This window comes from Thunnus albacares, chromosome 23 (assembly GCF_914725855.1).
Source record: "Thunnus albacares chromosome 23, fThuAlb1.1, whole genome shotgun sequence".
In the NCBI taxonomy this organism is placed as follows: Eukaryota; Metazoa; Chordata; class Actinopteri; order Scombriformes; family Scombridae; genus Thunnus; species Thunnus albacares.
In genome coordinates, this window is record NC_058128.1 from 23108442 (window position 1) to 23169389 (window position 60948).

General features: G+C 39.5%; 1 protein-coding gene and 1 long non-coding RNA gene across 2 annotated transcripts in view; both read left to right on the plus strand.

Annotated features, from left to right (window-relative positions):
• Positions 1–30359, plus strand: part of ttll12 (tubulin tyrosine ligase-like family, member 12) — a 34799-nt gene extending 4440 nt beyond the window's left edge. Inside the window, exons 4-14 of the mRNA XM_044343777.1 lie at positions 1762–1921; positions 2107–2240; positions 3531–3607; positions 4159–4275; positions 10532–10726; positions 10991–11102; positions 22036–22187; positions 23315–23396; positions 24394–24462; positions 26886–27024; positions 29910–30359. Of these exons, the coding sequence (XP_044199712.1) occupies positions 1762–1921; positions 2107–2240; positions 3531–3607; positions 4159–4275; positions 10532–10726; positions 10991–11102; positions 22036–22187; positions 23315–23396; positions 24394–24462; positions 26886–27024; positions 29910–30061 (1389 nt within the window). The 3' untranslated portion in view covers positions 30062–30359. The remainder of the gene's footprint in view (positions 1–1761; positions 1922–2106; positions 2241–3530; positions 3608–4158; positions 4276–10531; positions 10727–10990; positions 11103–22035; positions 22188–23314; positions 23397–24393; positions 24463–26885; positions 27025–29909) is intronic.
• A 5654-nt stretch (positions 30360–36013) lies between these two features.
• On the plus strand, positions 36014–46426 carry LOC122975366. Its single transcript, XR_006400636.1, has 3 exons — positions 36014–37342; positions 37528–37631; positions 46034–46426. It is a non-coding gene; the product is annotated as an uncharacterized LOC122975366 (long non-coding RNA).
• The last annotated feature ends 14522 nt before the right edge of the window (positions 46427–60948 follow it).

Below are 60948 nucleotides of genomic sequence, written 5' to 3' on the forward strand. Positions count from 1 at the left end.
TAAATTTACCATCAGGCATCAAGTTTTTCCTCACAATCAGCTTTCATCAATTTTACCAGAAGCGCAAAAGTGCACCAAGAATTTAGATCTATAATTACCCTCACTCTGAAGTCCTACCTCTCCGGGGGGAGGGGAGCGTTTGAGTAACAGGAAGCTCCTCCGTGGTGTGCGGCTTCAACAGGAAGCACTGCACTGCTTATATCTGCTCCTTTGCAAAAACCCAAGGCAGGGGAGGGCACGTGTCTAGCCCATCCAGACAAAACCAGTTTCTGAGTTCATGTCAGTTCATGTCACCTTGTAGGTATATAGACACAGGAGCACACAGCTGCACTTCCAGACATAGACACAGACGCATAATAACAAACTCCCCCCCCCCCCCCCCCCCCCCCCCCTTTTTTTTTTCTTCTACAACATCAACACTGCAACAACTTCAAAAACAACATGACCCATATCTGATATGTAACGCTGTAATGATACCTAGTCACACAACTTCTGATGGTAATGATGAGTACATTTTAAGAATTATAGTCTCAACAATAAAAAGATCAAGAGTCAGTGGTTACATGTCTAATGATATATGGATAAATTCAGAAATTAGAGAGCAAATAAAAGTAAAGGTCACATAAAAGATGTGATAACTGATATAAGTAGGATATAATAAATGACTTAACATGTGTGAATGTGTATTCATATGTGTTTTCTGATTTGGTGTGATGGGAGGGGGGTGCCTGTGTAAATGTGTGTGAGTGTGTGTGAATGTGTAATCCAGCTGACTTGCAGTAACCATTAAATGACAAAGTCAAAAAGAATATAAGGATACTTGACAGCACAGCATAGTCTATCATCCTAAACAAGATGACAGCTATAAGAATGTTTCTGACAATACACTGTCGGAACTCTTGTGGAGGCAACCTCCTTTAGTTTTTTTTTTTTTCAGTTGTTGTTCTAGAATCAACATATGGCAACAACAATAACATCACATACTTTTTTCCGCTCTCTCAACAGTTGTGTCAGGCAACTGCACAAATATAAAATCCCAATCTCATAGTAAGAGTGGTAAGCAAAGATGAAATATTTTGCAGTGGTATATGTGGTTTTATATCACAATATACATACAATATATTACTAATAGTCTTAGATGGTATTGATATCACTTCTCAAGAAAATTAATTTTGAAATGGATAAAATAACCAGAGAGGACTGTCTTTTTTTGCCTAATACAGGAAAGTAGAAACCTGACACATACTAGTAATGGATAATAATGTACTAGTAACCAAATGGTTTAATACACCCAAAGATGTGTAAGGGACAGTTCTAACTGATATGGCAAATCTCTGTTCACACAGTTATATTGTCTTACAGTGTATATTATCATATTGCCTGACCTTTTTTAAAATGGTTCTTATATTTTGCATGCTACCTTAGAGATAACTATTTTGGTGGGACATGCTGAATAACAGAAATGATGAAGCAGGAAGTTGTAGGTGTCCAATATTTGGTTTCTTAAAAGCTCCTGTGAGTAGTAATGTGTATGTGATTTTTTTCTTTTTTTTTTTTAAACTTTTTCCTGCAATCCAATGCTTGCTCCTATGAAAGTTGAATGCTCACTCAAAACATCTGCTAAATGAATGTTATGCAATGGAATGCAGAAACAAACAAAACAGGAAAAGATTGCATTTGCACATTTTTTTTAGAGCAGGGTGGACATGCTTGTCATCTTTCTGTCACTTCACTGTTCTCCTGTTGTGTTCTCATGTGCAGTCAGCAGAAGAGAAGGTCCCCGTGTGGTACATCATGGATGAGTTTGGCTCCCAGGTGCAGCACTCTGACCAGCCAAGCTGTGGCATGGCTCCCTTCTTCTACGTACAGGGCCAGCTGGCTTACACCGTGCTCTGGCCTCTGCAGGACCTGCAGGAAGGAGGTGAGAGCGGACGCACATCCACACACATAAAACACAGATAGTGATCAGGATGTGAGAGCTTGAACGAAAGCCTGTCGTCTCCATTTCCTTTGCTGCGGTCAGATAAAATGCACATTTATCGTGCTATTGCTCCACATCTATAAAACACAACTCCTCACATCAAAATTGTATCATTATTTCCACAGATGAAGTAACTCGTGATTATGCGTATGGAGAGACAAACCCCCTGGTGAGGCAATGCCGACTGTTACTGTGGAAACCATCTGATCTAGATGGGGTCAGCAGTGTCACCACTGAGCCCCCAGACTCATACTATGAGGTGAGGAGAATCAGTTTCACCTGTTCAGTTAGCATTAGCATGTTGCAGCTTTGAGGAGCAAAATAAAACCATAAAGAACTTAAATGAGAATTCATCTACAGTACAGCCAGTATCAGACAGACCTACCTGGGCACAGGGAGAACATGTGCCCCAGCTGGCCGGTGGGTTTGAACACACAACCCTCTTGCTGTGAGGTGACAGCAGTAACCACTGCATGATCATGCTCTACAGTGGAAGATGCAAAATTATCTTTTTGTCAGAGATCACTGACGTACAGAAGAACGAGAGGCCTCTGAAAAGAAATAAGAATCTCTCCAGCTCATTGTCACAGTCAACACTGTACTGTAAAATAAATACTAGAAGAAAAGGGTAATAAAAGTGTGATTTGTAGCACTATAGAAGAGTGTAAATGGCTTTTCTCAATTATGATTCCAATTTGGCTTATTGATTTCCTCAATCACACTGTTCTCTGCTGGCTCTTACAGCAAAATGACCTTCTATTTACAACAGACTGCTGTAAGCCAAGGTTGTAATTTCATTTAAGTCCCTCTACTCAGCATTCAAGACAAGATTATATCAGATTATGATGCATTTTTCAATATTTCTTGGGCTATCAAAAAGACTTGCATGAAGTTATTTTAATTTTGCTGGTAGATATAAGTAATGTATGTAAATGTACTATATTCAGACTGAGGTCCTAACATTCCTTTTTTAAATAGATTAACAAATAATCATAAGAATAATAATGAACTGGCAGGTAGAAGTAGCTGAAATGTACATGGAAAAAAACAACTGAATCATCTGCTTTATTACCTTGTAACCTTTAGCACTGTTGTAATGAACCAAATAAGAACGCTCTGAAATGTCTCAATGTCAGCAGACAAAAGTCTGTCCAACATTTATTTTGGCTGGAATTTGAAGATCCTGTTCAGGCGTCACCAAAACAAGTCTTTGAATTTCACACCTGCACAACAAAACATTGCTCCATAGTGATATTAGTGTTCAAAAGCTCCACAGGGTACCCTTAAGAGCAGAATATTGGTTTCACTGCCATCTCTTATTTCATAAATGAAATAGTGTAATATTCAAATATTATTGCACTCCTATCCATTCTGTCCTGGCACGCTTGTTGCATTCAAGTTTTATGCAGGATAAAATCCTCGCTGCACTCACTCTGCCCTTTTAATTTCTACACCCCATTAAACAAAAGTTATGTTTGATGCCTTCCAGAACTCCTGTTTTCACACTGTTTGCTCTATTCTCCTCTGTCCTCTCTCTCCGTTTCTCCAGACCATTGCACAGGAGAACAAGGAGCAGTTTCCCCTTGAAATCCAACCCCAAACTGTGCCCGAGGAGAAAATCCTCAAGTAAGTAGACAGCCATTGTACATCATCAACATCATCTTTTTATGAAGTGCACATCTGAATTTAATCTGATATCCTACATCCACAGTGCAGTAGGATGTGTAGCAAATTTAAAGAGGCAAAACTCAACATATATGAAAGGTGCGTTGTGATGTTTTAGAGGTCTGTGCCAACTAAAGCCATGAAAACTGCCTTATGTGTGCAATAAGAGGTGGTCTGAACAGGCGTCTTTATGTCCAAACATGTCCCAGACAGAGAGATGATTAGGTTTGAAAAAATAAAAAAAAATAAAAAAAAAGGAAGTAACATTTCTAATAAAATTACAACACACTAAATACCAAAAATGTCTTGCTCCTTTTCACAGCTCAGGTTGCTCAATTTCTGTCTTGTCTTTCTTTTTTTTTTTGGGTGTGCATTTCTGCATTTATCTGTTTTTCTTGTTTTTCTCTGACTGATATCTTCAGTTTTAATCAACCACGTTATGTGTGTTGCCGTGTACTTCTTTCTAATCGACTTCATAATTTCCGCTCTGTTATCGTGTGCTTTGCTTCCAGGGTTTACTCTGAAATGTCACAAGTAACAAACAACTTGACACATCCACGTTTTCAGCTGACAGAGGAAGAGGAGGAGGCTGACATTATCTGGAGTTACAATCACATCAAGGACTACAGGTCAGAAACCAAGCAACGGACACACAACCTGCGTACTCTCACACACACCTGTTGGCTCCATGGTGCTCTTTCATCAGTCACACAATGTAGGGAAAAATTTAGATTAATGGTGTGCTGTGTTGGAATATGAAAATTATGAGACCATTTTTAAAAAATGATCAGTTTTGATATAATTATTTTTATGAAAGTCTATAATAACAATTTGGCGGAAAGAGTCTCAGTAGCAAGCTAAGAGTTGGCAGTTTTGTGATGTATTATTATTGGTATATAGCACGAATAATAATCATATAAACTATAAACTACTACCACAACTGAACAACAAGACAAGAAAAATCATTATGGGAAAGTTATAACTAAAAAAAAGATGAGTCATAAAGGGGAACTTCCACCAATTTACATGTTACAAGTTAGCAAACCTCTGTAGCCTGCACCTCATCTCTGCTGGAGGCTAGCAGCTCCAGGCTACATTAGCTGCTACTAGCATAAAACAAACAAATCTGTACAGGCCATATAGTCAAATAAATAGGGTCAAGTTGCGTAGTGGGTAATGTAGGCACCGGGTTTTGACAAGAGAAGAATATGAACAAATAAAAAAGACAATATTTCTGGTTCTGCTGAATCATTTTTTATCCTTTTTTAAACTGTCCATTTTGACACTGTTATAGCAGTGCTAATGAGTGGGAATGCTCTTAAAACAATCCCCTCCAGACATGTTTTAAGATATACAAAAATACTCTGCTTTGAATCATTTCTGTCTGACATGTTTTTTTTCCCTCAGACAGCACATAAAATGACATCTCTTCCTTCCTCATTGAAAAATCCAGAATCTATGAATATACTGTACAAATATTTCAAAAGTTTATCTGCAGGACACAAGATGTCTCCTACTTCACTGTTAAGTCCATTTTCCATGTTTGTGCACTGCAGGCTTCAAGTTTCCACATCACACTTGTGTCACTTGCATACTGGACCATGATTGGTTACAAACTACAGTGGTTGTGATGTCACAAATCCTACTCATATTTACATGTGTTAAACTGAGATTTAAGGTGAGCACAGAGAAACTTTCATCCTTCAGCAGACGAATGTGAAAACAAACTCTGTACATACATCATGCAGCACAGAGAAGAGAACAACATCCAACTGAAGGAACAAGAAGAAAAACACATTTTTGAGTGGAGAGGGACCTTGGCTAATTGTAAATAGGCTAATTCACAAAGTACCTAAAAGCACCAGGGTCTGAGCAAAGTACAATGCTCTGTATGTGCCTTTGGAGCGGCGGTGTCAAGTAATAATCAGTTATGCCAAGTATCTGGTAGTGGCCAGAACCCTGATCTAGTTTATTGGTCAGTTGCCCTGTTTCACTCCTTATCTGGACAGACTGTTCTTGGTTTTAGAGTAATGACTTATTCTTTAGAGAATGTTGTATTCATTAATTTCAGAACATTGCAGGTAACTTCGCTTGGGAAAAAAAATACATAATTTCCTTTATCTGTTATGGTTGGTTGATTAGTAAGGTTATGCAGTCTCTAAACAGTACATAAAATGCTAGAATAACTATACTGTATGAAACTATTTTTATGCTAATGGCTCTATTTTCAAGTGGAAATAGACAACTTTTTGCTTTAACTTATTATGAAGTAAATGCTGATTGCACAGTGTAATGGCTATAGAATAATGACACCATTGGCGTTTAGATTGGTTCACTATAAGCCTTGCTGTCACTATGCAATTCAGTCTGCCATCGGGTACAATCTCCCAGGAAAATGAAGGCTCGATTTACTGCACAAACGAAGTGCGTCAACCATTGCACAACCAAATGAGGGAGAGGATAATTCTTTATGCTATGTGATAAATGTGGAATACTGCACAGTCAAATCTGATGGCACACTACTTATATCTGTGTGTGTTGGAAGTTGACTGAATAAGGGAGACTAACAAAGAGAAATTTGTCTTTGTATATTTATTTAGCTTTTGGGCAAAAGGACTGAAACCAACAAAGTGACAGTCAGCGACTGCAGAGGAATCGATCCCGAGTGCGTCCTCACCAGGGTTTTTATATGCATAAGAACAAATAATCAATAGTTACATTCAATGGAAGGATAGACATCAATGATTAATGACGGCATTTCCCAAATGAAGGCACACTCTTGTCTCAGACTGACAAAAAAAGGTTAATGTGCAGGCTAGGCTATATTTCAACATTACATCATTTAGCATGTAAATGTGGTTAACAGATCAGGCATTGTATTAAGAAAGACAGTTCATTTATAGTATCAGGGGTTCGAGTAAAGTTCAGCAGAAATGGAGCTAGTCATGCTTTCTACAAAACAGTATAACACAGAGAGTCACACTCAATACAAAGGTTATTCACTAAATGATCATTTTTCCTCTACACTGCTGTACACTATATTTTATTTGCATTGAGTATGCTACCTGAATAAACTTGTCTTTTGCTTTCATCTTGTTAGCTAAGGTAGCTAATAGGAAGAAAGCCCTCTACAAATCAGTTAGCTAAGCTACCAGCCCTACAGCCACAGAATACTGGATCAGTGTCCAGTCAGGCTGGTCTACTTAAAATCATATAATGTAAATAAATATAATAAATATGACTCATATCAATCACATACTAAAGAATTTCTATCTGCTTTCATGTCTCCATTATAGACTAAATGAACGTTACTCCCCCCTCCATCCTGACGCCAACCCCTGCTGTAGTTACTTCTTTGTGCAAAACAATGTTACTCAAACTATGTTATTACTATGCAATTCACATCATTACAATAACTTTTGCCTGTTCCCAAATTCAATGTAAAATTGTGACAATTTCAGTTTACCTCTTCAGTGAAAATGCTTCTTTCTCCTCTCTTATTTCCAAAGTGACATTGGTCATTTCTCCAGAGCTACACTCTGAGGACAACAGAAAGTGATCCAAGTGTCTTTGTGACAGTGGCTCAAACAATAATACCACTCAGAAATGCTGGGGGGGATTTTAAAAAAAAAAATCACATTAATTTCCATTGCTTTCAATTTTTTACAATTCCTGCAATTTTGCCAAAATAGGAGCACATAAAAGTTTGCACAATATATCACAGTTTTTGAGAAAAGCTGCTGCAAAGTCAAACATTGTGGCCACAAAAATCACAAAAAAACATAGAAAACCTGGAGGGACTAATTACTGCAGGCCTGCTGGAGATGTGGGGGAGGTTCTCACAGTAGTGTGTGTGTGTGTGTGCATGTGTGTGCATGTGTGTCTGTGTGAGTTAGTTCAGTTTAATCTAGGTGCTTCACAGGTCTTCAGATTGAAGCCATAAGCTTTGTAACTGTGTCTCCAGTCTCAGAGTGTTAAGGGAGAGGGGAGTGTGTTATTGTCCACTGTCCGAGGTCATGACAAATTATGTTCTCCTGCTTGAGTTTTGTTTGAAGACAGTGAAAGGAATTTAACAACATTTATCATTTTAATGTCTTTTACTTGTTTCTGCCATGTTCATTACTCCAGGAGAAACGACTCAGATGTCACATGTAGGCAGGTATTTGAAGCATGGAGCCCTGTATGTGTTTCTGAGTTTCAGTTTCAGTTTACAGACACTCTAACCCTGTGACTAACTGAACTCTGACCCTTGTTATATTTTGAAACTTAGGTGGAATGCAAAGTAGTCTTGCTTTTGTCGGAGGGTATTTAAGATCTGGCTGCAAATGGCAGAGAGAGATGTTGATCTTAGCCAGTGACATTGGATATGTTTCTCTCTCCAGAAATATAATGCATTGTGTTTTTGATTACACTACTTCAACTGCCAGTGCTCCTTGTGTCTGTGTGTTTTCTTGAGTGATAAAGGCAATTTTTCCACCACAAGATATTTGCAGCAGTTAAATATGTCATAAGTCTGCTCTTCATACTGTTCATACTATTATGGTAATCTGTCCTATACGAGTGATTGGTATGTATGAAGCAGAATTATTATAGATAATCCAGTTTAATTATTCATCCACAGAGCCAGGCTGTGTCTGAATTCAATTGTTCACTTATCACTATGTTTTTTTAAATGCCAAAAAATCATCTGGTTCTAGCATCACCACATTTCTTTCTTTTATATCAGTATAAGGTGAATATCTTGGGTTTTGGACTGTAAGTTGGACAAATCAAGCCATTGATATTACCTAGGACATGGAGAAAATGTGATGTGATTTATTATTTCAAATGGAATTTTATTCAATTTCACTAAACTTCTGTGTAATCTGTCAGTTAGTACCTTTACACACACACTAGTCTGTCACACTAGTCCCTGTTATGTCTGGTTTTAATCATATTCAGGGCGGATATGAAACATTAGAAACCTGGTTATTCATATTCCAATATGACTCTAACGTTAGGTTACTGATCATCCGTGCAGGAGTGTCTTTGACTCTTCATATTTAATAATCTCATCATCATTTCTGTACTGAGGTGCAAATATATTTTCACTTACGGATGTCCTAACCACCTTTTTTATAATTTTCATTTTTATTCTGTTTTTTCTGTCATACAACTCATAGAGCACACTTTAGGCCTGCGTTAGAGAGAGACGGACACTTCAAAGTGGATTGGGCGTCTGAAATTAATTACAGGAGGCAGGCAACAGTTAGGGTTGGTTTATGCTTGATTCTAGTTGTCATTTTCCTGTCCAGCGCCCACATTGTTAAAATGGCAATGACACTTGCGCCCATCAGTGCGCCCATGGGCATGTTGGTCTAAAAGTAAGGTGTGGTCAGGTGCATTGTTGGCGCATTACTATCTTGAGGCAGCAGAGAGCGATTGCGCTATTGACCAACAAAAACCTGGTCTGAAGTCAATGGTGCAGTGTTTCACTGTTATTTTAAGGGCACATTATCAGGACAGTAATATGCGCCTACACAGGCGGGTGCACAACATGCACTCTGCTTGTTACACACACAGGACGCGCAGCAGCACACAAACATGCAAAAGGTAACAAATAAAAGAATTACAATGTGAAAGATTATTATTGTGAATATTGATATATTTTTAAAATACATGTCATAATGCTTAGTCATAGTATTTATCAGAATTAACTAATTGCAGTAATGATGGATTAAATTGTTTAATTATTTGACCAAATCGTGGCAATGCACGTAGGTATTTAAACAGACAGACAGCTGATCAGACACAGATCGACTTTCCTGCAGCATCAATACATGATGACATGAGGAACACATGAGGAAATAAATGAGGTGAAAACAATGATTAAACTAAAGAAGGAAATAAATCTGCACAGCTTCTAGCTGCTGCCAGCAGCAGGATCAGAACCTTGGAGAGCTGATCAAGTCCTGATAACTGTGTTGATGATGATTTAATTTTTGAACAATATTTAACAAATATTCTTTAACATTTTTGAGAGTACAGTGATCAGGTTTCCATACTTTCAGCATTTAAAACTCTGCTGATTTGGCCTGTTACTCCATGACTGAACAAAACGATTTTCAAGAAACCAAAGTTGTAATTTAAAAAAATTAACCTTTTCAAAAACCAAACGAATTAATGAAGAGGATCTTAAACTGGTGGTCTGGGGCTGACCACAGGGGGGTCCAGGAGCAGCAGTGTGCTCGTTATGGATCATGCGCTTCCCCTTTGTGCATGAGCAGATCCATTTCCTCTGCAGAGAAGCATTCCTTCTTACTGCTTGGCAAATGCGCCATCATAATAGCAATCTGCTAAGGTGCAAGCGCACCTGGCTCTTAAAGGGAATGGGAGATGACACTGTGATTGGTTTATTGCATGTTACGCCAAAAACACACCCATGATTAATTAGGAGACTATGGACAACCCCTCTGAACCATGCACCTGGTGCATCAACCATTTTTCTGCCATTAAAATAGTAAAAGTGGTTTTGGACACACCCTCAATGCAATTGTGCAGCGCGCTTTAGACGGTGTGCTTTAGATCGTTAAAATAGGGCCCTGTGTGTTCAGTTCAGCTTCTGACTGAACTCAGAGCTCACCGGAAACTTTGAAGTATAGCTTGCTTAAATTTATGAAATAATCTATATGTGAATTTTTTTTTTTTTTTTTTGCATATTTGTGTCGATTAGCACCGTCCTGGGCAATTTCACATCTACTCACATCTTTGCATTGACTTTGTATGTAATCACACCGTGCCTAAAATTCGCTCCGCCTTCTGTCTGGACACACCCTTTTTTGTTGATACAATCGGTTATTAACTTTTCTGAAACTCCAATTAGACTTTGATTTTCCTCTCTGACAGGAAGCTGAGCGAGGAGCGACCTCATGTCATGCTTAACCAGTTTCCCTGTGAGAGCCTTGTCACTGTGAAGGACTGCCTGGCTGCCATTGCCCGGAGAGTGAACGGTGGCCTGGCACCTTATTGGCTACCAGAGACCTTCAACCTCCAGACAGAGCTGCCGCAGTTCACCAGGCATTACCAACTGAGACAACAGAGGTTGGAATCATATGTTTTTTAGTAATCTCTGAATATTGTACTGATATTTTACTGATACTGAATATTTGAATATAACCAAGAATGTGTTGCTGGTCTGATGAGCACTACAACAAGATTGTTAAGTTGTACGTCCGACTCTAGTTTTTCAGGCACCACTTGAAGATAAAGTGAAATTCTTTTGTCGTTGCTGATGTAATGTGTCACTGGTCCCTGGAAGTTCGATGTTAGACAACTTCTCAAAAGTTGTCTTGGTGTATGTTCCAGGGGGGAGGATAACCACTGGATCTGTAAGCCCTGGAACTTGGCCCGTGGACTGGACACACACATCACTAACAACCTGGACTACATAATCAGACAGAGAGAGAGTACACCAAAGGTACCAACACATACACAGACAGACATCATGACAACAGCTTGCCTAAGGCCACGTCTACATTTAGCTGACTTAATCACAAATGCTACTCAAAATGAGTTGATGTTCAGCATTTACCTCAAAACCATTATGAGTTATGTAACATCTTGTTCCATTGGTAAGTACTTGCCATAACAGCTAAACCATGACTGCTGAACTTTTCTGTTCAGCCCATGGAAACAAGATGTTGCCACCAGTGGTTGGAAACTGGTGTTTCTTGGTACATAATGCCATAAGAGACGTGAAGACAACATCCTGTGCAAAGACGTTGCTGTGGCAATCAAACCGCAACATCTGAGTTGGTAACTTCAGTTCTTGAAAACTATGACACGTTTTATGCAATACACCATACTCCTACTCTGCTGTGGTTCAGATCTATGTAAAATATCTGACTGTTTAAAATGAGAAGTGTAAAGAACACATCCTGTGCCAAAATATAGAGACTTGTGCTTTAGTTGTGGCATGCCCTGTTACACTTGCTGTATGTGTTCATCTTTTGCATCCTCCAAGCAGGATTATCACACCGATCTTCAGTATAGTGGTCCTGCTCCCAAAAAGAGCCAAATTGTGACAGTTAACACATTCAGCTAATTGAACTTCACCAGACTCCATTGAAAAGAAACAACAATTTAACGTAATGATGATTGGTGATGGATCGCTTGTTAAGTAGTCATTTAAATTACATTTTTACTGAAACAAGTCAACACATTTACCTACAAAATATGTGCTGAATTAAACAGCGGCTCCTAACATTATTTTATTTTTAAAATATCATCAATGTTGCTTGCCTTCAACCTCTCTAAATTGGGTATTTTATATGGGAGTTTGGTATGAGCGTTGTTAACTCAGAGGCTGCTCAGTTGGGCCGTGCTTTCAGCGTCTTCAATGGACACACCACCAGCATTTCAGAGCAAAGAATACTGCTTATTTTTCCAGGATTTTGAAACCTAATTTTATATACTGGGCGATTTTTTAAATTTTTTAATCATTTAAATTTGGCTGGGTGGTTAATAACACATTTTTCTGCAGTGTGACAAACTCTGAATGGCCTCACTCCAAGGCAGAGTGAGACGTGTTATTGTTTACATATGGGGATAAGAGCATATTTTCAGACAGTCTCTCTTGGAAGACATTCATAGTGTTTGATCTCTGTTGTTCACATAAAAAGTGAAAGAAAGAAATAGTTCTATCAAGAATGAAAAAGATCCAGAGAAGTTTAAACCTCACCATTGATCAGCTTAGCTCCACACAGCTGAACAATGAGTGAAGAGGGTGTGAATGTCGGCTTGTCAGTGTCGGAAAGTGACAGAAATGGCCTTGCACCGCCCCTGCTGACACGCAGTTGGGAAGGGGTTTCTCCAACAAGCAAGCATCTGAAGGAGGATAAAGTCACCTTATGGCTTGTTCAAAACCAGCCTATACAAAAAAAGAAAGGTTAACAATGAAAACTCTGTGTTTAAGGATGAGTGGACTGAAAAATTAGCATCCGTTTTGCCCAAGGGAAGACCATTGAGCTTGATTTGCAGCAGCCATAGTGAAGAGTTGTAGGCTAACATATAATAAGGGAATAAAATCCTTCATCAGATGACTTGCAACAGATGGCGTGATAGGTAGGTAACTACGTGACACAAACAACTCAGCTACCAGAGAGTTCTGTTACTAACTTAGGACATGTCCAGATATGATCCAGTGTTTCACCAAATGTTGCTTTCTGAACATACAATTTTGATAAAGGTTTCCTGTGGGAAATCATGTGGTAGTTTCTAGGACCTGATAACCATTCCTTTTATCACCAAGGTCATGATGTATCTTGTTTTACTGGATTTCCAGTTCTCAGAAATGAATATTTCTCAAGGACAAAGGTTAACCAAGGAGGCTTATATGGGACAATGAGGTAATACAAGCAAGTCAGTTACTTCCTTAGCAACGCTTTCTTAGAATTAGACCAATCATAGCCATAGGTATAGACAATCAAACCACAACATCTGAGTTGGTGACTTCAGTTCTTGGCAACTAGCATCTACACCTGCACCTGCTCTGATGTGGTTCAGATCTGTGTTAAGTATCTACCAGTGCAAATGAGAAGTGTAAAGAACACATCCTGTGCCAAAATACAGAGTGCTTTTGTTGTGGCATGCCCTGTTACACTTGTGTGTTCATCTATTGCGTTCTCAAAGCAGTCTTCAGTATTGCGATCCTGCCAAAGAGCCAAATATCAGCTTGTCTATGTAAGTGATAAAGGCAATTAAATATCAGAGACAGTATTCTTTTGCAGTCCAGCTGCCTTTAATAAATCACTAAGTATATGCATACCTGAGCTCTGCAGCAAGAGCAGCACCTGGAACAGCTCACACAAAAACTTTATACTTTCAGCCTCTGCCCAACACAACCATTAACACAAGCAATTTGTGCATAGTCATACCTCTGTCTGCAGACACCTTTTTCTTGTAAGATAATCAGTAGCAATTCCATATATGGTGTTATTCATCAGTTTTTGCATTTAGTTCCCCTTTCCAACTATAATTTCTTGGAATCAGGGTCACCGTGTATCATGCACCTCAGATAACCTTTTCTACTTCTCCTTTCCTAACAAACTAGACTGCCCACACAAACAAGGTGCGAGACATCTTACTTAAAAAACAGAACAATGTGATTACAACATACAGAGGTCAATAGACAGAGTCAAGAGTGAATCATGTTCTTTAAAGACAAAACTGATCAGTTGAACACACTTCTACACAGGATCAACAATCATCAAAATATTTATATAATAAAAGAGTATTTTCGCCAACAGTATACTTCTAATATCATTTTTTTCCTCCACACCTTCATGCTGTGTCTATTCTAAAGTTCCTTGCTGTGTAAAATGAGACAGTTGAGTGTTTATGTGGAAAAATAATTTCCCTTGTGTTAGTAGTCATGGCAGTGTCAGCACAAGAGACAGTACACAAGAGGGTTAATTATAAAAGCATATACAGGCATCACAAAGACAGTACACAGGTGGGTTAATTATTAAAGAATCAAAGAAAGGTCAGTGCTCATGATATTTCATTATTTGCTTAGAATGTTTGATTAAAGGCCACAGGCCCTATTTTTTTTTAATTTTAGGTGAGTTTGAGCGTCAAGGTCACTAATGAACTTAGCAATCATGGTCGAATATTTCTGAGTTTGGTTAAAAGCTAGGTGGGACCTAGAAATAGATAGGGCTGTAGTCTGCTAGTCGACTAGTTGATTAGTTGGTCAATATGCTCTCGTCCGACTAAATTCACATTGGTCGAATAATCTCCGTGTTACTTTCATAAGGAGAAAACTGCTACATCAGTAGCTTTCCAGGATTAATCTATTATTTCCTGAGACTGCTGGTCTAACTGTGCTCAATGTCTACTGAACGTACTGAACATTTATTGAATCAGTGTTTCTCCTATAATTATCACAAGAAGCCCCGCAAGGCCAGAAAATATTTTTTAATGCCAAAAATAACGCCAAATATCCATGCATTCGGAAATCAATAGCATTTGGGAGTCTCTGTGCAGCGCTGTTCCGGTACGTGAGTCAACCCTCTGTTGTTGCCCAGGAAACTACTGGTAACATAACTCCGTGTGTTTGCGTAGCGGGTGGGAAAGAGCGAGTGGCAGAGAAGTGACGGTATATGCAAGTGGAGCAGAGGAAAAGGTTAGTAGTAAGTTGTCAGTCTGGCGGTCCCCCCCGACTAATCGATTAGTTGAAGATTATGTACGATTTCAGTCGACCAAGATTTTCTTTGGTTGACTACAGCCCTAGAGATAGGCTCCACATTAGGAGTTGTTATGAAAGGTACATAAGATGATGTTTTATGATTTTGCATTGGGTTTTTCATCCTGGGAAAGAAGCCTCGCTTTGCTCTGTATTACACTTGATGCACAGTAAATCTATTCACATTGAACTCAGAAACCCAGTTTCAAGTGTTTTTCTTTGAGCCTGAACCTATTTGAGTTTTTGAGATTTATATGTTATAGGAGACCTGAAGATTTATTGGCCCATCTGAAGATTTTCCACCCACCTCATTTGTTGTGTGTGTTGTCTGTGTTGTATCAGGTTTATGTTGTCTGAGTCAGTGGTAGGACAAATTATAGTTATGTAGATTTCTATGCCTCTTTAATGTGTTGATTTGACGAGCTTTTAGAGGATAGTGTTGTTTGTTCTTAATTTAATGTGATAGCAATGTTATTTTGTGATGCTGCTTCCGTCCACACCTGTGTGCTGTCATTCTGGCATATATGGTTGTGAAGATATAGAAAAAGAAGAAATACTATTCCTACACTAGTTGAACTCTTGACCTTTGTTTCTATATGAGGGTTGCTCACTAACCTGTAAGGTTAACTATACATATTTTCAGATCCTGTACAACAGTATTCAAGGACTAGCTGAGTGCCAAGGCAAAGAAAAGATAGCTAGGATAGCTTTGTTTCTCAGAAATATGATGCATTGTACTTCTGATTGTATTTTTTGATTACATTATTTCACAACCTGACAATGCTCTCTTTGGGTGTTAATTCCACTACAGTTCACATAAAAAGTGACAGAATTGTTGCCAAAAATGAAAAACAGCTAGAGAAGTTGAAACACTGACTCCTCTCTCATCTCTGCACAGCTGAACAATGAGTGAAGAGAGTGTGAATGTCAACTTTTTTCCTAGCAACACTGTCTTCATATTAAATCAATCAGATAGCCCCTGTGTATAGATATTGACCAATCGGTAACATCCCATCGCTCTAGGAGAAGGATAGTAAACAAGGTTTAAAAGAATATGCCGGGAAAGAGTTCTTGGGCCTGTGTTCTGAATCCAGACTCTTCATATGTCACATCTGTACATTGTACTCTTTGCAGGTTTTTAAGTTATAAGATTTGTCACTTATTTCAGTCATCATGCGACATTAATACATTTTTACTACAAGCAGAACCAAAGAAAAATAGAAAGGAAAAGAGGAAGAGTTTTACTGTTCCATTCCATCTGTTTCCATGACCCATTTACTCTAGTTGCTATCAAACTCCTCTCCTGTGTTTAGTTTCCAGGTGTTAATAGATGGTGGTTTAACGTCCAGCCAATTCCGTGTGATTTATTTCAATGCCGCTATGTGTATTATTGTATACAGATATTTATCTCCTTCTCTCTCTATTTCTTATGGGGTGGCACCTAATACAATATTGAACAGTTGCAACAGCTTCTTTAAATGAGAAGTGTTTGACTTTCTCCCGAACTGCCCCCCCAAAACATTTACAACACTGGGCAGTGATAAAAAGTGTGTGCATGGTTAGCTTCCTGTTCCGCACATTCCCTCCAGCATTCAGCACTGCCTGATGTATATTGATATGATTTTTGGTGTTACGAAAAGGCTCATGTTAATTTTCCAGGCAAATTCAATATTTTGACTTTGTTGTCTTGAAAACTCTTTTACATGCTTCTTTCCAGTCTTCTTCCAAAATTGTTATTGCCACTTCTGTTTCCCATTTCTCCTGGTGTTGTCCACATTTACCTTTGTTTCCTTTAAGATTTTACACAGTTACACAATTTTCACTGTTTCTATTTTTGCTTATAAATTTCAGTAACCCATGCCTTTTCTGAATGTTCTCTCTCTGCTGTTTCATGAGATAGCCTATTATTTGTATCTATTTAAAGAAATTATTGTTACCTATATTAAATTTAGTTGCTAATGTTTCAAATGAGTCCATCATACTATTTGTAATCATCTTTAAATACACTTGTAACCCCTTTCTCGCCCATTATTCTCGTAGTTTATCCATTTTATTAGGCAGAAAATCTGGATCACTTGCTATCTCTCTGAAATATATGCAGATTTTGTCAAATTTATATATTTTACATATATATCTCCAATTTATTAATGTATTTTCTTCACATCTATTATTTCCATTTTATTTTTGCATTTCCATAATATCCATAATATGAATACCTGCATTTATTATTGTTACTTCACTTTCTCTTTAGTCATGATTAACCAGGAGATGCATATAATTATTAACATAATGTTTTTATTTCCCATCTTCTACTTGTTTTCTCTTAAATCACTTTATTACGAATACTGTATTGTCTATATGAGAGAAAGAGAGAGGAAAAAAGAAGGGAATGCTGCACTTGTTACAAATTAATATTGGCAAGTTATAATCTATTTTCATTAAAGGGGGCTATCAGTCCTTCTGGATACCAGGAGCTGCCTTCACCACTCAATGGGAAATAAAGATATTTGCCTCTATGGGAGAGGCCCACACCCCCTGCAACACATGCCTTATATGTAAATAAGGGAAACCTTCCTCAAACCACATCAGAAACAAAACATCTCTTAGACCAACACCTAAGAGATGCAATATACTGTATTAGATTCTACAAAAAAAAAGAAAATGCGTGCCAGTGTTAACATGCCTCCAGAAAGACCAATGGCTCCTTCAATATAACTTAATTTTCCCACCTCTATGCACCCTTCATATATCCTACGCACAAGTATTTTTGCGACTCTTTGATTTACCCTTAATTGTGGTTTATGTCGGCATGGATGAAAGCTCGCCACCTTCAGCTTAACCTCTCTGACTGATTTCCTTGTCATCCCAGCCAGTCCCTCAATACAACAATACAACAAAGTATCCAGCTCAAATCAACTCAACTCATGTCCACAAAGTCTGCCCAGAACTTGGGTGTCATGATTGATGACCAACTAACCTTCAAGGTTCACGTGGCCTCAGTTGCTTGGTCATGCTGATTTGCCCTGTAGGAAGATCAGACTCTACCTGTCTGAGCATGCAGCACAGCTCCTGATACAGGCTCTCATATTAGCATTGACTCATGCATTGACTTCTACAATTCCTTACTGGCAGGTTTCCCTGCACGTACGTTCAAACCAACAACAACTGGTCACACAAGCACAACTGGTCTTCAACCAGCCTGAAATGGAACTTCACCCTGCTGTTCATTTCCCTCCACTGGCTCCCAGTTGCTGCCTGCATCAAATTCAAAACCCTGACACTCACTTACAAAATATCAACTAAACCAGCTCCCGCCTACCTGAAGTCCCTCATTCAGGTCTACGCTCCCTTCTGCTCACTATGCTCTGCCAATGAAAGGTGCCTGGTACCACCACCACAACAGGGCCCTAAGTCGCTTGCTAGGTTCTTCTCTTCAGTAGTTCCCCGGTGGTGGAACAAGTTACCAAACTCTGTTTGATCTGCAGAGTCCCTCTCTATCTGTAAGAAAAGACCAAAGACCCAGCTCTTTTGCAAACACCTCTGCACTTGATGGACTAAAGAAAAAAAAATCTGCTTCTATGCACTCTATGCATTGCCTTTGTGCACTGCCTGTTGGCACCTACGTCCTGTTGGACTCGAACTTAGGCTTTATGGCACTTAACTGCATTGTTCTCTCCTGACTAGATCCTTGCCTGTGTTGTATCAGCTCTCAGATGTACGTCACTTTGGATAAAAGTGTCTGCTACATGGAATTGTAAATTGTAAAGAGTGCCTTATAAATGTTAACCTAAGGTTTGTTTTCCCCATTCTAACCCATTTTAATAACTTTACAAGCATATAACACTTATTCACACTTCTCCATACAAGTAAAACCCTCAGTCACCCAACCATGCACTCTGTCTCCCATTCACTGTCATACATGCACCCATGCACACCCATTAACTGGGCAGGGGAGTACCAGAGATTGTCAACTTTAACGTCAAGGGCAATGTAAAAATCTCAACATAATAGATAAGGACAACATAAGAGATCCTTCACACAGATTGTCTCTCATATTGTCCATTATTTGTTCTCAAAGTCCTTTTCTCTTTCCTTCCTCTTTTGCCAATATATTCGGCTTCTCCGGTCTATTGAGTAACTCGATTTTAATGTAAACTGAAATTATACTAGTGTCTTGGTACCTGATAGTTGATTTCACAGTTCCTTTGCAGACTCTGGTTGTTCATTCACGCTGGTGATGAGTCACTTTTCTTCTCAAGAGTCTCCAGCAGGCCTGCAGGTGAGTGATGGCCTTCTGCGCTCGCTTTGTATAGGCTCTCTCTGCTCCGAATCTCTGGCTGCCTCTGCGGGGTTTGAGTATGCTATAGATGTTCCGTCTTCAATGAAAACTTTCAATTTTGCGGGTGCGAGGACGTGTTTCTTGATGTCTTGTGATTTCAGATGTTCCCAGACTGGTTTACACAGAGCTCTCCGCTGTCTTGTTTTAAACATGAAGTCAAGATTGAAATAAATATGTACACCCTTATACAACACTTCTTTCTAATCCCATGCTGCTTTGAGCTCTTGTTTCTTCTTGTCAAAGTTATGAAAGCTGCAATGATAGGTCTTATGGAATTTATTTTTTCCCTAATGTATGCGATTTGCTCACATAATGTTGAGCTCGCCCGGCACTTCCAGAGTTTCAGCAATTAGCTTTTTGGAGGAAGGTTGTCATGTTGCTGCCTTCACTTTTTTCCTCAATGTTATAAATACAGAGATTATTCTGCCTAGATTTGCTTTGCAACTGATCCCCAAGCTCCTCAATCTGAGTTGTAGTGGTTTTTATATGATCAACATGATATGTGCATATATTACATGTAACCCTAACAAAGTGAGTTAATGTATGTGTGGTCTCTGTACAATTCTGAGAGGTAGTGTGTGTGTTATAATAAAGTCTATGTATACTATAAAAGATCATGAGCATATCATGAAGTGAAGATTCGTGTATAAAGTAGAATGTACACAACAGATGTTTAGCCAAAGTTGTAAGAATAGTAGGTACAAGTGCCAGCAAGAGCCTGGTAGTGTCTGGGGAAAAGCCCACCAAAGAGATGATAAGTTGCTAGCATAAGCAGTATGCTGTAAACATACCAAGGAGAAGGTAAGGTGCTTGCCAACATGAGCACTGCGTGGGAGTGGGGTGAAGTAGAGGTAAAGTAACTTATACTAATGTTGCAGTAAAAGGCTATGTGTGTTAGTTAATGTTTATTATAAACCAGCATGTATAAGTGTAATCAATAAAGGCCTCTTTTATTTTTTGACTGTGAAAGCAAGCTCATAAATAATTGCGGAAGAAAAGGTAATGTTAGATGAGTACCAGGGACTTTCCAGTGAGGTCATTATTTGTATTTATTTTTCAAATTCATTGGAAAGTGGTTGCAACGGTGGGAAGTCCCTAGAATTTGTAAAATGGGAGGAACCCTTCAGAGAGGCTCCACATTGGGAGGTGCTCTACAGGGCATATCAGATGGTGGTTCCTCATTCGGTTTAAGGTTTTTGCTTCATGAACCAAGCCTCAGTTTGCTGTTTTATGCTAAATGCACAGTAAATCTAATATTGCTCTGGACACTGACTAAGTGTTTTTCATCAGCTTTGATGTACTTTCTTCTATTTTTTAGTTGTTTTAAACTGACTATTTTCGAGACAAAAAGATGTGAAGAAGCTGAAGACTCATTGGCCCAACTGAAGAAGTTTTTCAACTGCAACAGAGTCTTCACATATTTCGCCATTTCTTGCTGTATGTTCTTGGTGTCATCAAACTTGCTCACATGCATCTGGTCCACTCACTTTGCTGTGTTCTCCGTGTCCATACACAAGTCCGCTGTTTGTTGCATAATTGTCTTAATGTCCCATTCCGTATCTTCTCGAAAGTCTTAGGTTTATCTGAGTTATTTGATTTCTTTAGTTAACGTGTCCAAGTCTCGCTTTTCTCTGCCATGGTGGACACCACCTTTGAGTTCTGTTCTTTCTTCATTGGCTTTGGTTTGTTTTGCTTTGTTGTTGTTGCTCCTTAGCATAGATTCATTCCTCGTCAGACTGTTGTTTTTACATAATGTATTTTCTTTCTTATTTCCACGTTTTAACCATTATTTTTGGGGTTTGGTGAGGGAGCTATATCACATTGCAGTCGCCATTCTCCCCTGCACCTGTGCCCTTGTTTAACACTTTTGAAGAATAAAAGTTGTATGACCCAAAAGTAAAGTTCTGATTTATGAATTAGGTTTGGCTAGGTTTGGACATGGTCTTAACTTCTTTATTAAGCTTTAATTAAAACCTCTCTCCCATCTTACTTTTGTATCCTCTGTACCTTCCTTCTCTTCCTCTGAGCCTTTGGGCATCTCTCTGCTAGTGACATGTAAGGTATATTAGACATGCTGGACATTTGGTTCTTACCTCCCAAGGCTTTTACTCTTTCAGCCATTTTGTTTCTCTGGATGCGCTGTTGCACTCCTGTAGTCCCTCTGGCCTACAGAAGGACTACAGCTTCTGTGGTTGCAGTTGCAGAAACTTTGTGGGGGGGAGTTTGGGGAGGCCATGGAAAGCGATATTTAGCTGGCCTCAGAGGTTCGAGCCAACTGTCGACTGACTTCAGGACTTTGCCATGGCTGTTTCCAGCAGGGCCAGGGAATTACAACCTTGTCCAAGCGGTATAAAGTAGTCCAGCGGTGGAAGAATACCAGTGCCTCTTCCCACGAATCCTTGCCGCTGTTTTTATGCTGTCACAAGATAATGTTATACAGTATGTACGCTTCTTACACAACACTTTGCCTGCAAATAAAGGGGGCTGAAAGCCAGCAGAAAGGAGACTACCTGTGTCTTGGACAGGTGTTATCCCATGCATGTGGTTCACTCTCAAATACAGATGCTGTTACTGTGTTTTTTCTACACAGGCTGTTGAGTTCCACGACCCTATGGCTGTGACAAATTGCATAGTATGAATATGCTAAATTATGTCAACAGGTTTAGGAAAATACCTCTGCTAGCATTATGAGGAGTTTTCTCTTTATGCAATCATAAGTATAAGTAAATAGAACAGAATAATTGTATTACTTGCAGTCATAGCAAAAGTCACATTCTGCTCCTGTAAACTTTGTATTGTGTGTGTGTGTGTGTCTTTGTTTTCCAGGTGGTGTGTAAGTACCTTGAAGATCCAGTGCTGTTCAACAGGGAAGAAGTGGGGGCAGTGAAGTTTGACATTCGCTACATGCTGATGTTGCGCTCTGTGCAGCCTCTACGTCTCTATGCCTACAATGTCTTCTGGTTGCGCTTTGCTAATAGGTATTACATATACAGCATACATACATGCAAATACATACAAACATGACTCAGCATTCTAAAGCAGACTGGCCTCCTATTTACTTTACGTCTTGCCTGACCTCTTGCTCACTTATCTTGAACTTTGACCAAATGTGAGTGGGCGTCTCTGCACTGTGTGTATGTGTGTGGTGTACTTCGCCCCTTTCCCAATATTCCAGATGTTTCGTGTTTGTTTGGTGGGCTGACATGTTTGGCATCGGTATAGGTCATGGTGATTTGACTTTCACTCCAGGTCATAGTGACCTCGCTCTCATTCTCCTACAGTATGTTAGTTGTGGGTGTAACACCTGCTGAGTGCTAATGGGTTGTTTGAGTTCCACTTTGACTCTTGCAAACAACAGATGAAAGACTGATAATAACTCAGTCATAGGATCCACTATTGGAAAAGACCTCTGACAAATCCTTTCGCCCCTAAGTCTGCTGTCTTAGTCATTTTTTTGGCCTTTGATGTTGCAAGAGGAGGTCAGAGATGACTTTATTGCCAAAGGTTAATTTCCTGAGGTTTCAAACCAAGATCATAAATCCCCTCACAGGGAATGCAGAGCCAGAAGATCTAGGGATAGATTCTCAAAATTATTTTAACTAAGCCTTATGTCCTTTCCACCATTATCAATTTTAAAATATCATCTTAAGGCATCTTAGTCATCATGACAAGAACTTTTTAAATATATATGTATAGCTTTTTATTTTATAGCTTTTGCATTCAGGACTTTTGCAAAGAGACTAAGGCGTTGTTCAGACCGACTTGAGCTCTGTGTGAAAAAAACCAGCCCTCTCATTCATTTAGATTTGGGCAGTGCATTGATGCAGTAGGTGCCCCAAAGCAGAGAGATCTGGCAAAAAAAGTTGAATCTGGTCCAACTTTTGCTGCAACACAATGTGACATCATTTGGTTGGCTAATCACATACATACAAGTGCAGGACTGATTTTGGTCTGAACACGGCCTAAGAGCACATTAGCGGCACTATGAGACTTTAATGCTCATTGTGGCGGGCCAACCGACCCACTAACATTGCTATCCCTAGGGCCACACCTCTAGTGTATCCCTTTCTCATGCCTGGACCTCATCTTTGTTTCTTCACTCTAGACCTTTCTCCTTGGACCATTTTGATGATTACCAAAAACACTTCACCGTTATGAACTATGCAGAAGGTGTGGAGCTCAAGCAGGTACTTTTCAATTGTTGTTTCAACATTTAGCTCCCCCTAGTACTTTCTATTTGTAAAAGCAGTCTGTGTCCTCATTTATTGGTTGACTGAAGTGACAATGAAATTAATGTCTCATGGTAACATATATGAAACACATCTTTATTGGCATCTATATTGGAGCTTTTCTTATTAGAGCTGTCAGTTGCCTCTGTGACAGAATTATTTTAAAATGTTTGCTTAATATATTAATTGACCTTATGTTCCATGATGGCAACCATAACATGCCTGCTTCGACTCTGGCTAGGGACCTTTGTGGCATATCATTGCACATTCTCTCCTTGCGTTTCCTGTCTATTTGAACTGCTAAGTATCAAATAAAGGCAAAAATGCCAAACAACAACCAAAAATAATTTGTAAAAAATTTGGGCTAGGGTGAAATAAAGAAACTGATATTATCCTCTGCTTTGTCACATACAGCACACCGTAAGTATGACATGAATAGCTAATGAAAGGAAGGATGTGTGATGATGTATCGTTCAAAGGAAGAGCTGGCGAAATTCTTATTTTGAAGACGTTTATTAGACGATGGCCATCAGGTTCATTCCATGTACAAAGATGGTCTGGGCACCGTACCACTGTCGGTGCATAACTTATATAGGGTTACACATCTGTATCATATCACATGAATACCATAGATTCTCCATGGGCATTAATTCAATTAGGAGCCATCACTCAAGTGATTGACAACTACCTTACAACATATTATGTATCATGACATACCACATCTGGAACAGCGCCAATCTTGACCATGGACCCATTGTTTGTATCTAGAAGATCCCCCAGAAGGGCTATACCATATTACATCAGGTGACATGCAGACTATGGAATGTTTATGTCACATGTCCAACACCCAAAATCAGTAAAGTACATAGGGTCAGATAAAAGTCATACTAACAGCTAATGAAGCCAACAAAGCTTGATCAGCATTCATGAAGAATCACTGTCTTTCTGTTTGTAGGTGCACTATGATGAATTCATCCCTATGTTTGAGAAGCAGTACCCACAGTATCCATGGAAGGAGGTGGAAGTAAGTGTAAACATTAGCCATTTGCAACAGCAAGAACTTTTCCAGGAACTTCTGGAGGAATTAAGGAACTCAACTTACATCTCAAGCATGGGAACATCAGTCCCATTTTAGTTCCTGGGATGTTGTCCTTGCCATTTTAACTCACAAAATTTCAAACGTAGCTTTTATTGGCTGATCACCCTAATCTTAAACTTCAGGTGTTTTCAAACCTACAGTTGGTCTGCTCAGGTCTTGATCAGTGGATGAGTTGGTAAACTTGTTCAGTTTTCACCTTGGTTTGGTGAACCAAAGTGCATCACTAAAAGCAAGGTGAGAACGCTCTCTCCTCTCATTGGTCAGATGTGTCTGGGGTGGGGGCCAGAACATTAACACAGGTGCTGAAGAAGCTACTATCTGTCCATATATCAAGAAAATGCACTTTGTTGTTAGTCCAGATTGGACCCTGATTCATTCTCCAGTTGCCTGTTAGTAACTGCTGATTTGGCTCATTCACATCCCAGCATGCAAAGTATACCTTTCTACAGGAGCTGTTTAGCTCAAACTTGCAGAGTACGCCTTTTGGTCAGGTCAGATCAAGGTTGCCACTGTAGAGGCAAAAATACCTTGCTCTGTGGTGAGGAACAAGAAATTACAGACTCATTAATAACACTGAGCTTGATCTCAGATTTAAGGAATTTATTACAGAGTATCAAGTCAAATTAATATGAACAACCAACAGCAATCAGCAAACAGAGACAGAGTCTAGCTATTCAGCCAAATAGGGTGCAGTCTCTGTCAACCAAGGTGGCATCAAGAGACTGAACACAGGTCAACTGAAATGACTTTCCTTATATGCAGACTTATCCATGCAGATGGTCACGTACAGGTTTGACATCTGTCCTGATGTTCACCCCTGCACACAGTTCAACTCCATCCACTGTCCCAGACGTAGGGGCATTAGTTTATTTAAGACCAGTCATTGAGTTCAGTGCTATTTACTTGAACAGTTCATTCAAACATACTTTGTCCTTACAGAGAGTATATCATTCTTACAGTTTATAACACACCGGATCAGAATAACAGATTAAGAAATAAGATTTCCCCTACAGCCACCACAAATAAACCCCTTCAGAATTCAGTGTCCCTAGCCTAACCCAGAGCATGAACCACGAGACATTGTCTTTAAGGACCCTGAGAGATTTAAATAGTGGTTATCATTTGATGTATTTCTTATATATTTTACAAATGTTGTTCTCAAACTAAGTGGTCAATATTACTCTGTTATTCAACACCTGTTCCACATACCTGAAAGCTGTGTCTATTTTAAACCTAGCTCCTTGCTGTGTAAAATGAGATAGGTGACTGAATGTAAGTTATTTAGCTTTTGTTTAACAGTTTATGTTGTTGTACTTTTGTCAGAGCCAGGGGTAAGACAAATCATAGTAATGTAGATTTCTATGTCTCTTTAATGTGTTGATTTGACAAGCCTTTAGAGGATAGTGTTCATTCTTCAATGTGTTAGTAATGTCACTTTGTCATCCAATGCTGCTTTGGTCCACACCTGTGTGCTGTAATACTGGCATACATGGTTGTGGATTGGGTTGGGCGATTTCTACAGAACGGGCATATGACGATGTCCACAGTGAAACATCACAATGGACGATGACATCGACATAAATTACTCATAAATTACATAAATTACTCTTATTGGCTTTTTACGTGGCTTTTAAATCACAATGTTACGATGGTAGAGGCTCAGTGGTCAATGACTGTCAGCCATCGACGATGGACAATGGCATTGCTCATTGGCCCAACCCTAGTTGTGAAGAAACCTTACTCCTAGACTAGTTGAACTCTTGACCCTTGTTTCTATTTGAGGGTTCTTCACTAACCTTTAGGGTTAGCTATGGATATTTTTGAATCTGTAAAGGGGTACTTAAGAACTGGCTGAGAGCCAAATTGCCAGAGAAAGAAAAAGGTTAATTTAGGTGGTATGCTCTCTCTCAGAAATATGATGCATTGTAGGGCTGGGCAATATGATCAAAATCTCATATCCCAATAACGATACCTATCCCAATATAGCACATTTTAATTCAATAAATAAATAGTTGGTCCGTGCACCCTCACCTGTTGTCTGTACATCCTTTGCATGGATTCAATTAAGTTACTCTTCTTGGCTTTTTTCTCCCCAAGCTTTTATTGTACTTACAGTAACATAACAAATGTAAAGATTGTGATTTGCGTCACAACAAAGTGATTGTATTATTTGTTTACATTATTTCAAAACCTGACAATTCTCTCTTTGTGTGTTGATTGAGTGATCAAGCAATTCTCCACTACAGGGCTTATTTCAGTTTTGTCCTCATTCAGGTCCTCATTTTAATTATATCTTTTTCTCCCATCAACTTTTCTCTTAACTTCCGTCTTTTCCTTACTTCTCACAGGCAGAGTTGTTTAAAGCATTCAAGGAGCTCTTCCAGGCGGCCTCATCTCGACCAGCTCCATATGGTATTTGTGCCTACCCATCATCCCGGGCAATCTACGCTGTAGACCTCATGCTGAAGTGGAGCAGGGGGGAAAATGGTAAGTATTAGCTCTATGCTTAATTCATCTGCAGGGTATAGGCACATCTGTTAAAGTTATGCTTAATGCTTCCAGGAATTGGATTGATTATGATTTGACTGTTTATCCCTTGTTAACTGGTTCTGATGGACTCCAGAATGTAGCGCAAGTGTCAATCTGGGGTTGCTTAGGAGCCTTGGCCACAGTCCAATGAAGTCGCATTCCTATTGGTTTGGTGCTATTTAACCATTCACAAGTACTGCTACTCGAGTTACTAGGACTACTACGCTACCTCCTATCAGCCAGGCTGTCAGATTTGAAAATGGATACCTTCTTCCAGTGTCTCCAATCACTACAAAAAAAGTATTAATAATAATAATAATAACAACACAGTAACTTATTATAATCATCAATGTAATCAGTATCTGTCTTTCAATAGATCTAAATGATCTACTTAGTATTATTCAACACAATAAACAAATTCCAATATCTCAACAAGGGTTAAAAAAAAAAAAAAGAGTTACATCTCCTTTTATACAGCTGGAGCTTAGAGCGGTCTTCACTATTTTTGTCCTAACAGCAATCCACACATGATGTACATTTTAAATTCAAAGCATTTCATTGGTTTTATGGAACATGCATACATTATAAATTCAAACCATTTTGTTGGATATATGTAAGTGGATAATAACAAAAAAGGCTATTCTAAAAGTGCATGAAGCATGCATGCACAGAACATGTGACCTATGTAAGCAAAGATCCTGTTTTCTGAGAATCTTTGCAGGTATGTCCTTGCTAAGCAACAGTACTAACTGACAAAGTTAGCAATAGAACATCACACAGTAGCATCTAAGCAACAGTTTTCAACAAGATAACCTCAGTGCATCACTTATATGCAGTATCTTAAACAATGGTTTTACAGCCTTTAAAACAAAGCAATCATTCTCTCTGCCCCCCATTTTTGACCTGCCAGAAATCCAACCGATCATCCAAGAACCAGATCGTTGATCATTCAGGCAATTAATCAGGCATCATGACCTCAAACTGCACGTCAAACGACTCTAAAAATCAGTCAGGGTTTATCAATATGGGGTTAAAATCGGGCTTACCCTGTACAGTGTCTGCACGTCTTTAGAAGGGCATACTCTATGATGATTTGCAATATCACAAGGTCGGCAAGTGAAAAACTGCCTGTGTGGTGGAACTTCATATAACCATACACATATATTCTTATACACTATTGCCTTATACATGTCTTTTAAGTCTCACATAGCCCTTGTATGAATTCAATATTGTGTAACTACTTGTTGTTGCCAAAGGAAACCCTTCCCAGGTCATGAACACCCTGTCAGTTCAGAGCAGTACATAAAGTCACTAGCCTGTCTCACATCATTCCTTGAAGCAAAACTTTTAAAAGAAGATATAACACAATCTTTCTCTTACAAATCAAAGGTTGATTTCATAAGGAAATAACGCACCCTTGCCCAATTCAGTACACTCAGGTTTTGCTGCTGCAGCCTCACTCGCTGCGATATTGTGCTTTTGCTGTAATGTTTAGAGAGAGTAAAACTTACATCACTGGGTCAGTTTTCTGACAATGGCTCTTGTTGACTTCTGCTACACTACTTTCTAGCATGTCATGGGTAAACCTTTCAATGGTTTTATTACAAAAGTAAATTAAAAAGTAAACACATTGGCACCACTATCTTGTAATCACTACTGGAGTCAACAGGGGCTGCCGTTAGGCAGTTACATAGTCAGGCTACATCAGTGTGTGTGTGTGTGTGTATATATATATATATATATATATATATATATATAAATAAAATATACACACACACACATATATACATATATCAGTACATACTGACTACACTGATGATCACAAACTGTTACTTTTAAATCATTGCTTATATCAAATCGTCTGTGTGAAGTAAGTGTAAGTAAGATAGAATTTGTTAATTAGGGCCTGAGCACCGAGCAGTACGAAGCCATACCCTAAATCCAACAGGGGGTTGGCCATTTTGAATTTACTGAACAATTTTTGTGCAGTTTTTGCCATTTGCAGGCATATTTTAAGGAACTCCTCTCAGAGAAATAACCCAAGTGACTTCAGATTTGGTCATTGTCATCTTAAGACCTTTGCAATGAAAAATGATTGAAATCTTTTCATCGTTTTGTTTTCATCGAACACCCTTGACATGGCTATGTGGTGGATTTCGATGATTTGCCATGAAACATGAAGTTGTTGTAACTCAAATGTACATCGTCCAATCTGCCCCAAATTTCTCATGCCGGATAAGAATCCTGGACTGAACACATGTGTGTCAATATTGAATCATAGTCATAGCATAGTTAAAGATGCTGTACTTTTACAAGCTCTGTCTAGCAGGTTGAACATATATACATCAAATTTGGTCAGAAAAGCCTTAAGACCTTGATGATGCTAAATAGAGAAGCTTTTGAGTTTTCATCAAAAGCTGTTGCCATGGCAACACATTGTTCACCATGAAACAGGAAGCTGTTTTTGAAGGGGGTCTACACATGATATACAGCAACATCTTAATTAGTGTGTGTTCTCTAGCGTCACAAAGTGGACACAGGAAGCGATCTTTATCTCCCTTGTGCAACGTCCGATAAGGGGCCAAGCCTGAACACAACTGCATATCCGCTTTAAAACCCTTCGAATGCAGCGCAACCCGACATGAGCAATCATCACTGCTTGCAGATTTAATTAATCCTTGCATTTTTATTGTCATTTAAATATACTGTACATACATGTAAAATGTATGTATAAATAGTACTTTCACTTGTGTTTGTATAACACACTAACACCTTTTACCGCACTTGTCTTTGTTGTGATCATCCAAATCATCTCATTTGTGTGTGTTCTGACCCTGTTTCAGGTGAACGTGTCATGCAGCCTCAGATCCTGGAGTTGAACTTCAGCCCAGACTGCGCCCGGGCCTGCCTTTACCACCCCTCCTTCTACAATCACATGTTTCAGACGCTGTTCCTGGACCAGCCTGAGCACTGCCCTGTCACTCAGATCGCATGATCAACTCAACACCACCAGACAGCATGTTTGTACTTCTGTTTTTGAAAGAGAGAAACCCACTTCCTCTGTAACCTGTTCATCTGTTAGTTCATACCATTTTCTACTTTTACCATCTACTACCATATACAAAACATGTCTGCCTCTCTAGCAGAGTTCCTCATTAAACCAGTTGCCTTTTTTCATTTCAGATGAAATGTTTACAAAGTTGTTCTCAAAACTAAAAGTATCACACAACCCAGTGTTTAAAACTAGAAAATTACTGTACAAATGAGCAGCAATAAAAACCTATTTGGATAAACTGGAATTCTGCTTGTTTTAAATACATGTTTCCATTAGCACATATAGTTTGTGGTGATATGAAACAAATGCATGCAGTTACCTCTCCCCTCCGCCCACCTTCCTGTTTATTACTTCCTTCTTGTTGCTTCATTTGTCGGTTGAATAATGCCACAGAGACTCCAGGACTGAGCAGAGCCTCACAACCTCCTGGCACATCCTCCTGACAGTGTGACCTGCTGTCGGCTGAAGTAATCCAGAGAGGAAGCGAAGCCTCAGAATGAGGAAGAAAGAACATTCGGCCAGGAAAGGAACAATGTGTGGTTTTTCAGTTAAAAAAAAGGAGTGTAAGCAAGCAGCTCTAGAAGAGGAGGTAATTTACAGAGAGAAGAATACAAATGGAAAAAAGAAGTAATGAGACCAGTCAAGAAATTACAAAACTGCATGATCAGAGTTTGATGTGCAGCAGTGGTGCAAATTTTCATTCTCAAAGTCCAACATGTAACAGTTGGACAAATCTGGTGTCCTGCACTGGCGCACCAGGTAGTGATGTGTTTTACATCAACCAGCAAAGATTGTTGTTTTTTTTTTGTGGGGGGGGGGGGTAGATACCTCTGGAAACATAGAAGATTCACTGTACTTTACACTGATAAACACAAAAAGAGGCATTATCTAAAGAATAACTCTCAAGTTAATGAGCATATAAGTGACAATTGCATGTACACATTGTGAGCTTTTTCATCAAATATGTGTTAAACACTCATTGAGCCAAGCAAGCCTACTGTATGTGTAAGAAAATATACAGTGAAGCCACTTTGCCAGACAAGCTTGTTCTGGAGAACAAAAAAAAAAGAAAACAGGTTGCCAGTCATGTTCAAATATCTCAGCAGTGAGAACGGTACATGGCGCTCTACATGCATCGATTGACGAATCGTTCAGCACCACCACGAATAGACAGCTACAGGCCAGGTCTTTCTTACACAGGAATAACATAAAATAGACACCGCGGTCTACAACACTACAAGGCCTATTCAAATACAAAGTATCTGTCTATAACACCACAGACAGGTGCTGAGATGCAGTAAGTATGGAGTTCAACAGTTTAATCTAACTTTCTGACTGATTTCTTATAACTTTGTACATATCACGGTTAAAACTTCTTCCTCCTCTCCATTGTGGCAAACCCGCCAACCACTTTGTCAATGTTTATGTCCTGCTCAACACACAGCAAAGTGAGGTTGGATAGTCTGGACTCATCCATGCATCCATCTCAATGAGCCTCAGATGGTGGAAACTTTGTCTTGCGAGTTTCATTCACCTCAAACATAAGTGAGACATGAATATCTCATATTTTGGCTCAAGTTTTGAGTGAAGTTAGTCATAAACTTTGAATCACTGCTTCTGTAGTCATCACTTCCCACAGAGTCAACCAGCGGAAATATGGACAGTGCCACTCTGCAATTGCAACCCTCATTGTGCTCAGAGGGGGGATATATCCGTAGTGATGAGAACTACCATAGAGAATGAATAGACAAAGTTAAGAGAATTAAACTCCACTATTCCTGCTGCGCTTGTGGGCCGTGCTCCTCGTCCCTAGCGGGGGGCCCTACTAAGTGTGGCCCTTTTGGAAGGTTGCCACCTCTGCCCCCATGGTCCCTCTGCTTATGACTATGACTTGGTTTGGACAAGCTTTGATGCAAGACATGATTAAGACATGATGAATGTGATGGAAACACAGCACATTTTCTTAATGCCTTATAAGTTAGTACTATCTTAACACCTTATATGAAAGCTTTGCTTCACAGTTATGTGTCTGGACTTTGTTTACTATATATGATGATGATGCCTCTCTGAGTCTTCTTCCTTTGTCTGAAATCTGGGCTCAGACCCATGTAAGGTGGGAGATCAAAACATGATGAAAAGCATGTCTTCCTGTGTGTTCCTGTGCTGTATAAAGCTGGGCCAAACAGAGAGGCTGTTGCTCTCAGTCTGAGGCATATCATGTTACAGGTTGAAGCCCCCTTGCAAGTGTTTTGAATAAAAGACAGAGAAAGATATTGTGGTATATTTTTTCTTAATCAATAAAGTATATGTGTGTGATGCAGTATATCATGAAACAACAACTTCATGTGGGGTGAGGAGATGGTGATTTCATATGGAATACATAAGGCAGGAAATGAGACAATGACACATATGATTATGATCATTAAAAGGGCCATATGGCATATGTGCGAGCTACTCATTGCTGGTCATAAAGGACAATACATGTGATTGTAGATCATTAAAGGCTTGGTTCAGAAATAATGGTGGAAAATAAGGTTATGTTGGACCACTCCCAGCATTCCTAACCCATGAGGTCATTATTAGCAGATTACCAATTTGTAGAAAATTGTAAGTAATGACTGAATTTGTCTGGCGGCCTGACATTTTTTGGGTTTGTCAATGATTGGCACAGGTCAACACAACCTGGCAACAAGAGTATTTGCTTCTCCAGATATTGTAACTGGACCAACTCCTAACTTTTCTGGTTATGCAGCTGTTTATTTAACCTGAAGTGCTCTGTATTGTTTGGTACAATTCCACACACTATCACGTTTCTTCGCTTCTACAGCTCCACAATGGGAGGAGCTGCATTGAGTATATAAGCGTGTTTTCTGAGTTTAGCTTCAGTGTCTGTGTTCATGAACCCAGCCTTGGTTTACTTGTATCTTGCTGAATACATAGTAAATCAGTTATTGCATGGAACTCTGCTTCACTGAGTTGTTTTCTTCAGCTTTGAAGTATTTTATCAACTGTTGAAGCAATTTGACCATTTTTTTAATCGAGAAATCATATGTTATGTGGAGGAACCGAAGATTTTATCCGTCCACCTGAAGATTTTTCCACAACAACATTCTCTCTTTGTGAGTCTCTTATTTTTATAATAGAAATTGCCGCTACAATGAATACTAGACAACAACTGAAAGCTCCATGTAAAGCCTCTGGGCTACACAACTTGCCAAGCCTAGTGTTCACCATGTTGTCCAGCTAGTTTTTCCTCTTTTTATGAAATAGAAAACAAGCTTCCTCTTGTCTATAGGCTCTGTTGGAAAGTGAGGATAACCAAAGCGTTTATGAAGATGAAGACCAGAGCTTTCTGCAGAGGACATCTCCCAAAATATTCAATTATCACTCGATGATTCAAAGCATGACAAGGCATCAAACATGTGGATGTGAGACATGACATTTTTGAATCAGTCAGGCCTAACTGTAAGCTCATCAGGGGTCTACATAACCAAACATCTAGGAAGTAAAGCAGAGCAATCAAGGGGCTTTTGTTCCCCACTATAACTGATATTAATGGGACATCATCAATAGACAGCTAGACATCTAAGTGACTCGCATAACTGGGAGATGGGACATGTTCTGTGATGGCAAGTTAATTGAGACATTGCAGATGAAATGGTGCCTCATTTTAAAACAGTTGCACTGATGTCATTAAAGGACAAAAATGTCAAAAAACTGCCCTAAAAACATTATATATTAATAGCATTTTCCACTTTCACTGAGTTAAATCTTTTAACCAATTTCAGTCCTTCAGATTTTTTTCCCCTTTAAATGCCAGTTTGTTTACATAATGCCACTGTTGTTTTTAATGGAGGAAAAAATATATACATTTTGTATACTAAATGCTAGAGGGATTTTTTTTTCACAGTCTGGAAAATTAGCAACAATGATTAGCAACAACATTGATTTGGAGGCATTTTTATCTGTTGTGCAGTGTCAGATTTTAAAAAATTTAAAAAATTATTTTCCACTTTCACTGAGAATTTTTTAACCAACATCAGTCCTGATCATAACTACCAAATATTCATTTTCAGACTGACTGGATTGGGATTGAGAAATGCTTTGCTGAAACACAGCGCAAAACACAACGTTAGAGATCTCTTATGTAATTATGAGAAGTGTAAACGAGGAACAAGACATCACCTGCAATAGTCTCACGTAGCGAGCACCAGGATGTTGACCGCACCTCATTTACTGGCCACAGATGTCACTAATGAGAAGGAATTTCTGATTCCTACATACAGAACCTTTAAATCCACAGAGTTGCAGGGATGAGATATGGAAAAGTCCAGAGAGGCAGGCAAGCAGTGTCGTGGCTGAAATATCAGCCTCTCTAGTGCAGGTGAGAATAGGTAATCAAATACCAAAGACACAATATTCGTTTGTAGTCCAACTACATTTATTGCAATATCAAAAGAAAACGTATGCATAAGGGCTTCCGGAGCTCTGCAGCAACAGAAGCCCCCTGAACTGCTCACACAATCATTTTATACTTTCAGTCTCCACCCAACACAACCGTCAACACAAGTGTGCCACCTATCATGTATACATCTGTGCAGTCATACCTCACTGTGTATGGTGTCTTGCCTGTCTAGACAGCTTCCTGTTCTTACATTCAGTTCATCTCTTTGCATTCACTTCCTCCCTGGACTTTCCACCAGTCACAGAGAAAGCAGGGGCACAGGGAGTAGCTGCTTTGGGGCCACGGCTCTTTCCAGTTACAAAGAAAAAATTAAATTTCAGACTCAGACCACATCTGTGTCTTCTGCAGAACAGAGACGAGCCCCTTTATAAGATTTTTATAATGTTGTCATTGCCCAAGAGACAGATCTGGATTTGGTGCCTAAGCCTACCCAAACCAGAGCGAATTAATTTTAATATTCAACCAGCCATACAATGTGAAATCAAGAGGCTGTAGGCTACAGTTTGCAAACAAATAAAGAACAAAAAAGCTAGACTGTACATCAACAATTCTATTTAATGAACTGGGCTATCATTAGGACTTTATTGAATCTGTCCCCTCTCTGATTATTTTTATCAATCCAATTGTTTATTGATTCTTACTTTTTAAATTGTCAGGGGTAAAAGACTACAGAGTACATTAACTGTTTTATTCAGTCAGACATTGACAAACCAAGTGGTACAGAGCTACTTAATGCAGCAATGGACGGAAAAAGAATATTTTTGATTTGAAATTTTATAAGTTTATTGACTAAATCTTGTGGATATATCATGCTGCAGACTTGGAAGGCACCCAAGGACCAGGGACTCCATGACTTCAGGCAGACAGGGACAGGGCAGTTGCAGCTCAGGAACAGGGGACTGCTGTGGCAGCCCAGCCGGAACAGGGACTGCTGTGGCAGCCCAGCCCGAACGGCAGAGTTGCTGCACCTCAGCCAGGATGGGGGGGTTGCTTCAGCTCAGCGGGGTCAAGACATTGCTTCAGCCCAGTGGGGACAAGAGGTTGCTTGGGTTGGTGCATGAGCTGAGAGTAGGGAACCAGGGACTGAGTCTTTATAACACTTGGGAACAGAGGCTCTGAGGCACTGGGGAGCAGAGGAGTAGCCCTGGAACAGACAGGCAAGAGCAGCAATGTCATCTGCCATGACGACCAGAATTCTGGTTGATGCTATGAGGGCCTCCCAGAGCAAGGCGGGTGCCCAGATAGGGGTTTTGGGCTGGAGCTGGCTCAAGACAGGCTGCAGGCTCACAACCCCAAGCCTAACTGACTGGGGGGCTGGCTGGCTGCATGCGGTCCGGGGTGCAGTCTGAAGAACAGGTTGATTGTCAGCATGCTGGTGACTACATGAATTATGGCTTGCAGTCTTGGATGCCTGATATGAAAAAAACTCAAATAGAGTCATCTGGACTGGAGTGACAGTCTTGGATGTGACCATGTGCTCACCATTAGAGTCTTTTGGGTGAACAGACTGGGGTGCAGGCTTTGAGACCACAGGTGAGTCCACTGAGCCGGTCTGCAGGAATCTGTGGAGCTTCTCCCAGACATCATCAAGGTGGGGAACAAAGTGACTCACCCACAGTCTCTCCTTAAACCACCACGGATGGACCGAGATCTTCTACAAGTCTTGAGTGCGCTAATGTGGGTGAGAGGCAATGAGGTGAGCCACAGTCCAATTGAATTCTGAAACCTTTTTAAAAAAAAAAAGGTGATGCTCTGCTGGGTCCATGACTGGTTGAATCCTTCTGTCATGGGTTGTGGAGCAGGAATGGGTGGACCCAATTGCAGAGACCAGAAAGTAGGGCTGAAGAAAACCATCTTTATTTCAAGACTGGCAAGGCAAAAACAAAAGCAGGCTGAGCTGAGTAAACTGTATACAGAAAGACAAGTGATCAGGCAGCATGGAAACTGCACGAACATTACAGTAAAGAACAGACTTGACTTAACAGGACAGAACAGAGTTTCCAACAAATGTGACTGCAAACCAAGACTTATATACTAACTGAACTAATGGATAAAAGGGAACAGGTGGCAAGACACAAGGGCAGGCTGGGAGTGATTGGCTGGAAAGACACTAGGAGCAGGGCAGGACTGACGAGGCTGATACAGGACAGGTGTGGGGAAAACACAGAGCAGAGCAGGGCTAACGAGGGTAATGCAGGGCAAGCGAGAGGAGCAGCACATGAACACAGGAGTGTTCATGTGCTGCACACAAGGGAAACAGAAGGGAAACAGAACAAACCAAAACCCAGGACACACCACTCAACAACCCAGCATAAACCAAATTGTCTCTGACTACATGAACCTAGGAACACAGAACTACAAGCTAACCAATAATCTAATAGTCTTTCCAGGAAACACTCAAATAACATGAAAGAGCAAAATCAAATGACCAAAAGGACTGAACAGAGGTGCAACACAGGAAACCAAGAGAACACAAAGAGCCCCAAAAAACATAAAGTCCAGGCAGGATGTGACAGGATATGGGTGACTCGTACAAGTTCAACAAAGAGTGAGAATGTCACATCTTGGCATCTTGGTTATGTAAAATTTGAGTAGTACTGATGGATACTCCGAACTGCATATTTGTGTCTTCCAGAGGTTCCAGGGATAGTAGCCTCGCTGAAAGATGTCGTAGAGGCCATGTAAGGAGGAGCGTCATGCAGCTCAAGTTCCAGCCGAGTTTCCAGTGTGCAGTCTATTTCTGGAGATCATGAAATGTTAGATAGCTCTTTGTGATTCAAAAAATATCAAAATTTTAATGGGCAGTCTTTTTATCTGTTGTATAAAGTACACCATGGATGCCTCAGATAAGCGAATGTCCTTGTGGCTGCTTTGTGATTCTGTATGTGTGATTAATTATTGCTATTTTTCCAATTCCTGTCTACTTTCCTTGTCTCCGTAGATTGTACTTGCGGATTCTGATGTAAAGGACCCGAAGAGGATGTTTGATTGTCTCGGCAAAACAAGACTGTCTCTCACCACCCAAGACTCGGCTACTGGTCTTTAGTAAGGTTCACTCCGTTAAATATGAAGATAAGGTGGATTTAGTCAAACTTTCTACCTACAGATGTATTTAAGGTATCCATTATCATGTCTAGATAATCCTTGGCACAATACTTTTGTTATCTGAATTCAATTAAACAAAAAATGAACTTTTTATGGCAAGCACTCTACACCTGCGCCATGCTGCACACTGGACTCCACGTAAAGAGGTTGTTTACGAAGCAGGAAGAAGGACCTTCTTCTTTTTAAACCAGGCTACCGTCAGAAGCGTCAAACTGAGACTTCCCAACAGTGACGGCCATTCATTAATCTGCCGCCTGTAGAGCTCACAGATCGGTGGACTATGCTGGTGGGCCCCTAGCCCTCAGGGAAATAATATGGCCAGTTTCTCTGTCCTGTGTCCGTTCACTACAGTGGGCCCCTACGTGGTCGCCCTCGCCCTCTGGTCTCGTCCCTGACTTGAGACAGCTTAAGAGCACTGAGGTCATGCAAATGCAGGAAGGGGAAAGGGGCAGAAGAGGGCCCTCTTATATAATTCTAGCCACTTCTAGCTCCTTGTGAGCCCACAAAGCCTCCCCACTTGCTCCGTCTCGGGAACGACAAAGGGATGTTGCTTCCCTTAACCTACTTGTATCCTAACAGCTATAAGGGTCGGCCTGTGGAGGGGTCCTTTTACGCGAGCTCCCTACCCTATAGTGTGAGGTGTGTGCATGAGGCTAGCAGTCAGTAGTTTTGCCATGGTGTGGATGCGTATCTCCACAACATCTCCACATTTCTATTTATTTTTTGAGAAACTAAGTGTACAAACCTACTGAGGAGGTTCACACAGTGCGACACCTGCTAGTCAGTTTTTGTAACTACTTTTGACATGCTTGCTGTTGGTTCTATGCCATTGATCTTTCTAATTATTGAGAACAGACTTTACAATCCACAGTACATCCTGAGGAAAACTTACCAAAGTGCTTTCATTTACAAAATAGACATAATGCTTTATGGTAACTCAGCTGCACATGAACCAGCAATACAATAAAATGCTGTTGCATTACTTTATGCACCAACTGAATATTTGAAAATGAAAGCACGTTCATTTCATATTCATAAAACATTTTATTGTCATTGTAGGTCATAATAAATTATTACTCAACCATAGTCATCAATTATTAAAGGCTAAAGGTCTGTCTGTCTGTCTATATATTTTGTGTTGACATTGGCACTTTCTAAAGGCAAAGAAGTGGAACTTTTATTTTGAAGAGTACAGCGCAAACATAACTGATAGAGCACACTGGCCAATCAGAAACAAGGGTGCACTGAAGGCCCACCCACCAATGAAAACGAAACATTGAGTGGTAAATTTGTTTTGTCAGTAAGAACAGAAAACAAGAAATCAAGCTGAATTTGTGTTTTTTTGTTTTTTGCCCAAAACTTAAAAAACAAAAAAACAACCCGTTTCTGGTTTCTGCCTGTGTCAATTGTACCAAAAAAACAAGCGGTCCAAACATACCTTGGTCGTCGTGTCACCTAACATGAACTTGCACACAGCTGCAAAGAGTTTACTTAAGTTCAGGTCACCCGACATGAACCTACAGCGTTCACCAAAGTTCAAGTGACCTGACCTGAACCTGTGCACAGCTGCACTCACAGGTGCAGAGAGTTCATCTAAGTTCAGGTGACCCAATATGAACCTTTAGAGTTCACCAAATTTCAAGTGACCTGAACCATGACCGTGAACTCATAGATAGCTGTACTCACAGGTGCAAAAGACTGGGAAAAAAACCAAGAAGATGGTGTTGAATCCAAAACCAACACAATACATGTCTGATATGCAACGTGGCAATAACACCTAGTTACACCAGTCCTGATGGTATTGATGGGTATTTTCCAAGAATTACAATCTCAACAAAAAATAAAAAATCAAGAGTAAATGGTTACATATCAACTGATATAGGTATTACATGATTAAATTCAAAAATTAAAGAAAAGACAATGTGAAAATGTGATAACTAATATAAGTAGGATAATAAAAAAATGTGATGATTATTATAAGTAGAATAATAATAGATGTGATGATTAATATAAGTAGAATAATAAAGGATTCAACATATGCATAAATGTGTATTCATATGTGTTGTGATTCTGTGTGAGGAGGTAAGGAAGGGGTAAGTATGTTATTTAAATGTAAGTCAGTATGTAAGGGAGGGGGGGAGTGGGCGGGTATATATGTAAATGAGGATGAGAGGGCGAGTTAATGTGTGTGCGTAAATGTAAATGAGATGTTGAAGGTGTAATCTAACTGCCTTACAGTGACAATTCAATGACAAAGTAAAAAGTAACTTACTAAATAACATAGTAAAAAGAGTATAATGTAAGAATACCTGACATAACCATGCAACAAGATACTCCCAGACCGTAAACCTTGATTACATTGCTTCACCCTGCTGAACAGTCTATCATCCTAAACAAGATGACAACTAAAAGATGGTTTCTGACAATATATTGTCAGCACACTTGTGGCTCCTTTATTTTACTTTTTTTTTTTTTTTACTTTTCAGTCATTGCTCTATTACTCAAATTTATACCTATTTATGGTGAATGGAAATCATGTCTCCTGTCTCCATCATAAGGTCATACCAGCATTCAGACAGTTGGTAGGCATAGAATCAACAAATAGTTACAACAATAATTACACACCTCTCTTAACAAAGTAGTATCTGAGATATAGATGACAACTGGCCCGCCACGACAAGGAAAAATTGCCAGATGAATTCCTCACACATTCACCTGTTTCTGTTATTAAAAACTAGAAAATCTATCTCCTGGACAAAATGTGTGGGCTGGTTCTAAGCAGCAGGAAGAATATGAAAGCCTAACATTTGGTGGTTAACAGCGGTTGCTAACATGTGACTAGGTGGTTAGTAGTCGGTTGTTGGTGTAGTTGTTGATTGATTGTTCTTAGAGGATTAAGGTAAAGAGTCAGAAAAGCATAGTAGTATAGGGGTTTCAAATCAGGCTATATTAAGATCTTCACACCAAACGCTGAGACCAGAGAGATGTGCAGACAACCAACGGGAGTTTATTTCATTACACACGAACATACAAAATGCAGAAAATCACCAATGCGTTTCGCTTCTACACTAAGAAAATTACCTGCAGGACAAGCCATAATGATGCTTCTTAACAGACCAGTCGATGTGTGCTGCAGGTTTCTTCTTCATCTGGCCTTATCAGTGTATGTCACTGTTATGGTTCATGGTCATTGACTCCGGAGACTCTTGTGAGTCTGTCTTTGAACTCCTTGGTTGCCATTATCCACCAGATGCCCTCAGACTTTTTCTGTTTTGTGAAGATTGGACTGTGTGGGAGAGGGCTTGTTTTGAGTTGGACTTTTTGAGGGACTTTCTGACATGATGTCGTTTGGGTTGCCTTTATTAGTTGGACTTTGCTCATTGTGTTTGTGGGTTTTTCTGGTTGCCCTGTGTATTTTCCTCCTGTGTTCATGTACTCCTCATCACACCTGCCCTGCATCCATCCTCGTTAGCCTTGCCCTTGTCTCAGTGTTCTTCCCCAGTATGCTGTCACCTTCACACCTGCCCCCTTCACACCTGCCCTGCATAATCTCATTAGCCCTGCCTTGGTACCAGTGTCTAGTCTAGTCACCTGTTCCACACTCCCTTATTAGTTCAGTTAGTATTTAAGTCTTGGTTTGGAGTCAGTCTTTATTAGATCCTTTGTTCTGGTGTGTCTTGTTTAGTCCTGTTCTGCCTGGCTCAGCTTGGCTCACTGTCTGTGAGGGGCTGTTTCTGTCTCTGACGACTACCAGATTTATTATCTGGTGACCGATCTCTGACCTTCTTAATGAGGGGTGGCTCCAGACTATAATATGTTCAATTATCTTTGGACTTATCAGTTGAAAAACTGCTGTTAGACACATTTTGTTTGTTGACTTGTTTTCAACACCGTCAAATTCGAAATGCTGCTATTCTGACCTGTGTTCGACCATTGTTTCATTTTTTTTAAAAATTTGCTTGTTTATTTAACAGGGACAGTGCACATTAACAAGCATTGTTGTAAATTCGCCAGAGTAATCAAAGAGACTATTTTTCATCTGTAATCCCTGGACAGATGTTACAGAGTCACCCTAAAAACAAAATATGAATATGAGATTGAAATTACAAAGTTATTGAGATCATTTATAAGCATGCAGAACAATAATAAAATGAAGAAAAAAGAACATATTAATGTTAAAAAACATTATTCAGGACATTGTCAGCTACTATTTAAAAAATACAACACAGAGGCTCATAATACAAGATATGCAAGACAATAAATGCATTAAGATATTAATGTTGTTATTATCACTTAGATGGGTTCGGGGCTCTCCAGGGGACAGCATACTTCTGTATCCATGAGCTGAACGAAAAGAGGATCTTTGTTTAGGATCTACCGCCAATGTTTGGATCTATTATCTGGTGACCGATCTCTGACCTTCTTAATGGGGGATGGCTCCACACTATAATATGTTTCATTATTTTTGGACTTAACAGTTGAAGAACTGCTATTAGACACGTTTGTGTGTTGACTTGATTTCCACACTGTCAAATTCAAAATGCTGCTATTCTGACCTGTGTTCGACCATTATCACCTAGAACCGCTGCTAATGATGGATTCGGAGCTTTCCAGGGGACAGTATACATCTGTCTCCATGAGCTGAACGAAAAGAGGATCTTTGTTTAGAATAGGTCATACATTCTTTGCATGAACAGCCACTATTGTAAAGATGACTTTTTAACCTTTTCCCACATTAGCTTATAATGCATGCATGTGCCACGTAACCAATGAAATGGTTTTTAAATATTTTAAGAGTTTGACCAATCATGGCGCCAGATTCATTCCCCCTGCCTTCCCCTAAATATTAAGCGGGGATGATCGTGATTGACAAATGCATAATGTCATTTCAAGAGGCTGCAAATTGACAGCAGCAAAACATTGATTTTATCCCTCTCACTCACCCTCCTCACTCCAGCTGGCTGGTTCCTCAAGTGAGGACGGTTCTTTTAACTTCTTTGTGAAGTCAAACAGGGCTGGGGTGGTTGTGGAAAGTTAAATTGTGAATTGAGTTAACTTAAATTGTGAAAGACGCTTTTCACACATAGTTCCTGGTAAATTATTGGGATAACCTTTCAGGCACTGTTAGTGATTTTCACTCTTTGCACATGCAGCTACATTCAGGAACATTTCCGTCTTGCACCTTTTCACACATGCCATGGCAATGCGGGAATAGATGGGGCAAGGGACAGTCCAGCAGATGGTGGTTATGCAACACTTATGGATGCCAACTACCATAAATCTCAACAGAAGAAGAGGGCGAAACTCCCAAAACTCAGATCAAACTTTCAAACTAGGCAGTCCTGATCAAATATGAATCAAGACTATTTTACTACATTGCCTATTTCTCCCCTCAAATGTCCTCAGAATGTACTGTTTAGCTGTGAAAGTTTAAGACGCGTCCGCCATGTTGGAAACAGATTAACCAAAACCAAGCACCGCCCAACTTGTAATACGTCACCCACACATCAAGTCTTGTGATTGGCTCACTTGCTCCATGTGAAAGTGTCTTTTGTCAGATGGACGTAACCCTTTACAAGCTTTTCCATCCAATATTACTGTGTTCATTCACAACAAAGCCATACTTGCATTTTCTCTGAAATATTACGAGGTCTTGAGGTGGTAAATTGACGGTTCAGATCTCCCCGAATATCCATCCCTGCTCCCATTTACACATGACCCCATGCAGGAAATGTTCCTGAACATTTCAGGGATAGACCGCATGTGTGAAAGGGGCTAAAGAGATTTAAAAGGCAGAATGGGCCGGTGACCCGCTGTGTGTGTGTGTGTGTGTGTGTGTGTGTGTGTGTGTGTGTGTGTGTGTGTGTGCGTTGGCGCTGTAGTCTATAACTTAGCCTACTCCAGGGAAATTTAAAGGAGTGGAAACACCTCCCCATTGTAAATCAAGTACAATATGTAAGGAGGGATGTGATTATTTCTACAGTTTCAACAGCCATGTTCATATTCAGCCATTATTATTATTATTATTATTATTATTATTATTATTATTAGGTCATCATTAAGTAATAGCCTACCTATAATGAGAACAGTTGTACTAACCAGCTATAAAATATTTATTTCACCATAGCCACAAAATAGTCTGTTTAGGCTGGTTTTACAGCTACATTGTCATCATTTTTTCAAATTACTTGAAAATCAGATTTTCAAAAATCAGATTGGCGATTTGTGATACAGGAACAGATCAGTGCTGAATACTAGAAAGACTGAACACTAAAAACATTCACAGATCTAAAGAAGTATTAATGCATGTATCAAATACATGACTTACACACTCTTATCTATATACAAAATATAGTCTACAAAGCTGACATGTTAACACTTGTTATTCTAGTTACTTTAAGCTTATTACTCAATATACAACTCAGCTTAAAAACGAACTGAAGGAATTGTCACAAGCGAGCAGCCAGACCTCCTGCACACTCATTCACAAACCACACAACATCAACAGGTGACTGAACAACCACTCAATTTAAAAACTGGATCAATTCCAAATGAATGAGTCCAGACAGCTCACTGTAACTTCAACAAGCAAACTAACCACAACACATTATATGATCTCTGCTGCATTCTTGTTAAGGAGATAAATCCACACAACAGCCACACAGAGAGACATTTAACCATCAGAGATGAAATTAGCAACCAAAGAGACAGATAGAGAGAGAGAAGCTGTATCTGACTCACATTATCTGACATCCTCCTCTTTCTTTCATGGAGATAAAGTATTCATGTCATAACGTCCACAAGTAGCTGTTTGTCATCTTGTTTGTTAGTTATCAGAACTTTGTGGCTGCTGGTTAACCAGTCTGATATCATTAGCAACAATGACAAACAAGCTAACTCTCCTGGTTGTTTCACCGGTTGCTTCTCTCTCAAGCCTCCCCGGCGGCATCCTACTGTTGCTGCGCTGCACAGTCCAGATCTATTCTCCCGTTAGCTTAACAACAGTCCTTCCATGGATGTATTAAGAGTCTTTCAGGGCTGCTACAAGAAGCTAACTGTGGGCTAACGCAAGCTGCTATCTACTGCTCGATTAAAGAAGTAAAACATAATTTATCTACTATATCTTACCGGTTTTCTTCCCTTAACAGTTTGTCACACTCATGTACTTTACAGTGGTAGAGAATTGCAAACAGCAGTGATTTACATTTGATGCATCAAGGTCACTGAAGTGGTACTCAAAAAATCTGTTGATTGTTGGCAGGTCTGCATTCACATTAGATTTAAGTTGACCATTTGAAGAACGCTTAATATATTTAAAGTTGTTCCAAAAAACACCCTTAGTATATACTTAGTAATAGCATGAATAAAGTATAATAAACACACAGAATATAAATACTTAAGAACTTAAAGGTGCAGTGTATAGACTTTAGTGGCATCTGGTGGAACAGACTTGGCAGAAATGAAATATAATATTCATAAGTATGTTTTAATTAATGTATAATCCCATGAAAATAAGAGTCATTACTGCTACGTTATCGTGTTTTCGTTACCTGAAAATGAGCCCTTCATAGCTACATAGGGGACCTGTCAGTAAGGAGGATTTAATTTATACTTACTTATTTATGCTTACTCACTCACTCACTCATTTGACCTGAGAGTTTAAAGAACACATCTATTTGGTTGTGATCTAAAAGGAGAGATTGCTGTACTAGACACAAGAGCTGAGGAATATCGGAATGAGAGTCCCCTCTGAACCTACCGTTAACTATGTAAAGGCATTTATCACTATAAAGCATTCACCAAATATGAAAAATAATTGGGCAAAGTAGGAAAAGGAAAAACTGAGTGTAAGTCAAGCAGAGAGAAAAGCCAAAGGCAGTCTGTTATAAAAATGATGATTACACTGTGTATGTGTATTACTATTTTACATAGATCATGATGAATTGTTCCTGTCTTGTACTGCAACTCTGCAACATCAGCAGACTCATCAGCTAAGGTTAAAGGAAGTTCAGCATTATATTTGTAAAGAGGAAGATGTAGAAAAAAAAAATCTTTTAACACAGTCTCAAACCAATCTCACGCATGGACAGAGATTTGGTTGATTAGGAAGTGAAGGATATTTTCTTGTTATGATTGATGCTTTTGCTAAAACATAATTGCAACAAATAAAGTCCTTGATTTGCTTTTTAGCAAAGAGATTTTATAAGCTTATTTTTAATAGAGGTGTTTTAGATATTAGATTCATTTTTTATACTGTGTGAAAGACAGCTTATTATACTGTATTTGAACATTGTAATTGTAATTCAGTAATAGGTCAGCTTAACCTCAACTTCTGCTTTCAGATAACAAAACAGGAAGCGTGAAAGTGGGGTGCGCCCACTCAACTGTGAAAAACAATGCAACGTATAGCCTCAAGGTCTTAAGCTGTGCACTCTAAGAGACAAGTGATGTTGATCCATAGGTTGTGCAAAGCAGGATACCACGAAAAGGAGAAGCAGGACACCGTCAACCAATGAGAAGATAACAACACCCCAGTTGCACATTTCTTGATCTATGTATTATAAAATACTGGGTCAGGGAGAGATAGTGAGTCAGACTTAGTGAACTGACAGACACTCTGTTGCTTGTCAGGGAAACTATAGTCAGACCCAGAGCTCTGTAATATTGCATATTCTACTGGTATTAAAATAAAGCTGATTTTGAGCCTAACAATATCTTCTCCTATTGCTTCATTAAAAGAACACACAAGGACCAGATCAGGCAGAACAGCACAAGTCCTCAACAGAAGTCCGACTAACAAAGTGCTTGACTTTATTTTGCCTTTGTTGGACCTGAATATGTGATTCTTAACTTGCTATGTGTTTTAATTTAGCTGTTCTGCCTAGCAACTGCTCCCCTCGATCCTCTAGTCCTTATAATTCCCCCAAACTCTCAGATATTACCAAATACGGACCATACTCCCCTCTTGAATAACTTGTGCATAGCTTGCAGATTGTTCATGTTTGTACATTTGAGCATACAGTGCATCTCTGAATTCTGTAGATATAGAGTTCATGTTGTTGTGCAGTTGTTGCAGTGCAGTCGTCACTCATGCATCTCTGCTGGGCAGGAGACTCAGCCTGTCCTCCCCCTCTCTTCCTAATAGCAGCAGTCTCATTTCTCTCCTTCCTTTCCTACTTATTCTTTTTAAGTTGTGAATCACTATATCCATGCAAATGCCCCTATATTACAACACTTACAGTAAAAAGACGTTTCAATAATTCAGACATTAGGTAAAATAAAGTAGGCAAACTGTCACTGGGTGTGACAGGAGAGGCGGTGCTGATGGTGTTAAAGATGGCAAATCATTTTGCCGAGTTATTGATTATTTCATGTATGTTGTGAACTAAACTGAAGGCACCATGTACCATGTTGCACTTTGAAGCAGCGTCTTGAACTTTTTTGTCTTTTTTCACCATCTTCTTTATGAGAGAGGACCAGCTGACATGCTGCTGCCACTTTATTTATTTTTATTGATCTATATCTATGAGAAATGACTGTTTCATGACAGCTTACGCTCATAGGTGAAACCTATCTGGCACACGCAAGCAACTAGCCAGTTGACACACATTTCCTTTTTTAGTTAATGGCAATCAAGGTGCTCCCAAAGTTTATTCAGGCTATTGTAGGCTATGAATGTCATTTTCACAGCAGCATAGCATCTTGATAATTTGCAAAGATGAAGCAGTAGGAAAGTAATGTTTTTTTCTGACTTATTAAATATGGATTTGGGGCATGGCTGCTTACAACACAAGGACAACATTAACATTCCCATTGCCTGTTTGCTGTTACTCAAGTGTTACTGTCCTATAAACTTTTTTGGGTAACTAAACAAAAAAGCTTGTATCTAATCCCACAAGCCAGAAATTTTTACCTGTTCAGACATTATCAGTATAGTACCAATCAAGTTGTATAATCATTTACTTTGTTAATAAATCTGTCGTGGGAAAATCCTGCAGCTTGGCTGATTAAGTCTTCAGGTCCTCCACAACATTATATCATAAAAGCTGAAAAATAAAATCAACAGTCCAAGAAACACTGAATCCAGCAGAGTTCAAAGTGAAAATAGATTTACTGTGTATTAAGCAGAATACGTAAACCGAGGCTGATTCCATGGAAGCAGACATTGAATGACAAACTCACAAGCAGTTTCTTATGTACCCTGTTCCCCCTGCTGTGGAGCCTATTTTTATCTAATTTCTAGGACTCCTCTTCACTTAACACGTGCCTCAGAATATAATGGTGTATGGAACTAAGTGATACAGGAATGTGTATGACGTCTTCTCCTGTGAAGATTTTGGCTTCTAAGGAACACAAAACACCATTAGTTTAGTTAGTTACTCTTCCAGCGTGCTCTTCTCTTAATGCAGCCCATTGAGCCTTTAAAAGTTCTTTTCTGGCTTAATAAGGAGTGGGAGGACTCGCGCCATTCTGAGGTCACCAGCTGTAGAAGGAGATCAGATGTCTCTTTGGTAACATAATCAACTATTGCTGCAGGTTATTTTCACATATCAATTATTTTTGAGTAATCAAGTATTTTATTCAAACATGATGACAGATTCTAAATCACACGTTACAAAAGGTCTTATGTCAAGGCTTCACTTATCTTCATAATAATAAAGAAGAGCACTTTTTTTTTACTCATTAAAGAGCACATTGGGCTCTTTGTTGTTGTTGTTTTTTTTTTGCTGGACCAAGAAACCACAATTTCACTGTGACTTCATTATGAGTCAAAACTATAGTGGTATCAGCATTCAAAACATATTACACCATGTGAAATAATGCAGATCACAGGTTTTCTGAGACTTAAGTAAACATGTGATGAGAACATTTGTTGAGTGTTTGTGTGTGTGTGGGGCTTACAGCCAGATAAGTCAGGGGAGGAGGCGAAGGAATGCTTTCAACTAACCTTATCATTTGGATGGTAGGTTTCTTATCAAGGTTTTTCTGCTTTCATTGCCTTTCTTGTTTCATTCTATTTCACACACTTAATATAAGACAGAGAAAGATGAAAATGCACTGTCATAAACTTGTGAAAGAGAAAATATAAAATAAAACATGCCTCACTCCTATTTCTCTTGCAGTCCTTCAACTGGCTAGTGTCCCATGTCATTGCTTAAATCATTTTAAGGGGTCATTTCATTCCATCTTTTATTCCCCATCTTTTGCACTGCACAAGTTCAACTTAACATTTTCAAACAATTTCAGAAACATAAGTTCACCTGACTTGAAGTGTTTTGACTTGAAATGATGAATGTACTGCTAAGAGTTTGCTGTGATTTCAAGTACTGAGAACATATTAGCAGACTTACCAGCATGCATTGTTTGAGAGTTACAGAGTTAAAACAGTGACCCCTCTGTTTTGTAGTTTCAAGACATAACTGTTATGTGTCTTTAATACATAAAGATTAGTCATTGTTTTTTGTCATTGTCTTTTAAATCGGAATGACAGCAATCCTAAGCAAGATGAAAGTTAGTATTATTATTCATTCTCGCAGGGTCACTGAGGACAGCCAGGCATGTTGTCTCTGCACTGATTCTGGAACAAGATGGCTCCAACTGCAACATACAGCTGTAAAGTATTTATGACAAATGAGGATCTGACTCTCCAAGTTGTAAATGTAAAGCACATCTGACTATAATGTTAGTCAGTATGACTGCATATTTGCTGATTCAACTTAAAACCTTGAATCTATTGATCTTAATAACAACTTGGTTGTTTTTACATGTTCAAAACTCATGAGACAACTTTAAACTAATTACTGAACTTAAGTCAAGTCACATTTTTTAAGGTAGCAGAGAACCTTATATTCCTAAATTGAACCAGCTTAAAGGACGTGTTCACTAATTTTTAAGTCTGTCTTAAAACAACAGTCAGGAGCCCAAATGAAAATTGAAACATATTTTTCTTGCTGTAATCATTCCTCCTGTTCATACTGACCATTAGAAGATCCCTTCATAACTTACAATGTAAGTGCTGGGGGACAAAATCCACAGTCCTCCTTCTGTGCAAAAATGTATTTAAAAGTTTATCTGAAGCTAATATGAAGCTTCAGCGTCCAAATGAGTCAAATCAAGTAGATATCTTTCAACATTACAGTCTTTTTAGTGCCAAAGTCTCTTTTTGTTACTATACTTCCACTGCAGCTCAACAGAGAAACACTGTCCGAGGAAACACAAAGAGGGACTTTGATGCTAAAAAGACTGTAAATGTGGCAGATATCCACTTGATATGACTAACTCAGAGTCCTGAAGCCTCATATAAGCTTCAGATACACTTTTAAATACATTTTTGCACTAAATGACTGTGTTGACACACTGTGGATTTTGGCCACATTACTTCAATTGAAAGCACATTTGAAGGGGATCTTTTAGTAGCCAGTATGAACAGGAGAACAAGGCCTCACCAACTCAATATTTGCTACAATGCAACAGAAAATGTTCCTGTGTCTCTGCTTCACTTTGAGAACATGACTCATGAAAACCACAACCCTTTCACTAAAGGCCAGCTGATGAAAGTGTGAAGTCTATTTGATAAGGATCAGAAGATCCGAGGAGACAGCAGACTAAGAGAGACACCCATTCAACCAGGGAGGGGGGGACGGGGTGGGGGGCCTAATAGAACCCTTTAACTTGCTGAATCTGATAACTTCATCCCGTCAAAGGTTGTCTGGTGTATCGAATCTTAATAGTTGATTAACATCTTGCTGTCAGATCCTCAGTGAAAAGTAAGAGGAAAGCTGAGGGGCTGCAGGGTGGTGGGGGTAGGGTAAAACAGGGCTTCCTTGTCTTGTCGACACCAGGAGGTCAGCAACAGGACTTTGTCTACATTTCTTCTAGTTAGGTCTTTGATGGAGAAATATAGCAGAAAAAACACCAATATTCATTTTAACTTTATTTTCATTATACATGTGTTCAAAGAAGTAGTGTAAGACAGAGCAATATACAGAATGAAATTCATTTTCAGAATTCAACTATCAGTGAAAAACCAGACCCTAAAGAATTCACTTAATGAGCAAGAAATAATGATCTTCAAGAATATAAATTTCAAAATCTAATTTGAATTTTGAAAAACATGTAAAATAATAAAACACATGGGGAAAAAATGGAACAACTAGATCTAAAATTAACTGGGGAAATACTTGACAAAATCTTCATAGCACAGGGTCTACTTACTGGATGTACAGCTCTGTTCATCAGCATAAAGATGGAAAGAAATGCCATGTCTATACCAGTGATATCAAGGATATTGTGATCAACTTTTTTAAAATGCTAGCAATATGAGAGCTGAGTATTCACCTGAATCAGCATCTCTCAGGGCTTGGATACATGGATGTATGTAAATCTGTTATGATGATGAATATATAAATAGAGGTTGAACCTACAGCCAATCAAATGATATATGAGTAAAGGTAATACATAAAATGGCCCATTAAACAATGACCGTCATAGCGAGAGGGTGAGCTAAACTTCAGTGCAGCCAATCAGAATATTTTTAAGGAAAGGCAATGCATGTTGGGGCCCTATAAGCAAAGTTTTTTGTGGCTTGGAGGCTTCAAATGATTTGATTTTAGTGACCGATACCTCATTTAGTTAGCTCAACCACTGCTGCTCTCTCTCTTTCTCTTTCTCTCATCTTTTTTCATATGAGTTGCGAAGCCAACAGCAAATCTAACTTTACTTTTAACGTTATCAAACAAAGAGAAATGTCATCCCCCCTTCCTAGTAGTCTTTGTCCTCCCTCATGACAAGGTTGTACAGCTCTGATTAGTCTGACCACCAGCTGTGATTGGCCACCACAGCGTGACATCAGGTTGCGTTTTCCCAAAAGTTGATTTTGTTTTTTCTTTCTCACCACAGGCTGCTATGGTGCCCCTGCAGTGCCCCTGCAGCCCCCACCCCCACAGGCTACATGAAGTACCCCTGTTTAAACAAATGGGAGGGCTGGCATTTTGCCTGATGTGGTGAATTCACACCACTAAAATTTCAAATGCAAATGACTGAGGTGTGAAAATCTCTTTCCCAGGGGTACTTTGGTAGGCTGGTTACACAGGCATTTGCAGATTCTGCACACATTGGAATGTGATACACTGTCTCAGATGTGTCTCTCTCCCCCCCCCCCTCTTTTATCTCTCAACCCAACTGATCAAGGCAGATGGCCACCATTGGTTCACCTTGAAGTTTCTGCCTGTTAAAGGGGAGTTTTTCCTTGCAGCTGTCACCAAGTGCAAAAGCAAAGTACAGTCTGGACCTGCTCTACGTGAAAAGTATCCTGAGATAACTGTTGTTATGATTTGGCACTATATAAATAAAGTTGACTTCAATTGAATTAAAAAACACAGCTATGTGGTTCCATTGAAACAGACTCTTGTGGTCTGTGAAAGTCAGATTATTAACCGAAAACCATTAGTGTTTGTGTTTACTGATCAGTTCTCACCTCTTTTCATGCAGTATCCATGTGTCCACTGCTCAACTCCTGTCTTTTATCTTGTTCTTACAAAACAAAATAATACAAGAGAGCATGGAGAACAATAGGGTCTATGGAAGGTAGGTAAGAGTATGATGTTAACTTACAACAAATGAATTATTGAAAAATAAACATTAATGCTGCCAGTCTACTGCAGTCCTCCCTCTCTCCCAGCAGGACTGGAAGTCTCTCCAAATCACTTAAACAGAGGGAATTCTGGGAATATTTTTATTACTTTTTCAAAATATTGGTCTCTAATATTTTGGTATTGGTTGCAGTGAATTAGGAAGTGCAGCTCTGTCTCTACTGTTCCCTGGTCACAGTAAGAACACAATCTCTCTTCTCTGGGCAGCCAGGTCTGTCTGTGTCGGCCTTCTTCTACTGCCAGGTTGTGTTCACTCAGTCTGTACTAGTCAGTGTTCTTCTCAGTTTTCTGTCAGACACTGTGGTCAGGTAGGTTGCCACAGTGTACTCCCTGTTTAGGGTTACATATGTTTCCATTTTGTTCTGGGATTCTGTCCAATAATTTCTGTATTTTTCTTTTTCTTTCATCATAATTTGGTTTGGTCTAATTTTCTGGGTGTACGTGTCCTGAAGCTGAGGTGGTCCTGGTGTAAAGACCTGAGTGGTTGATGGTTCGTTCAGCCTCAGGACCAGTAGGCAGAGGGGACTCCTTCCTGGGTTCAACTCTTGGCAGCGTAGGGCTTTGTATGAAAAGGAGAGCAGGTCACTTGTTTTAATATGATTCCAGAAATTTAGGGCTCGTTTTTGAATGTTTAATAGTAGAGGATATTGGCCTAATTCAGCTCTGCAGGCAGAGTTGGGAGCTTTTCTCTGCACCTGGAGGATACCTTTGCAGAACTCTGCATGTGGGATTTCAATTGGATGTTTGTCCCATTTTGTCTAGTCTTGTTGAATTTGTGTACCCTACTCCTCGCTGCCATATAATGCAATGGGTTCGATGCTTGATTTGAATATTTTGAGCCAAGTTCTAATTGGTAGTTCAGTGTTTATTGATCTCTTGATGGCATAGAAAGCCCTTTTTGCTTTGAGTGTCAGTGTTAATACTCGTATGATTGTATCGATATTATTGTGTGTGTGTGTGTGTGTGTGTGTGTGTGTGTGTGTGTACATGTACTAGTGTTCTGTCTTCTCTTCTGCTGTTTTGGTGGCTCGATGTGGGGATGCGGCCCAGAGCAGCGTCTTTTAGTGTCCTTGCTAAGACAGAAACATTTTCTTTTTTGAGGTGTACTTGGTCAAGGAGGTTGTTGACACAGAGGGTTGGGTGATGGGCCAGATATAAGTTGGGTCTAAGGGCACAATCTCTTGACATGCTGGCATTGATTCCTAAAATAGCTTTAGGGTGGAAGTCTTTTCGCGTCACATATGAATCTTTTTAAGCATGATGTACAGTATCAGAGGCACCAGGCACTGCTTTGCACTCCTCCCTCCTGCCCTCCTCCTCCTCATCTCCTTTACAGCTCCCTCCTTTTTGTATTTTTCTTCCCATCCTCCTCTTCTTCATTCCCTCCACCCCTCTCGCTTCTCCTCTGCTGCCTAGGGCTTTTAATGGAGGCTGCGTTAATATGAGGAAATCAGTCTGCAGCAGACACTTGTTGGTCTGCCAGCGTTTCTCTCTACCCATACATGAATGAAGCCATAGTGTGAGCAACTCTTCACTTACTTTTTTTAACAGTCTGCATTACCTCAGCAACACCTCAACATAAATTGACAACAAAATGGCACAGACAGTTTTTGTCTATAACCATAGGTGGACATCCTTTTTCCCCATCCCTGTGCGGAAAATCAACAATTCACTGCCTTGGTGATATCATGGATGGTAGAGGTTTAAGATCATTTCAAGATCTGCAGAATGCATATATCCTTCCAAGCAGTTCTTTTATTGTGTACTTGCAGCTTAGATATTTTCTGATCTCCACAGGAATTTCAGTTCGTCTCAGCAAACAAAGAGCAAACATAGTCTATTATAGTGAGAGAAGGAACAGAGAAATGATCTGTGATTGGTCAAATCGTACAAACTTATGGATTACAATCACCTTTCACTGTCAGCGCTCATGCAACGACACAACGTCTAGGCTCTGGATCTGGGGTTTACAGTGTTTCAGGCTATTCTCCACATTTCAGCACAAAGATTGGTCCATAATGAAAACTGCAGAGAACACAAAAGCTTCTAATTGTGTCTTTAATTAGCAGAGATGCGCACACACAGAGCTCTCCACAATGACAAACCAACTTTCATGTATTTTGCTTCTTTTTCTTCTTTAGTAGCCCATTTCACATCTATAACATGATCTACTTAAATGTCAAATGTCAAAATACAGCTATTAATGTGACTCAGGTCTGAAACTTGTTAGATTATCTATGGATGGATCGATGGATCTATCTCTATCTTCACAAAAACATCAGTTTTGTTTTGTTGTATATGATCACATCACTCCAGCTCTCATAATACATCCATGCCACGCACACAGATCCCACTGTTGTAGGCGAGTCTCAGTGGTTTTTCCCTCTAAATGCACATTTGGCAGAGGCGCCAACTCATTAAGACTCTGTGTTTATGTAAATATACAGCATATAGCTTGAGAGTCATGTATAGTGATTTTCCCATTTTGCCCCAGACAAAAAACTGACTATGCTAGCCTATGTAGCTAACGTTAGCCTTGTTATGCAGTATGTCCATGCTTCATAAACACTTGCATATACAGAAGTGATTGACTGAGAGATTGTAGAAGTGAGACTATCACTGTAAAGTTGATTAGCTGAAAAGTCCTCTCCTCCACCCAGGTAAATACATAATGAGAGTCAGGAGGATGTTGAGGTCAACTTTCAGCCAACCTCCCCGAGTTGGTTGATGCGAGAAGAACGAGACCACAGTCGAGTAATGTCTTTGTAGCAGCTAGATTTATTTATCGAAGATCTTCGGAGAACACTCTACAGAGAAAATCTGCATTTGGCCAAGCGCTTTGTGTTCTGAGATTTGTCTTTGTGCCAGAGCATTTTATACCTTGTCTTTACCCCCTTTCTGGGTGTATCTCTTGTTTGGACCCCAAACAAGAGATACACCTGTTTGGAGCTCCTCTCCAAAAAAGGAGCTGTTTTCTTCCTTCACTTTTCACTCCAATTCACCACCCACGCTTGAGGTTATGTTTGTCTCCCTCATTCTGGTCTGATCTGGTTTTCTATACATCTTTTAATTCTAACCCATAACCACATCCTTCTGTAGGCACGCTTATGTACCTGTAGGCACGCTTATGCACCTGTAGGCACGCTTATGCACCAGATACTCAGAACACAGTGTACTTTTGACTTCTATTTATTGTTGCATAAATCATTCTGTTTACAGCGACAGTGGCAAGCAAAGGACGTGACTTTTTGATATCACACATAGCAATTGAATAAGGCATATAAGGCATAATTGATTATAATATGGTTAATCTAGTATTGTAATTAATATGGCAGTGTGTGCTTCCCATCACCTCTCACAAGGAATTGGTGCTATAAGTATTTCTGTGTAGAAGCTCCAGCAGCTCAGTGATCTGAGCTGTTGAATTAAAATCCCTCTTGTCCCTCACGTGTCCTGTAGTGATGCTGTGGTGATCCTGCTCCCTGGCTGTGCAGCTGCTCCCTGCAGATCCTCTCATCTCAACTCAGGACATTCCTTCAGCTCTCCTCTGCAACAAACACTCAGCATTTACAACTGTCTTTATAAACATGTTTCAGTACAAGTTTGTCCATCATTTAGCAGGTAACCCATGTATTGTTATAAAAATGATGATTACGCTGTGTATGTGTGTTACTATTTTACATAGATCATGATGAATTGTTCCTCATTTGTACGGCAACTCTGCAACATCAGCAGACTCATCAGCTAAGGTTAAAGGAAGTTCAGCATTATATTTGTAAAGAGGAAAATGTAGAAATTAAAATTCGTTGGAGACAGGGTGAGACATGTCATCTGGGGGTCAGTTGGGCAGCATGGCTCCTGGACAGGAGAACTGCAAACAGACATGACGTTATGTATAAGTCTGTATTTGATAGATTAAGAAAAGAACTGTAACGCCCACTTAAGGTGTATAAAACCCTGTTGTAGGCTCTCCTCTGGGAGCCTTTTTCTTTGTAACCTCATCCTGTGTGTTGCATTGTGAAACGCTCCTTCTTGTACAAGAAAATAAATTCCGTTAAAGTTTGATACTTTGGCTCCGGTCTCTATTGTTTAATGGTCATTACGAACAGTGTAGTTAGACATAGCTGCAAAGGTGACCCAAACTTTGTCCCTTATACTTATTTTAATGAAGCAGTTACTGAAAACAGTTGCTACAGCCTCTGAAAGACACTTCAGTCCAAATGTCAGATTTGTCTGAATTTTCTCAGGTGAAACTACAGTGTTAGGCAGACACAGTCTTTGCATTTGTACAGGTTTTTGCCTTATAAAAAAACAAAAACCAAATGCCTTTCAAATACCTTCATCTTGTTCTGAGCCTAGTTCAAAAGCAGCTGTTTTATCCATATTCTAACAAGTTAAATTAGAAAACCTTAATAAGATTCTGTTTACACAAACATGTATGACATGATATTCTCACTTTCTTGGTGAGTGTTATTAACAAGGTATGTCTTCAGAGTGTGGTCCGGACTGTAGTAACTGAAAAAACTTTGTCAATTGGGCCTATATACACAACATCTTTTAGTCTCAAAATTAGTCAAACAACTCAAAAATAAAAGACAGTTGAAGAAAACCACTCTGTTGGACAGAGTTCAGTGCAATATTAGATTTACTGTACAAATAGCATTATACAGTAAACCGAGGCTTGGTTCATGAAACAAAAACCTAAAGACCGAATAAGAAACCATCATCTTATATAGCCTGGAGAGTGCCTCCCAATGTGGAGTGTCAGGGTACCTCCCATGTCACAGAGTCCAGGTATCTTCCACCATTAAAACCTGATACATTACCAATAATGATCTCAGTGGACAGTCTCTGGCATTTGTTCAACATCACCCTTCAATTTGCTTTTCACATTCAAAAAATAAAAGAGGCTTACATGCCTTTATTGATTACATTTACATGTTAGTTTATAATGAAACATTACCTAACACACACAAAACAGCTTTTTAACATTAAGGCAAGTCACTTCACTTTTATTTCATCTCCTCTTCACCTTACTTCACCCTGCTCCCTATCATGCTCCTGTGGGAAAGTAGGCAAGTCCCTTATCTTCTTTTTGACATGTTTATGACATTATGTTTATGCCAGCACCTTATTATATCTTCTGGTGGGCTTATACTGCTTATGTCAACACCTCATTCTCTCTTCTGGTGGGCTTCACCCCTGCCACCATTAGGCTCTGGCTGGTACCTGTGTCCACTCATGCTTACAATTTTGGCTAAACATCTACGACACAGTCCACGTTGCCTATAAATCTTCATGACATGCTCATGCCCACAGACACACATATATTAACTCCTTTCATTAAGATTAAATATATTATATGCATATACCATGTTAATCACATAAAAAAACCACTACAGAACCAAAGCCCCATTTCCCACAAGCATCTTGCGGCCGTGACGATCTTAGTCCCATTGTAACTCCATGGACTAAGATCATTTTAGCCTGCCCTGAAGATGATTTTTTTAAGCAAAAATGCCAAATATTTGCTAGTGTCAGCTTCTCAAAGGTGTAGATATAAAGCTTTCATGTGTTATCCATGATACTAAACTGGATTTCTTTGTTGATCAGACAAAACAAGACATTTGAAGATGTGGTGGAAGTTGACAGAATAAGGGAGATGTGGATGTTTTGAGCGATGGTCAGCAGTGGAGAAAGGCGCACACGAGACTTTTGATGTCTTAATGCTGAAAATGTTTATTGAAAGCACTTGGCCAAGTGGAGAACCAAAACAACAAACACCAGAGTGTTCTGCTCCGGTGCTGTCTCTTTCAGTTCTGCCCCCTGAAGGTCTGAGTCCTAGTCTTTATCAGTCTACAATATGAAACATTAGTCTGATTGGTTCACTAGTTTCTAAACAAGGGACTGCATTTCACCCGTGACCATTTAAGTCACGTTGCATGTAATTTCAGCAGTTTTGGTTTGAGTGTCTGACTGTGTCATCCACCTATCTGTGTTGTTTAGGGAAGCCTCCTCTGACCTTGGTAACCATGGAAATGCTGATATACTCTCTATCAGAGAGGTTTCTGCCTTCCCCAAAACATCACAGACAGCTGAAGTCTCAAGGAGAAGATATCTTAGTCTCTGTTTAAGAATTACAGTGTGACCTCAAAGCCAAGCTTGACCCAATGTAACCCAATTTGTAACCTCTAAAGATGGAAAATTCCATAACAGGAGACTAACAAAGAGAAATTTGTCTTTGTATATTTATTTAGCTTTTGCGCAAAAGGACTGAAACCAACAAAGTGACAGTCAGCGACTGCAGAGGAATCGATCCCGAGTGCGTCCTCACCAGAGTTCTTATATGCATAAGAACAAAAAGTCAATAGTTACATTCAACGAAGTGATAGACATCAATGATTAATTAAGGCATTTCCCACTCTTATCTCAGACCGACAAAAAAAGGTTAATGTGCAGGCTAGGCTATATTTCAATGTTATGTGGTAAACAGATCATTGTATTAAGAAAGACAGTTCATTTACAGTATCAGGGGTTCAAGTAAAGTTCAGCAGAAAGGGAGCCAGTACAAAGGTTATTCACTAAATGATCATTTTTCCTCTACAGAAGACATAACAATTAATTGATTAGTCGAGAAAATAATTAGCAGATTAATTGATAATAATAAAAATAATAAGTTAGTTGAAGCCCATAAAATTCCTAAATAAATGGTTTGGTAGATAGAAGTTTGACAAAACTGAAAACATTTACATTTGAGAAATTGGAACCACTGAATTCTTGTCATTTTTGCTTAAAAATTACATAAATGATTAAACTGAAAACTGATTATTTTTCTACTTGATTAATCGACTAGTGGTTTCAACTCTAACTGACTTCATTACAAACACTAAATATTGCTTTGTTACTGGTAATTTTGATATACTCTAAAGAGGATTGCTGCCATAAGGTCTAAGCCTTGATGCATGGTACGGCTCTAACCAGGTGAACTACCAGGGCACCCCAATCTTGAGATACTTAAATTGCTTAATGCAGAAATGTTATATTGTAAAACATCCATTTTTAGATTCTCCAACTGAACAAAAAAATCCAAGAATATGTGTGGAAAATGACTGAAACATCAGTTTCATTAACTAATACATGGCATTGAAATGAAAAAAGGCTGACCTCAGAGCAGCTGGTTAAGCAGTGGGATCACTGGAGAGGAGCAGAGAGCAGCTCAACACTGACATGGAAAAAAGAACTCCTCCTTTCAATCAGTCTCTTCATAAATTTACTGAAAGCCTCACTTCTGGCCTCCTCCACACACACCCCTGCATGCTCTTTATCCACTGCATCTGCAACACACACCCACACACACACACTGCTCGCCTTCAGCCCACTCCAATGTTAAATCACATTTTCACAAGGGAAACTGTGACTGACATGACAATGTCACCTCCACCTACACTCACAACATGAGCAGCACATACAAACAAATAAAAAATAAATAATATAGAATAATAATTCACTCCTTCAACATCATTTTGTTGAGGACTTGTGCTGTTCTCTCTCTTTAAGTCTCTTTGTCATGGGACCCAACTCCATGGCCTGATGGTCAGCATGCACAGCTAGAGTGATACCACTGATACAAGTCTGGTGTTAGTGTAACAGGAGCAGCCACGCCCTCTGGACCCGCAAACAGGCAATATGCCGCAACCCAGTGTTGAGGCAGGCTTTCAGCCAACCTCCCCGAGTTGGTTGATGCGAGAAGAACGAGACCACAGTCGAGTAATGTCTTTGTAGCAGCTGAATTTATTTATCGAAGATCTTCGGAGAACACTCTACAGAAAAAAACCTGCATCTGGCTAAGCACCCTGTGCTCTGAGATTTGTCTTCGTGCCAGCTCATTTTATACCTTGTCTTTACCCCCCTTTCTGGGTGTATCTTTTGTTTGGACCCCAATTCACTCATTGTCTATCATCTCCAAAAAAGGAGTTGTTTTCTTTCTTCACCTTTCTGATCTGACCTGGTTTTCTATACGTCTTTTAATTCACACCTCTAACCATATCCTTCTGTAGGCATGCTTATGCACCAGATACTCAGAACACAGTGTACTTTTGACTTCTACTTATTGTTGCATAACTCATCCTGTTTACAGCGACAGTGGCAAGCAAAGGATGTGACCTTTCGATATCACACATATCAATTGAATAAGGCATATAAAGCATAATTGATTAACATAAGTTTAATTCAGCATTGGGATTAATATGACAATGTGTGCTTCCCATTACCTTTCACACCAGTGCACGGAGTCATCCACACCCATAAAAGCCTCGTCATACACAAAAGACCCACAGCAGTCGTAGAACAGCGTAACATGCAATGGGTCAGGGGGAGGAGCGTATGGATGTAACATATGCAACCACTGCTTCCATGCTGTGTACAATGAGTGCACGCCACCACCCTCTTGCGGCTCAGGTTGGACTAGCCCCCAGTAAATGTCAGCCCACTCCCCCCTCAGCGCTTGGAGAATTGTCTGCTGCCAGGAACATTTGTGAATGAGGTCGCAGGGTGCCCACAGAGCAATTAAACAACTGGCCAGTAGGGAATGTCACAATGAGTCCATC